The sequence below is a fragment of the Hyperoodon ampullatus genome (assembly GCF_949752795.1).
Source record: "Hyperoodon ampullatus genome assembly, chromosome: 14".
In the NCBI taxonomy this organism is placed as follows: domain Eukaryota; kingdom Metazoa; phylum Chordata; class Mammalia; order Artiodactyla; family Ziphiidae; genus Hyperoodon; species Hyperoodon ampullatus.
Genome location: NC_136927.1, coordinates 84,237,910 through 84,308,460, shown reverse-complemented (window position 1 = coordinate 84,308,460; position 70,551 = coordinate 84,237,910). Strand labels below are relative to the sequence as shown.

At 51.8% G+C, this 70,551-nt stretch overlaps 2 protein-coding genes across 5 annotated transcripts in view; both read right to left on the bottom strand.

The window, feature by feature from the left end:
• Nucleotides 1-33,304: 33,304 nt before the first annotated feature.
• NPEPL1 (aminopeptidase like 1) lies at nt 33,305-51,861 on the bottom strand (the record flags this gene model as incomplete). 2 transcript variants are annotated; one of them, XM_079719438.1, is made up of 12 exons in its annotated part: nt 33,305-34,040; nt 34,580-34,690; nt 35,133-35,309; nt 35,632-35,755; nt 36,467-36,567; nt 38,714-38,791; nt 43,484-43,626; nt 45,254-45,335; nt 45,787-45,876; nt 50,112-50,282; nt 50,832-51,038; nt 51,712-51,861. In XM_079719438.1, the coding sequence occupies 12 exons, from the start codon at nt 51,859-51,861 to the stop codon at nt 33,882-33,884; spliced, it is 1,593 nt and encodes a 530-aa protein (XP_079575564.1). In that variant the 3' UTR covers nt 33,305-33,881. The 2 variants fall into 2 exon arrangements, with proteins under 2 accessions (XP_079575564.1, XP_079575565.1); XM_079719439.1 differs by having other exon boundaries at nt 50,853-51,038.
• A 13,375-nt stretch (nt 51,862-65,236) lies between these two features.
• Nucleotides 65,237-70,551, bottom strand: part of STX16 (syntaxin 16) — a gene marked incomplete at both ends in the record, with an annotated part of 22,181 nt that continues 16,866 nt past the window's right edge. For all 3 annotated transcript variants that reach the window (XM_079718428.1, XM_079718427.1, XM_079718429.1), the window contains 4 exons: nt 65,237-65,341; nt 67,704-67,784; nt 69,005-69,148; nt 69,705-69,796. In XM_079718428.1, the coding sequence (XP_079574554.1) occupies nt 65,237-65,341; nt 67,704-67,784; nt 69,005-69,148; nt 69,705-69,796 (422 nt within the window). The remainder of the gene's footprint in view (nt 65,342-67,703; nt 67,785-69,004; nt 69,149-69,704; nt 69,797-70,551) is intronic.

The following is a 70,551-nucleotide window of genomic DNA, read 5'->3' as shown; positions in this document are numbered from 1 at the left end:
CCAGAATGCCCATTCTCCGGGCCTCTCCGTCTGGGGGCGATACCATTCGTCTTTCCAGAGCCAGCTGAGCCGCCACTCTGGGAAGCCACCTGGCCCCCTGTCCTCCTCTGGACTTCCTTGCCACTTCAGAAGTGGCTCTCACCCAGACCCCAGGCCCCAGACCCGTCCTCAGGACGCCCCTGCCCCCTGCAACATGAGCGCTGTGAGGACAGGGGCCTGCTGTGTCCATCTCTGTGCGCCTGCAGCCCAGCTCAAGGTCTAGAACACAACAGCCTTTCAGTGTCTGCTGCTGGCTTGTTCGACAAAGTAATGAACTCTTCATCAATGATGCAGGAATAAATCTCAGACCGTCCCAAGTGATTGCAAATTCCAGATGAGAGGAGTCTGGAATCAAAATTCATGAGGCTTTTAAAAAATTTTAGAATGTCCTTTGATGCAAATGCCATCGATTGGTCATCAAAGGTTTTTAAAAATGATGTCTTTGGGGTCTAGAGACGTCACAGAGATGGTAATGCACAGTTGCTGGGGGTCAGCCGGGAGGGGGGAAGAGTGAAGGAGGAAGATGAGGAGGACGCCACCCTGGCAGGTTGTCCCTCGCAGCCAGTGGGCTGGCGAGTCCAAGAGATGCCCCCGCCCCCGCCCAACAGCTGCCAACCTTCCTGTTCTATGCCACCCATTCAGAGAATCAAAGAGACCAGCAGCTGCAGCAGAAAAGCTCCTTTTAGGATGTTGCCAGCTAGGGATCTGTAACTTAAAAGGCAAGAATGATCTGTGACCCAAGTCAGGAACCAGCACGTTTTTCCTGTTCAATGCAGCGGCCCAAATTGCTGTCCAGGTTAGCAAGTTGAGCCCGAAGGTGTTACACTACACACGCTAGGAGGCAAAGCAAGTGGTTCTTTGAACTTGATTACTTGTTTGAAAATACTTAACTCAGTAGAGAAATTGTGAGCAATGGAGCTTTCTTTGCAAATCTTTGCAAATCAAAATCATATTTTTTTAAATGCATCTGGGGAGTGCCTGTTCAATAGAAAACTTTGTGGCTGAGTGCTCCAGGAAAGTGGAAAATTGCTCCCTGTGTAGAGTTTGGGGAAACACAGTTATTTTTACCTACTGGGTTTTCTCCAGGCCAGGCCACGCCCGCCCCATCCAGGGCCGTGGGCCTGTCTTTCCTGGACTTAATGGCAAGGTGTCTTCCTCCCTCCAGGCTGCCCTGCAATGAGCTGGAGCAGTCGGACGGGATTTACCGGAGCCTGTGGCGCCTGGTGAAGCCGACCCTCACCTTGCACCAGGCGGCCTTGCACCAGGCGCCACGGCCAGCTCTGACACGCTGTGCTATGATCATCCTCAATCATCCTCGACCACACGCTCTGTGCTTCCATCCTCTCCATGGTTCTCCCCATCTTGTCTTTCTTGTGGGTCATGTTCTCTGTCCCCAGGCCCTCCAGACGATTTTGGATGGCAGCGATCTATGACACAGAGGTAGGTGCCAAGGAGGCCCCCCTCACAGACCCAGCTCCTCCCAACAGGTGGGCACCCGCCCACCCGTCTCCACCCCCCCTACCCCACACACCTTCGATGCAACCTCAGGGCAACCTCAGGGCAACACTGAGTGCTCACGTCCAGGGATGATGGGGCCGGGTGACCCAGAGAACGGAACCCCTAATGTTTCCCCTCCACACTCACGCCCTCCCGAGGGCAAGGTAGCTTTCAAGAGTCAGATACAGCAATGAACGGTGCTCCCATGGCACCTTGCACATAGTAGGTGCATGATAAACATGAGTGGATTTATCCCACATCATCTCTGGCAAGGCATGTCTGTATTATTTTCATTTTATTTTGTTTTTTTGGCATCTTGGACATAATTTACCAGCAGCCCTTGCTCTCTGTGGCTCTTTCTGACTCAGGTGCAACATTTGTAAACTTGAAGACAGCCTGTCCGTGAAATTAGTTAGTGCAAAAGTTAAGTACCAGTCCTTAGGTTGTTTCTCCCATCACATCATTTTTATCAGCCTGGGGGGATGAATTATGGTTCCCCTGCCCCCCAGAGACCTGGACAGGGGGGAGGGGAGCCTCCTGGCTCTGGGTTCCCTCCTTCTGAGTCACTGAAGACACCCCCAGGGGAAGCAGCAGCCAGTCTGGGCTCTCTCTGGTCAGGCTTCCTAAGCTCTGCTATCCTAGCGTTTCTGAGCTAGGAAGAAAAATTTCGTTTAAAAAAACGAATAAACGCCATTATAAAGAATATTTTAATCCACTGGAAGGAATATGCCTTTAAAAATCTGTGTTACATTTTGTATATATTAGTAGATCCTCCTAATTACAAGTGAAACCGATCTCTTTTGATTTACTGCTTGTAACTGAGTCCAATAAAATTTAATTTCCCTAAAAGTCTTCCGACAATTTTGACTTTTAGTTAATACCATCTTGCACTGGAAGGGCTTAGTCTGGATAATCTGTGTGGTTCCACCGGGGCCTCTGGATAGGCTGTTTGGAAGGCAAGCCAGGCCTTGTCTCTGATTGTAGTAAGAGGAGACACTGGGTCTAGAATGACAGGTCTGAGGTCACTGACTGGGGTCCACCCCTCCTCCCTCCGTGTTTATCGGCATTTGCACTATAGCAGAAAGGACCATACTCTTCAATGTGCACGTGGCCTTTTCCTAATCCACCGTGGGTGGGGAGGTCTCCCCCATGATACCCCGTTACTGCCCCGGAATCACCTTCACCTCCTATGAATCCAAGGTGGTTCTCACAGGGCAACCCCTCCCTTCCTTCCCCGGGTCTTTGAAGCTCCAGCTGCCACCTGCAGGGCATAGCTTTCGATGGCCTTCCAACGCAGGGCACTTAATGGAGAGACAATCACAGACGCCGGAGCCTGAACTTGTCCTCACAATGAACCGGGTTTCATCGGCCTAGGATCGGCTGCGGCCGCCTCATGGGCACTCTTATCGACAGGGCTGATTCTGTCTCTCGGTTCAGATGGACTCTAACAAAAATATGTTTTTCTGCTCGGGGAATTACCGAGGGCCAAACTGGAAAGTGCCTTAAAGACGTTCTAAACCAGCCCCTTAATTTTACAGACGAGGAAACCAAGAGGGCATTGGGTCCAAGGCAGAATTTAAGACAAGGGCTGGAGTCCACACCACGTTTTGTCCATTGAATGGCGTGCGGGGGGTCCTCATCCACGGTTCTGCCCCTGGCTGCCCGCGTTCCTGGGACAGACGAGTAGCGGCCACCCCCTGCCCACCCCCAGGAGAGAGGACGCGCCTCTCCACTTCCTCCCCTTCCAAACAGAAGCATCACCACCCAGCCACTCCATCAAGGCGGGGGGCCCTCGAGGCACGAGGCTGTTTACCTGGCTGAAGAGCCTGACTTTTAGAAGTTTGTGAAACAGAAGCATTCAAGAAACTCTGCCTGGCATGATGGATGCTTGATAACATAGCAGCACTGAAAGGATGGGAGCTTCGGGTGACCTTTCCTTCTTGCCAAAGGAAACAAAGCCATTTTCGAGCATTTTCAGCATAAAAAAGTCTCTAAAAATCACTACTCCACTACTGGCTTGTGAGAGGGGGTAGGCTGGGATAGCCGTCTTAATCTGCCTGCCATGCATCAAATTGATTTAGCAGGCAACAAGTGTCAGGAGAAATTAGAAAGGGAGTAATAGCTCAAAGAAATTAAAAAAGGTTGACCAGCCTTCAGCAGTGTCACATGGGGCCAACTTAGGTATTCACGGTGGTTTCTGGTTTTTTATTTCCTTTAATCTCTAGCCTCTGCTGATGACCAGACAATTCCTTACATTTGTGAAGCCTGGCAGCCTATATAAAGAGCTTTCCTGGGCATTCACTTGTTTTAGGTGTGTGTGTGTGTGTGTGTGTGTGTGTGTGTGTGTGTGTGTGTGTGTGTGGTGTGTTTTCAGGCCAGTTGCAATGACCTTGCCTCTTTTTCTTTCCCTTATTCAGGCCACTGTTGTGGTCAAATACTTTTCGCAGTTTGGACTCTTTCCCTGGACCACAAAACACTATGCTGGCATCAACAGGGAAAAGCCGTTTGCTCTGCCCAGCATCATAGGGGCTGAGAAGCAGGCGGGGCGGTGCTGTGCGACTTCCTGCAGCTGCTGGCCCTGCTCTTCCACCGCTCCACCGTGAAGGTGCGTCCACCTCGAGAAGGGAGCTGTGACCTTTGGCTCCACCCTCCACATTTTTTTTTTTTTTTTTTTTTTTGCGGTACGCGGGCCTCTCACTGTTGTGGCCTCTCCCGTTGTGGAGCACAAGCTCCGGACACGCAGGCTCAGCGGCCATGGCTCAAGGACCCAGCCGCTCCGCGGCACGTGGGATCCTCCCGGACCGGGGCACGAACCTGTGTCCCCTGCATCGGCAGGCGGACTCTCAACCACTGCGCCACCAGGGAAGACCCCAGTGAAGTTTTAAATCATTTGGTTTGAGACTTGCCTGTTCCCGGTAACCTCCCGCAGGAGCCTGCGCTGCAGCGTACGCCTGCCTCCTGGCTGCGCCCGCAGACCCTTCTCCCCACGCCTTAGCCTCCCCGCGGCCTCAGAGCCCCTCCCCCCTTCCCCTGCTCTCCCCATCTGGAGCCTTCTCCCTGGCACCTTCCTGGCCTTCCCTGGAAACTTGTTCCCCTCTTCCTGCAGGGACTTACTCCCTCCTCTCCACGGAAGGCCGGACGGGACGGGAGCGCAGTCTGCTCCGCAGAAGGCCGTGCCCTCCTTTTCTGAAGCTGCCCCGGGGAAGCGACCCCTTTGCCGCGTCCTCTTCCCTCCGGCCCCTCATCTTTGCTGCCCCCCCGGGCCCCCGCCCCCCGCCGGCTCCTGCATGCGGGCCCCACCCCTGGCGCAGGGATGCTGCCCTGAGCACAGCCGAACCTCCACTCTTCGGTGGCTGGAATCCAGACGCCGGGCCCCAGGACCGGAGTCAGGAGAGGGGGATCAGGACTCGGGGGGGGATCCTGCCCATCCCATGCCCTGCTCACAGCCCAGGGACCCTCCCGTGGCCCAGGTCCTCTGTCTGCCTTTGGAGACGCCCCAGATCAACTGTCTTCAGGGAACTTCGGGAGCCTCTGCTGACTGCCAGGCTAACTGATCATTGGCTCCATGGGTGGCCAGAATAGAGAAGACGGCCGACCCCTTGGACCCTCTGGGCCCCCGGGCTGAGGCCCCGCTGCCTTGTGAGGTCTGCCTCAGAGAGGGGGTCAGTGCCTGCTCCCTCCTGGCCCTTCCCCCTCCCTCCTACAGACACTCCTCCCCGCCCCCTCCACAGCCCCGCCCCCGCCTCTCCCTGGTCCCTCCAGGGCTTGGGGCTGTGGGACCAGCTGCCGTGGGACCAGGCTCATTGCAAGGGGGAGAAGAGCCGGAGGGAGAGAAGAAAAGCCAGCAGAGAGGCTCCAGGCAGTGGGCACCTCCAGAGACAGGCCGAGCTGGACCCCTCCTCCCAGGAGCTGCCATTGCCACTGCCAGCCCCCTGTTGGGCCTTCTGGAGGCATTGGTGGGGCATGGGATGTAGAGGTAGGCTGCACCCCACTTGCCCTGGGCCCCAAGCCCCCCAAGGTCTGGCCCAAGGAGGAGTCCTCATTGGTCTCAACCCAGCTGTAGAGCCTGGGAAAGTGTAGGCCATTGGGGTCCCTAGATCCCTGGGCTGGGAGAGGGTCTGCAGTCCCCTCATCCTTGCCCAGCGCCCAGCCCTCCCCATAAGCTTCCTCACCCAGCCAGGCCTTCCTCTCTGCAGCCTGGGGTCCAGACCAGGGCCCTTGGTATCGGGGAGGCAACAGCGGGAGCCCCTGGCCCGGGCCCAGATGCTGGCAGCAATCACGTGGCACCAGTTCCCTCCCTCCCAGCCTGAGGGTGGGGGCAGGGTGGTCCCAGCCAAAACAGCTTCTGGAGGAAAAGGTCAAGGGGAAGGCCTGTGTCATTATGTCTTGCCAGGGGGTCCCCAAGACCTAGGGTGCAGGAAGAGATGGAGCCTCCTCAGGAAGCTGCCATTCAGACAAAAGCGGCCCAGCAGAAGCTTGCTGGAGACACCACTGAGGGAAGCCCAGAAGCTGGGCCTTAGAAGGTGATCCAGGAACTCTTTCTGGAGCCTTGGGACCGCGAGTCCGGAGGGCTCCCATCCTTCCCCCTTCCTCACAGACAAGAACCTCACTGCGGGTAGATCTGGCATGAAAAACATGGCCTCATGGTTACTGGGGAGCCATGTGCTTCTGGGTGAAGACCAGGGCCCACATCCTCCTGGGCCACAGGAAAACACCATGTAGGAGCCAGATCCCAGACTTGCGTCTTCTGTGACCTTTCCCTCTCGCGGGTCTGTCTGTAGGACTGTAGCAGAGCGTGTGTCCATCCTTGCTTTGGACCAGGCACTTCTCAGTTCATACTTTGGTCTCTCCTTCTGTCTGTCTGTCCAATAATCCATCCGCTTAACCATCTTTGCATTTACCCATCTTTCCGTCTTTCCATCTTTCCTTCTTCCACCAACCTATTGACTCTGGATCCAAACACTCTTCCTTCCTTCTTCCCATCCATCCATCCATCCATCCATCCATCCATCCATCCATCCACTCATCCATCCATCCATCCACCCATCCACCCACCCACAGCCACCTGCCTGCCCTCCTCTTGCTCATCTGTAGGATTCCCTGTATATCACAAACAATCAAACATGGCCACTGTACTGTCTCATCCTCAGAGCTGTTTCACACTGACTCCAACATTTTACCCTTGCAGCCACCCCATGGCACAGTCAGGCCAGGGCTCATCAGCCCCGTTTGGCTGGTGAGGAGCCTGAAGTTTGGCAACAGAGCTACTTGCCTCGTGTCACACAGAGAGAACTTGGCAGGGAGAGGGGCCACCACACCGAGCTCTTCTCCAGTCTGCATCTGACTGGCCTTTGCTTGAGACCCTCAAGAGCTTGTGGTTGGGTTAGTGATTAGGTTGGACCTCAAGCAACCAGCCCTCATGGGGGTGGAGATGAAGACATCAAGAGACCGCAGCACGGCGGTCACTCGGGGGTCGGTCCCTGCACACCAGGGCAGCCTCCCCGGCACCCTTTGAGAATACAGGTGTTAGGAGAATGAACCTGTGTGTGGTCCTCAGCCTCCGCATCTGTCAGCTGCGACCTCCTCCCAGAACCTTGTGGCCGGCACTGGTTGAGATGGGGTCAACCAGGAGGGCAGCCCTCAGCATCACCCTCTCTCCCGCAGGACCCTCCAGATCTACCACTCCATCCGCTGGTTCTTCTCCAACCTCCACCGGCCGCCAGCCAGCCGGGTGCACAACATGTACACCCTCGCCTTCCTGGTGGAGATGCTCAACTTGGCCGTTGTCCTCTTTGGCTACTGGGCCTTTGCGGTGAGCCCCTGACCCCGGGCCCACACAGCCTTCCAGACTGCCCAGCTCAGCACTTGGCTTTCCTGGGAGCCTCCACCCAGACGTCTGGGTTCCTGGGGCTGCAGTGTCCCTTCAGAGTTGGGGGTGGGTGTGGCCGTCACTTCCTTAATAACCAGGCAGACGACGGGCTTTCTTAATAGCAGAGGGTGGTCTGTCTCACTTCCCACCCCGTTTCTGTCCCTCTGTTTAGAATAGCAATTCCACCAACTCCATTACTGAAATGGCTCTTGCCTTCCACGCCCTGTCCAAGTTGCTATGTCGCTGTTTTATTGCTTCTCTGAAAAGCCCCTACTAATTAAGGTGAAAGCCAGATACACATGCGGCAGGGGCTGCAGTGCGGGCATAGGGTCTCCTCCGAGCTGGCGGCATGCTTCTCTGTCCAGAGCTTCTGCCCCCATCCCACTCCACCACCCACCTCGCGTGCTGAGAATTCATCAAGGCCCAGACCCTCACTCCAAGAACTGGGGCCGCTGGCCAGCCAGAGTGGGGCTGGAGGGAGGACAAGCCTGCCCCGTAGCTCCCTCAGCTGTGGCCTGTGCTCCGTGGTCCAAGGGGAGGGGGTGGTGACAGTGGGAGCAGACAGAGTCCCCTCCAACTTCAGATTTTGGGGGGTGAGTTCTGCTCTGTGTCTTGGGGCCCATGGAACTGTGACGGGTAGCCCCAGCTCTCAAGGAACTGAGCTTTCAACTGAGGAAACAGGACACGTATCTGGGAGCAGCAAACCACAGTCCAAGCTGGAGGGCATCCAGCCTCCATGAGGCCAGATGGGGTCCTGGGGCTCGTAATGAACCCGCCCTGCTTGGGGATGGGAGGGGACGGGGAGGGAAGGTCAGGAGGGTTTCTGGAGTCCAGCGGCATCAGAACAGGCCTTGAAGGGCAAGACAGGAACGAGAGAGAGCAGAGCGGTGGAGCCCAGGGTTTTCAGGGGCCGAGGGAGGGACCCAGGTGCAGGGAGCGACGTAGTAGAGCGAAGCCTCTGTAATCGAGGACTTGGAGGCTGGCACACAGGGTGAGGGCCAGAGGGGCCCCCGAGATGCAGGCTAAGAAGGGAGACGCCTCCTAAAGCGTCTGAAGCGTGAGGATGGCGGGGACAGGGGAGGGGGGCGCTCTCGGCCACGCATCCCTCCGCCAGCCGCTTCCTAAGCCGCCTTTCTGGCTCCAGTAGAAAGACTCAGCCGCTGACCTGGCGGAGTCGCTCTTGGAGGAGACGGTGCCCGAGGCCTTCCTGGCGATGGTGCTCATCCACTTTGGCACGATGCTGGTGGACCGGGCCCTCTACCCACGGAAGGCCTTGCTGGGGAAGTGTGCCTTCCAGGTCCTCCGAGTCCTCGGCACCCACTTCTGGCCCTTCCTCATCCTGCCTGGCGTCACCAAGAGGTACCCTGACTGCCTTGCCGGCCCTCCTTTCTCCTTCCCCCACAACCCCCCCACATCCCCGGCCAAAAGAAAAAAGGCAAAGATCCACCTGCACGGGGAGCATCTTGCAATTCCAATGGAGTGAGCAGCAGAGGGCTGAACCGCTGATGTATCCCCGAGCAGCTTTGTAAATAAGCTCGAGAAATATTTATCAGGCCTTGTAAACCTCCCCCAGGGACTCCCCTGGCTCAGCCCAGCTGTACTTTCGTTCCCTCCCCACAAAAAAGGCCAACGCCGGGCCTGCCGGGGAGACTAGGAGTTGGCCGGGTTCCAGCTGAGAAACGGCAGGGGACGCAAGGTGGCATTGACCTGCCACCCCAGGCCTGGGCTCCAGATTTAGAGCAGCAGAGACATAAAACCTCCCCTGGACCCCAGGGCCTGGCTCGAAACTTGTCTCCAGAAGAGACGTTTGCGGCAAACTTGCTGGGGGCTCATTTCTCCCCGTTCTGCCAAGGAGCGTGTCAACAGCTTCCCGAGGCCCTTCTGATTAGATGATCTCCTTTTGGCCAAACGAAGATTTAAGGATTATCTTAATAATTAATCAGCAGCCGAGCTGCAGACAGCCCGAGGGGGGCAAGGTTCTGACACCTGCAGCTGCAGCCCTGGCTCCTTTGTCAGGAGTAGGTGAAGGGAGAATAAAAACTTGCCTTTTTCAGGAAAGTAAAGGGAGCCCAGGTGTCCCCAGAGGCCACCTGCAAATCAGATCATTTGAGGAAAAATCGTTTAATTTTTTTCTTCCTTTCTTCCCCAACTAACAATTATTCTTGAAATAATACCCCCAGTTTTCCTCCTGGCTTTGATGAGCCCAGTGCACTGGGGTCCTGAGCCTCCTCCTATTCCTGGGTGGGGCTGTGGAGGCCCAGGTGTGACAGAGATGCTCTCCCCTTCTCTGGGCGTTTGCAGGAGGTTTATCTGAACCACCTGGCTCAGACCTGGTACCTGGTGAAATGCATCTACTTTGGCCTGTCCGCCTACCAGGTCAGGTGCGGCTACCCAAACCAGATCCTCGGAAATTTCCTGACCAAACACTTCAACCTCATCAACCTTACCTTGTTCAAAGGGTGAGCAGAGAACAGAGCTTCAGAAGAAAGGCAGAGAACAGAGCTTCAGAAGAAATGTTAAGTTCTCCCACCATCATCTCATGGATGCTCAACCCCCCTGAAGGAGCAGGTACCATTTTTTCCCATTTTACAGAGAGGCAGGCAGCTCAGCATGGCTTTGGGTTCAAGGTCACACGGCTGGGAAGACGAGGGGTCGGCACTTGGGCCCAACTCTCTCTGACCCCAGCACTTCGGACCACTAGACATTCCCTGAATTGACCACCTTCCTGCAACTTTGGGGGGCGCGTCATGCACCAACCTGTCCCCCATTGAGTCTGTAATCTGCCTGGCCCCGACCTGCCGCCCCTCTTCTGCAGAGATACCCCTGGCCGCCTGGGCGGCAGCAGAAGAAAGCCATGAAGTACAGGGTTGGATGCATCGCCATGTTCGCTTTGGTCTTCCTCATGTGGTTCCCCCTGGTTTTCATGGCCCTGTTGAAGGCAGTGGGTGGAGTGACCAACCAGCCCCTGGATGTGTCGGTCAAGATTGCCATCAACGGTTACGAGGTGGCTGGAGAGGAGGGGGGAGGTGCCAGCACCTGCTTCCTATACCGAAACGCTTGTTCTCCAAGCTGTGGTCCTGGGTGTGGGTTCAGAGCTTAGACCGGCCTCTGAGCCTTCGTTCTTGTTGTTGTTTCCCCCACACGTACCTTTTCGCATTTCCTCCTCCTGCCAGTTTCAAAAGAGAAGAGAGCTGAGTCTCCTCCTCAAGTCTGACCCCTTGGCATTTTGGCTCATTGCAGCTTGTGTGTTTAGTTCCAACGCTCATCACCCCAGAGAGGACAGAGGATCTTTGGGCATAACTCGGCCAGTTTTCTGAAGCCCACCTACCCCACTGTCCTCCTTCCTCCTAGACCCTGTTCTCCATGAGTGCCCAGCAGCTCATGGAATCTGGTCGCCTTCTCGGATGCAGACTATGACCGGCTGACCCAGCAATAGGCCCTCCATCCCGTGAGTGTCTCCCGAGCCCAGAGGGGCCACCGGGCACCGTGCATTTCCTTCTCCCATATCCCGACCAGATATCAACACTTCATAACGCTCCAATTGTTGAAATGCAATGGACCTGGCATGGGAAAGAGGCAAATCCATGCAACGAGCACACAGAGATGAACCCAAACGACAACCAAAGAGGCGCATCGTGTCCTGATGCAGGTTCGCTTCTCTCCCTCTGCCCCCAGCCCGCCATACAGTTCCTAGTGGGCTTCAGACCAGAGGACATCATTCTCGCCAAGATCAGAAGTCAAGCTGTGGGACACCAGCCCTGCTGACCAAACAGCAATGGTCCAGGAGCTCGCCAGCGCCGCTGCCATCTACATCACCACCTCCTGGACCATTCAGAGGTAATCTGGCATCACCCAAACCCACAGCCCCGTCTTAACTCCCCAGATCTTACAGGTCAACCATAGGAGTCCACAAATAATAATCATAATGACTGACCTTGAATGAGGACCACGTGGGTGTCAGGCACTGTGTCCATCCTTCCTCCCTTCTTCTCTCTCTCACTTCTCTCTTCCAAAAAAAATTCTACTTTGAATTTATTCAGCGTTTGCCAATCTTTCACTATGGTTAACTGTTTAAGATTAATTTGTTTTTGTTTTTAATTTTATAGACGTATAATTGAGAAACAATGAGAAAAGTGGATGCATATAGACACATATATATACATAGGCATATACGATAAGTGCAATGTTTGATTAACTGTCACACCCTGAACACACATGTGTAACCAGCACCCCGATCAAGAAACAGAACCTCACCACCCCGCAGAAGGCTGCCTCGTGGTTCCTTTGGTCGCTACCCCCCTCTCAAGGGAAGCCACCACCCTGACTTCTAACAATACAGATTAGGTCTGCTTGGTTAAAAAAAAAAAAATCAGTCAGTGTGTTTTGCTTTTATTTTGTGATACAGAATACTAGAATAAAACAAAAACCATTCGTTTAATTTTTAATTATATGCTTAGAAAGAAAATGTTTTTAAAATGGACTTTCTGAGGGACAAACAATATGTTACTTGTCCCCCCAATATTTTGACATTATGTTAATGGACTTTTTATTTATTATATTTTTGCTTTATAGTCTATTTTGTGTTTTGTTGTAGGTTTTTTGAGGAAGGACTTTGGAACTTTATGGGGTATAATGGTGCAACGATGCTAGTTGAAGGCTGAACAACAAGGTGCGTTCATGGTAACTTTTTTGAGGCAAAACTTACATACAGTAAATTCACAGATAAGAGTACAATTTTTGCTGAGTTTTGAGTAAGGCAAATATCCATGTCACCGCCATCCCAGTCAACAGATAACATCTCTGTTGTCCCAGAAAGCTCTCTCAAGGCCCTTCTAGTCCATGCCTTCTGCAACCACTGCTCCAATTTTGATCACCATAGATTAGATTTCCCTATTCATCAACTTCTTATACACATAATCATAGAATATGTGCTCATTTGTACAACACAATGCTTTTGAGATTCCTCTGTATTGCTGCACGTACCAGTTGTTTATTCTTCTTTCATATACTGAGTAATATCTCATTGTAGGCATGTGTACAACAGTCTAATTGTTCACTCTTCTATTAGTAGACATTGGGTTGTACCCATTTTTACAGACACATGTTCTCTTTTCTCTTGAGCAAACACCGAGGAGGGGAATTGTTTTGTGATGGGGTGGCTGTATGTTTAACCTTTTAAGGAACTTAGGAACAGTTTCCAAAGTGGGTGTGCCGTCTTGCACTCCCACCAGTAATGCATGCGAGTTCTGTATTATCAATCTCTCGAATTTTGACCATTCTGATTAATGTGAGTGGTATCTCATTGTGCTTTCAGTTTGTGTTTCCCTGATAACTAATGATGTTGAGTCATTTTTCATGTTCTTCTTGTCCATATGCATATCTTGTTTTGTGAAGTGTCCACTCAAGTCTTGTTCTGTTTTTTGTTTTATTCTTGAGCTGTAGGAATTCTTTAACTATTCTGGATACAAGTCCTTTGTCACATATATGTATTTCAAATATTTTCTCTCAATCTGTGATTTGCCTTTCTGTATTCTCAATGTTGATTTTTGATGAACAGAGCTTTTCAGTTTTGAAGAAGTCCAGTGTGTCAATATTTCCTTTCATAGTTGTGCTTTTGTGGGTCTTCTCTAAGAAATCTTTGCTGATCTCAAGTTCATGAAGATATTCTTATATATATTCTGCTAGAAGCTTTTTAGTTCTAGCTTTTATGTCTAGATCTATGATCTAGCTCAAATTAATTTTAATGTGCAACGTGAAGTAGAGGTCTAGGCTCATTTTTTTTTCTACACATCCTCCTAGCTTTTCCAGTCCATTTGCCAAAAAGATGTTTCCTTGCCTTGACACCTTTGTAAAAAATCAATTGTCTGAATACGGATAAACCTATCCCTGGATTCTTCATTATGATGCATTGATCTATTTCTTTGTGATTCCATCAGTACAACACCATCTTGATTACTGTAGCTTTTGATAAACTTTGAAATCAGGAAGTGTGAGTTCTCCCACTTGGTTGTTTATTTTGAAGATTGTTTGCTATTCTAGGTACTTTGCGTTTCCATTTAAATTTTAGAAACAACTTGTCAATTCTACAAAAAAATCTTGTTGATATTTGGATTGGAATTGTGTTGAGACTGTAAACATCCATAGTTCAATCTGGAGAGAATTTGCATCTTAACAATATTGAGCCTCCAAGCCATGAACATGGCTTATTTATTCATTTAGATCTTTAATTTCTCTTGGCATTATTTTCTGCTTTTTAAAATACAGGTCTTGCACACCTTTATTCTTAAGTATTTTATGTTTTTTGATACTATTATCAATGGAAATGTTTTAAAAATGCATTTCCAATTATTTGCTGCTAGAATAAAAAATATAATTGATTTTATATATTAACTTTGTATTCTCCTTATTAAAAGTACTTATTAGTCCTAGTAGTTATTTTCATATATTATTTAAAAATTTTTCACATAAATAATCATGGCATCTGTAAGTTTAGGGAGTCTTGTTCTTTCTTTCTGATCTATGCAACTTTTCCTTTTCTTGCCCTATTACACTAGCCAGGAATTCCAGTACAATGGTGTAGAGGAATGGTGAGAGCAGAGTTGCCTAGTTCCCAGTCTCAGGAGAAAAGCCTTCAATGTTTCAGCAATAAATATGATTAACTAGGATTTTCATATTTCTCTTATCAGATTGAAAAAGTTCTCTTCTCATTCAAGTTTGCTGGCAGTTTTGGTCACAAATGGGCACTGAGTTTTGTCAGATACTTTTTCTCTGTCTTTTGAAATGATCATATGGTTTTACCCATTTATTTTGTCAATATGGTCAATTATATTGGTTGATTTTTAAATGTTATACATCTTTGTGTTCCTTGGGAAAACTCTACTTAATTATGATGTATTATCATTTTATATATCACTGGATTCAATTTGTTGGTAATACATTATGGATTTTTGCATTTGTTTCGTGAGGAATATTGGTCTGTACTTTTCTTATAATGCCTCTGTCAGGTTTTGGGTATCAGGATTATGCTGACTTCCTAAGACGATATGACAAATATTTTCTTCTCAGTTTTTGGAGTTTGTGTAAGAGTTGTATTATTTCTTCTTCATGTGTTTGATAGTACCGCCCCAGGAAAGCACTCTGGGTCTGGAATTTTTTGTGGAAAGAATTCAATAACAAATTCAATTGTGTTAATAGAAATTAGACCATTCAGAGAATCTATTTCGAGTTGTATCAGTTTTGACAAGTTGTGTTTTTCAAGGACTTTGTCCACCTCATATACACAATTGAGTTTATTGGCAGAATCTCTCATAAATTCCCTTATTTTTTGAGGTCTGTAGGATCTATAACGATATCCTCTCTTTCATTTCTGATACTGATTATCTGTGAGTTTACCCCCTTTTTCCTTGATCATTTCTGCTAGGGATTTTAAAAGAGATTTATTGAGGTTAATTGACATATAATAAACTGCACATATTTAAAGTATACAATTGGATGAGTGCTGGCATACATATACATCTGTGAAATCAAAACCACAATCAAGCTAATGAACATTTCATCACTGTAATTCCTCTCTCCCTCCACCCCCATTCCAGGCAAACATTGATTTGCTCTCTGTAACTATAGATTAGTTTGCAATTTCTAGAAGTTTATATATTTTCATACATGAGTTTTAAGAGTTCCTTACACACTTTGGAGAACAATCCTTTATCAAATATGCCTTTTGCATATATTTTTTCTCAGTCTGTGGCTTGACTTTTTATTCTCTTGACAGTGTGTTTCACAGAGCAGAAATTTTTAATTTTAATGAAATACAGGCTGTCAGTCCTTTCTTTCCACAGATCCTGCCTTTGGCAAGCTTCGTACATGCTCCTCATCCCGCCCCCCACCCACCCCCCGACTCCTCAGGTGGACCAGGTTGGCTATCATGGACTGGGGTTGGGTATTTCCCTTCCCCCAGGTCAGTTAGGCTCTGGTTAACTAGTTTCTTCGGCGTGCACATCTTGTTACGAGCAGCATGCTCTTCTGTATTTCAGAAAGGTTACTTCTCCCCTACACCTGCCAGGAGTACAAGGGGATTTTTCTCTGACATTTGCTGTGAGGGCCTGGTCTACCTCCAGAAGGTAATATCCATAAAAGCGTGGGACCCCCGATGGCTGGGTCCCCTTGGGGTCTTTATCTCTAGGACTTGTCCACACTCAGCCTCCCACCGTTTGTCAGTTACAGTCCAGCTTTCCTAACCTTGACCCTGGTTCCCACGAGGTTTGTGCTTGTGGGTTTCAGCTCCAATAAGTTGTGATTCTCTGTATCTGCCTGTTGGCCTCTCCAGTTTGGGGGGACCGTAGTTTGCCCTGTGACTTCACTTCTCTGACAGATCTAAGACGACTTGTCGGTTTTTCAGTTTGTTCATCTTTGTACTCGTTTTTAGGATAAGAGTGGCCAGTTCCAGCTTCTTACATGCCAGACTGGAAACCAGAAGCCCAGCGTTGTGTTTTAAATTTTGGTTCCACACGTTCATTGCTGGCACATACAGATGTGGTCGATTTTTCTTGTTGATCTTACATCTTGCAAGATTGCTAAACTCATTTCTTACTGCTAGGCAGGGTTGTTTTATTTGAAGATGCCTTCGGATTTTATACATAGACAGTCATGTCATGTGCAAACAGAGACAGTTTTATTTCATTCTTTCTAATCTGTATGCCTTTTCTTTTTCTTGCTTTTTTTTTTTTTTTGGTCACACGGCTTGGCTTGCGGGATCTTAGTTCCCCAACCAGGGATTGAACCCAGGCCCTTGGCAGTGAAAATGAGAAATCCTAACCACTGGACAGCTAGGGAATTCCCTTTTTCTTGCCTTATTAAAGTAGCTGGAACTTCCAGTGCTGTGAATAAGAGTGGTGAGTTGGACATCCTTGCCTTGTTCTTAATCTTAAGAAGAAAGCATCCCGTCCTTTCCCATAAATTATAATGTTAGCTAGAGAGTTTTGAAGTGTTTATTAATGGGTTAATATCCCTTCTATTCCTAGTTTTCTGGAGTTTTTATTGTGAATGGATATTGAATTTTGTCAAAGGCCTCTCGTGCACCTGTTGAGATGATCATATGCTTTTCTTCTATGGTCTATAGGTAAGAATCACATTCATTTATTTTCCAACGTTAAACTAACCTGAGTTCCCAGGATAAACCTCACTTCATCATGAGGTATTCCACATATAGATATAATTGGATTCAATTGGAAAGCATTCTATTAAGGAAGTTTGCATCTATGTTTATGAGGGATACTGTGCTATAGCTTTCTGTTCCTGTAATGTGTCTGTCTGGTTTTGGTCTCAGAGTAATGAATTTGGAAGTGCGCTCTCCTATTTTCTGAAAGTTTGCGCAGAATTGGTATTATTTCTTCCTTAAGTGTTCGGTAGAATTCACCAGCAAAGCCATTTGGGCCTGAAGTTGTCTTTGCAAGAAAGTTTTCAAATTCAAATCCAATTTCTTTGATATTTATAGAGCTATTCATGTTATATATTTCATCTTGAGTGAGTTTTTGTAGTTTGTGTCTTTTAAGGAATTTGTCCATTTTACCTCAGTTGAATTTATTGACAAAATGTTCATAATATTCACTTAGGCTCTTTAATGATGGTCTCTAATTCTGCTGTTGGTAATTTATATCTTTTTTCATTTTGCCCCCTGCTAAATCTGACCAGAAGTTTATCAATTTTATTGATATTTTCAATAAGCTTTTGCTTTTACTGATTTTACTATATTGTTTTTCAGTTTTCTCTTGTACTTTGGGCTTATTTTACCTGTTTTGTTTTGTTTTGTTTTTTATGGTAGAACTGTAGGTCATTTGAGTTTTTTCCTGCTTTTCTAATATAAGCATTTAATGCTTGAAATTTCCCTCTAAGCATTAACTGCATCCCACAAATTTTAAGTTATGTTCTAATTTTTACTCAGTTCAAATATTTTCTCATTTCTATTGTGATTTCTTCTTCAACCCATGGATTATTTAAAAGTATGTGCTTTAGTTTCAGACATTGGTAATTTTCCAGATATTCCGGTACTGATTTCTAATTTAATTCCGTTGTGGTGAGAGAATATTATCTGTAGAATTTCAGTCTTTTTAAATTTATTGAGTTGTTTTATGGCCCATAATATGATCCATCTTGATGAATGTTTCACGTGTCCTTGATAAGAATTACGTTCTGCCATTGTTTTTGGTAGTATTATTGTCTTCTCTGTCTTTACTGATTTTCCATCTATCTATTGTATCAATTATTGAGAGAAAGCTATCAAAAACTGTAATTAACTCTGGATTTGTCTATTCCTCCTTTGAAATCTGTCAGTTTTTGCTTCATGTATTTTGAAGCTGTTACTTGGTGTATAAATATTTAGTATGATTGGCTCTTCTTGATGAATTGTCCCCTTTATCATTGTGAAATGGTCCTCTTTATCCTTGTAATAGTCCTTGCTCTTAAATCCACTTTGACTTATTTAACATAGCAGCTCCAGCTTTCTTCTGGTTAGTGTTAGTAATGTATCTTTTTCCATCCTTTTATAAGTTTTGAAGTGGGTTTCTTACACCATAGATGTGGTTATTATTTTTATATCCAATGTTACAATCTCTTTCTTTTAACTGGTGCATCTAGACTATTTGCATTTAACATGACCATCGACATGGTTGAGTCTGAATTATCTTGTTGCATGTTTTAATATGTACCGTTTGTTTTTCATTTCCTTTTTCCTCTTTGTGTGTGTGTGTGTGTGTGTATATGTGGTTGGAAAGAGTTTCAAGGCCACCGCACAGGGAGTGGGACTGCAAACAGAATCTAATGGTCCCCATGAGTTGAGCAGAGTTTGGGGTATAGGAAGGCCACAGTGGTGAGAATTTGCAAGTCAGAGTAGGGAGAGAGAGCTGAACACAGAGAAAACATTGGACATCTGTAGAGGGTTCCTCTGAGTCTGTAGCTGAGTGTTGATCATTATACATGTGCAAGGAAACTATCAAGGTGGAAAGAAAAAACACACTGGAAAGCAACAGGAAGAATAATACCTGGAGCTCATACTGGCCAGGAATAATTTGTAAGCCCATGAATGATAGTGGAAAGACCTCATAAGACATGGGGTATAGAGTATGGTGCTCAGGGACCACTGTCTTAGGTGTTGCTTGTTATTTCATTGGTTTCTGCTTTTATCTTTATTCTCTTACTCGGGCTTAATTTGCTCTTCTTTTTCCAGCTTTTTAAAAGGTAAATTATATCATCGATTCTTAAACTTTTCTGTCTTTTCCAAAACAAATTAAAATCTATAAATATCCCTGTAAGCACTGCTTCAATTGCATCTGACAGATTTTGATTTGTTGAATTTTCCTTGTCATTCAGTTTGAAGTATTTAAATTTTTTCTTTGTGATCTCATCTTTGAGCCATGTGTTATTTAAACATGTGTTGCTTAATTTACAAATATTTGGGAGCTTTACTATATGTCTCTTTTGATTTCTAATTTAATTCCATTGTGTTCATAGGGGAAAAAAAACAACCTCTGTAAGGTTTCAATCTTTTGAAATTTACTGAGACATTTTTTGACCCAGCATATGGTCTATCTTGATACATAATACATGTTTATGTGAAAGAATGTATATTCTGTAGTTGCTGGGCATGGTGTTCTATAAATGTCAATAAGGAAAGATGGTTGATAATATCGTTGGAATCTTTTACATGTTTATTAATTTGGGGGGTCCAGTTTTACTATCTTTTTCAGAGAGTAAGTGTTATAATCCATCTATGATTATGGAATTTTCTATCCCTTTGATTCTATCAAGTTTTTGCGTCATGCATTTTGAAACTTCGGTATTAAGACGCATATACATTTATGGTTGTCATGTTTTCCTGATGGACTGTGAAATGTTTTCATTATCATTATAAAATGTTTTATCATTATGAAATGTTCCTTTTTATCTCTGGCAATATTTTTCTTGTAGTCTGCTTGTGTGACATTAATCATACTAACTTTTTACTGTTTGCATAGCATGTTTGTTCCATCCTTTTACTTTTTTTTTTTTTTTTTTTTTTTTTTGCGGTACGCAGGCCTCTCACTGTTGTGGCCTCTCCTGTCGCGGAGCACAGGCTCTGGACGCATAGGCTCAGCGGCCATGGCTCACGGGCCTAGCCGCTCCACGGCATGTGGGATCTTCCCGGACCGGGGCACAAATCCGTGTCCCCTGCATCGGCAAGCGGACTCTCAACCACTGTGCCACCAGGGAAGCCCCATCCTTTTAGTTTTAATCCTTGTCTTTGTGTTTTAATTATTTCATGTAGATTACATGCAGTTAGATCTTGGATTTTAAAATCTAATTGGACAATATTACCTTTTAATTAGAGTGTTTGGTCCATTTACATTTTAACATAGTGATTGATAAGGTCAAGTTTAAGCCTACCATTTTTCATGGTTTTTTTTTTTGGTCGTGCCACACAGCGTGTGGGATCTTAGTTCCCTGACCAGGGATTGAACCTGTGTCCCCTTCATTGGAAGTGCAGAGTCTTAACCACTGGAGCACCAGGGAAGCCCCTTTTACTGTTTGTTTTTAATCTCTCTCTTTTTTGTTTTGTTTTGTTTTGCTTTTCTGTTTTTTGCCTTCTCTTGGGTTAATAGAAATGTTTCTGTATTTTTAATATTTCATTTTAATTCCTTGTTATCTTTTCAAATATGCATCTTTACACATCATTTTTAATGTCTGTTCCAGGGATTGTAATATGCATTACTTTTCCCCCCAATTTTTCATTGTGGTAAAATAGACATAAAATTTACCATCTAATCATTTTAGCTATTTTCAGTGGTATTAAATTCTTAATGCACTGCTGTCACCACCATCCATCTCCAGAACTCTTTCCATCTTGTAAAACTGAAACTCTGTCCCCCTTAAACATTAACTCCCCATTCTTCCTTTTCCCCAGTACCTAGCAATCATCATTCTACTTTCTGTATCCATGACTTGGAATACTCTAAAAGCCTCATATATAAGTGGAATCATACAGTATTTTTGTGACTAGATTATTTTATTTAGCATAATGTCCTCAAGATTCATCCATGTTGCAACATGTATCAGAATTTCCTTCTTTTTTATTTTTAAAATTTTTATTTATTTATTTAAAATTAATTAATTAATTAATTAATTAATTTATTTTTGGCTGTGTTGGGTTTTCGTTGCTACACGCGGGCTTTCTCTAGTTGCGGCGAGCAGGGGCTACTCTTTGTTCCAGTGCGCGGGCTTCTCATTGCAGTGGCTTCTCTTGTTGAGGAGCACGGGCTCTAGGTGTGGGGGCTTCCGTAGTTGTGGCTCTCAGGCTCAGTAGTTGTGGCTTGCGGGCTCTAGAGCGCAGGCTCAGTAGTTGTGGTGCACGGGCTTAGTTGCTCCGTGGCATGTGGGATCTTCCCGGACCAGGGCTCGAACCCATGTCCCCTGCATTGGTAGGTGGATTCTTAACCACTGCACCACCAGGGACGTCCTCCTTCCTTTTGAAAGCTGAATAACAGTCCATTGTATGTATAGACCATATTTTGCTTATCTGTTCATCCATTGATGGCCACATGGGTTGTCTCCACATTTTGTGAATAATGCTGCTATGAACATGGTTATACCAATATCTCTGAGACAGTGTTTTCAATTCTTTTGTGGGTAAACCTAGAAGTGGAATTGCTGGTTCATATGGTGATTCTATTTTTAATTTTTTTAGGAGCCACCGTACTGTTTTGCACAGAGGTGATAACATTTTACATTTCCTCCAACAATGCACAAAAGTTTCAACAGTGTCACCTTCTGGTTTTCTGAGACTAGCCACACTAATCAGTATTAGGTACCCATTGTAGTTAGTTCATTGTAGTTTTGATTGCACTTCCCAAATAATTCTTGATGTTGAGCATCTTTTCATGTACTTATCAGCCATTCATATATCTTCTTTGGAGAAATGTCTGTTCAAGTGCTTTGCCCATTTTTTAATCAAGTTGTTTGGGGTTTTTTGGTTGTTGTTGCCAAGTTTTAGGAATTCTCTCTGTATTCTGGATATTAATCCCTTATCAGTCATACAATTTGCAAATGTTTTCTCCCATTCTATGAGTTGCTTTTCTATTCTGTGGATAGTGTCTTCTGATGCACAAATTTTAAAATTTTCATGAAATTCATTTAATCTATTTTTACTTTTGTTGCATGTGTCTCTGGTGTCATATCCAAGAAATCACTGCCAAATCTAATATCATGAAGCTTTTACCCAATGTTTTCCTCTAAGAACTTTATAATTTTAGGTCTTACTTTAGGTCTTTGATACATATTGAGTTAGTTTGTATACACGGTGTTAGATAAGGGTCCAACTTCATTCTTTTGCATGTGAGTATCCAGTTTTCCCAGCACAATTTATTGAAAGACTGTCCTTTCCCCATTGAATAGTCTTGACACCCTTGTCAAAAATAATTTGACCATATATGCAAGAGTTTATTTCTAGGCTTTTCCATTCCATTGGTCTATATGTCTGTCTTTATGCCAGTACCACATTGTTTAGATTACTATAGCTTTGTAGTAAGTGTTGAAATCTGGAAGTATGAGTCTTCAGGCTTCCCCCCTTTTTCAAGGTTGTTTTGGCTATTTGGGGTCCCATGAGATTCTATGTGAATTTTAGAATAGGTTTTTCTATTTCTGCAAAAAATGTTATTGAGGTTTTTATACTGATTCCATGGAACCTGTAGATTGCTTAAGGTAGTATTGACATCTTAATAATATTCAGTCTTCCAAATGAATTTATGGCATAGAGAGATCACCTTATCATCCTTTTAATATCTATAGCATCTGTCATGATATTCCATCTTTCATTTCTGATATTTATAATTTGTGCCTTTTCTCTTTTTATTTTGCTCAGTCTGCTTAGAGAGTTATCAAGTGTATTGATTTTTCAAATAACGAATTTTGGGTTTCCTTTATTTTCTCTATTTTCAATTATACTAATTGCTGCTTTATTATTTCATTCCTTCTGCTTGCTTTGGGTTTAATTTGCTCTTTTTCTGTTTCTAAAGTGGAATTCTAGATTATTTACTTGATACTTCCTCTTTGATCCATGGGTTATTTAGAGGTGTGTTGTTTAATTTCCAGACGCCTGTTATCAATTTCTAGTTTAAGTCCATTATGGTCAGAGAATATACACTGTATAATTTTAATTCCTTTAAGTTTAATTTTTAATGACTCAGAATATAATTTGTTTTAGTGAATGTTCCACTTACACTTTTTTACCTTTATTTTTTTTAATTAATTAATTTATTTATATTTTGGCTGCGTTGGGTCTTCATAGCTGTGAGCTGGCTTTCTCTAGGTGCGGAGAGTGGGGGCTACTCTTCATTGCGGTGCGCGGGCTTCTCATTGCGGTGGCTTCTCTTGTTGTGGAGCGTGGGCTCTAGACACGTGGGCTTCAGTAGTTGTGGCATGTGGGCTCAGTAGCTGTGGCTTGCAGGCTCTAGAGTGCAGGCTCAGTAGTTGTGGTACGTGGGCTCAGTAGCTGTGGCTTGCAGGCTCTAGAGCGCAGGCTCAGTAGTTGTGGTGCACGGGCTCAGTTGCTCCGCGGCATGTGGGATCTTCCCAGGCCAGGGCTCAAATCCATGTGCCCTGCATTGGCAGGCGGATTCTTAACCCCTGGGCCATGAGGGAAGTCCGGACTTTTACACTTGAAAAGAATAAGTATTCTGTTACCATTGGCTGGAGAGGTCTGTGTCAACTAGGTCAAGTTGATAGTGTTGTTCAGATCTTCCAAATCCTTGCTGATTTTCTGTCTACTTATTCTGTTGATTACTGAGAAAGCAGTGATGAGGGCTCCAAACATAACTGTGGATTTGTCTATTTCTTCTTTCAGTTCACTCAGTTTTTGTCTTGTGTAGTTTGGTCCTCTGTCATTGGGGCACCCATATTTGGGATTGTTATATCTTCTTGGTAAATTCTTCTCTCCTTATGTAATGGCCCTGTTTATACCTGGTAGTTTTTTTTTGTGCTGAAGTCTTTGTCCGATATTAATATAGCCACTTCTGCTTTATTTTGATTCGTGTTAACTGTGTATTTTTTCCATCCTTGTGTTTGTTTGTTTGTTTGTTTTCTGGTACGCGGGTCTCTCACTGTTGTGGCCTCTCCCATTGCGGAGCACAGGCTCTGGACGCGCAGGCCCAGCGGCCATGGCTCACGGGCCCAGCCGCTACGCAGCATGTGGGATCTTCCTGGACCGGGGCACCAACCTGTGTCCCCTGCATCGGCAGGCGGACTCTCAACCACTGCGCCACCAGGGAAGCCCTATCCTTGTGCTTTTAATCTGTCATTATGAGCAGCCAGCACACTTTTTCTGTAGAGGGCCAGTGTGTAAATCTCTTAGGCTTTATGACCACGTAAGGTCTCCATTTCCTGTTCCTCCTCCTCTTCTTCACAACCCTTAGCCATTGTAAAAACCATTCTCTAGAACAGGTCATGTGCTGGATTTGTCCTGTGAGCCAGTTTGCTACTCCCTACAGTTAAATTTAAGATGCATTTCTTAGAGACATCATCTAATTGGGTCTTTTTCCCCCCCAGTCCAATGTGGTAATATCTGTTTTTAATTGCCATATTTAGACCATTCAGATTTAATGCAACTATTGCTATAGTTGAATTTAGGCCTACCATTTTATTATTTTTCTATCTTCCTCATTTTCCCCTGTTCCCTTTTCTGCCTTCTTTTGAATTATTTGAATTTTTTTTTAGTATTCTATTTATTTTGTCCATTGAATTTTTGACTCTATGTTACTTTTTAGTTGTTGCTTTAGGGATAATATATATCTCTCCAACTTTTCACCATCTATTTAGTGCTAACATTTTACTGTACGTATGTGTGTACTGTATGTACTATAGAAACCTTACAATCATATAGTTATCTTTACCAGCTCTATGCTATACCCTCACCTGCTGCTATAATTGTCAACTATCTTACAGCTACATACATTGAATCTCCCCAACAATGTTACCCTGTTTGCTTTTTAAAGTTATACATATTTTAAAGCACTCGAGACGTAAAGTGGTCCATTATATTTGCCCAGATCTTTATCTTTTCTGTTGTGCTTCCTTCATTCCTGATGTTCCAAGTTTTATTCTGGTATCATTTCCCTTTTGTCTGGAGAACATTCTTTCATATTTCTTTTCAAGCAGGTCTGCCGGTGATGAATACTTTCCATTTTTTTCTTTTCCTGACTAGGCCTCTATTTTGCCTTCATTCTTAAAAAATATTTTTGCTGGATTTAGAATTATGAGTTGCCGGTCCTTTTGTTGTGAATTTCTAAGCACGCCGTCTTGTTTCCCTCTTTTGACCACCATTGTTCCTGATGAACCGTTTCCAGGCATTGCTCACCTCCATGTAAGGCATCATTTTTCTCTGTCTGCTTTCAATCTTTTTCTTTATCTCTGGCTTTCAGTCACTTGATTCTGATGTGTCTGGGTGTGGTTTTGTTTGAGTTTATCCTGTTTGGAGTTCTTGAAGCCTCTTGAACCTGTAAAATTTATGTCTTTTGACATATTTAGGAAGGTTTAGCCATTATTCTTTCAAAAAAAAATTTTTTTTGTTTGGATTCTGGTGGAAACGGTGAATGTTTGGGCCATTCAAAACAAATAAGTTCCGGAGATCTACTGTAAAACACAGGGCCTACGATGAACAATACTGTATTGTGTACTTTAAAAAGTATACTTTAAATTGTATACTTTTAAAAATTGCTTAGAGGGTAGGTCTTATGTTAAGGGCTCTTAACCACAAAAGGAGAAGAAAAACGAAGGGGCGGGAGGAAACTTTCAGAGGTGATGGATAAGGTTATTGCATCGATAGCGATTTGATAGTGATGATGGTGTCCCGGGCTCCAAACACAATTATCTATAACTTGTAATGTAAATCATTTATTATAATTTATAATTATAAATCTATAATTTGCTGCATTAGCTATCTGTAAGTTTTCTATGTCAGTCATATCTCCATAAAGTAGTTAAAAAATGTTTTTTTCTGCCCTCATCTCTTCCTCTTCCTCTTTTAGGAATTTCAATGACTTGTTAGATCTTACAATATTGACTAACAAATCCTGAGGCCCTCATTTTAAAAAATCCTTTCATTTCTTCAGATTAGATCATCTCCATTGATCTGTCTTCAAGTGTACTGACTCTTTCCTCTGTCATCTTCATTCTGCTATTAGCCTATTCAGTGAAATGTTTATATCTTATACTTGGCTTCTCAGTTCTAAAATTTTTATTTCTTTTTAAGTAAACTTTTTCTGTAATAAAATCTTACACTTGCAGGAGGTTGCAAAGATAATAGTCTTTCCAAATACCCCTCACCCTGTTTTCCCTGATGTTAACCTCTTTCATTGCCATGAACTACGGTATGTTTGTCACAACTAAGATAACATCGTGGGTACATTATTATTAGCTAAACTCCAGACTGTATTCGGATTTCACCAGTTTTTACACGTATGTCTTTTCTTTTCTTTTCTTTTTTTTTTTTGGTTCCAAAATTCAATCCAGGATACCACATCACATTTAGTGATTCTTTGTTAGAGTTTGTCTCTCTTTGCCAAAACTTGTTTTTTCCATTCATTTCAAGACTGTACGGCTTTACCTCATGGAGGATAATTAGAACAGCTGCTTCTAAGTCCTCGTCTGATAATTCCAACATCTGGGTCATCTCAGGGTTGTCATCTTTTGATTGCCTTTTCCCTAGAGATTTGGTCAGAGTTTTCCTCGTTCTTGGTGTGCTGAGTAATGCTGGATTTTTATCCTGGACATCTTGTTTGTTTGTGTTATGTGAGAAGACTGGATCCTGTTAAAAACGCCCTGGAGAATGTGGGTTTCCTTCTCCTTTTTCCATTTCCTCCTCCCCCTTCCCTCCCCCATCCTCCTGGTTCTGTTTTAGCAGCTGGCTTCACGCTGCAAGCTCTGTCTACCTTCTGTGGGCACTGGCTCCTGATCATTCAGCTGCCAGGCTCCGGTGGTGCTGGTTTCAAATGCCCACGTGCGTCCCACTCAGAGGTCAGCATGGACTTGAGTGGTGGTGTCTCAGGTCTCAGCTCTGCTGACCTCCCCAAGCCCCTGGCCCTGGGACCGGGGCCTGTGCAGCTCTGCTTCCACAGGCACCCCATCCCCCCAGCCATGGGCTCAGCAGGACTCAGCTGGAGGCTCAGGGAACCCTCTGCCCCGCTCTGGATTTCCCTCCCTCTGGGCAGCTCTCTGCTTTCCAGGTCTCCACCCTGCAACTCCAGCTGCCTGGGTCCTTCCCAAACCCTCAGCTCTGTCCCCACTGTCGCTAAGGAGGCTCCCTGGGCTCTGATTGGGTTCCTCCGGGCTGTGATGCAGCCAAGAGGCCTCTGGGCCATCAGCTGGGGCAACTGGGCAGGCAGCTCATCGCATTTGCTTCTTTTGTCTCTGGGATAACCCTCTCATGCTGCCTGTTTTCTAGTGTCTGAAAAGCATTGCATTCTATGTGTTTGTCTGGTTTTCTCACTTGCTTAAGGCAGGAGGGTAACTCCAGTTCCTCCCCTCCAACCTGGCTGGAAACGGAAGGTCAGACCCAGCCCTTGGGAGGTGTTAAACACTGGCTTTTTGCTTCTTTCCCGACAGAACACCCCCTCCCCCGACCCCGCAACCGCATCACCATGACCGTCACCTGCTGGGCAGCCCAGAGCTCCTCTCTAACACACCCACCTGCAAGACTGTGGCTTTCTGGTGGGATTCCTGCCACCCCAAGGCTCCAGCAACTTTCTACTGTTGTCACTCTCCAGTTTCTTCAAATTGTTGTCTTTCCTATTTGTTAAGAGTTTAGACTTGCCCGCCATGACCACCGACACCGTTGACCCTCTCAAGGTGGATGTTAGACCGTGTCCTTTTTAACTGATGGAGGGGCTTAAGTGCAGCTGATTAGGGCACTGGGGCCAGGTCATGTGACCGGGAAATGGCAGGGGCGGTGCAGGCAGGGCCACAAAACCTGTCCCACTCGTGCCCTGCGGGGGGACAGGAACGTGGTGTCCACGACTGCAGAGGTGGCGATCAGCTTTTAGGGCCAGACACCTGGGAACTGTAGCCCCTAGGATGCTGGCTCTCACCGGCCCTCCTTAAACCTGGCCTCCACAGCAACTTGGTTGATCCCAGCCAACACTGGGTGTTGACGTGGGTTCCCTTCTGCGCACGGGAGGCGGGGGGCAGGCCTCTGGGGACCTGCAGCCAGAGGGCTCTCTTGAAGGTGTCAATTCAACCTGCCTCTCACCTGCACAAAACACCTCTACGGCTCCCCTTGCTCTTCGAATAAAAACTCCGCTCCCGCCCGTGGCCCACGAGGCTGTGCCTGCCCATCACACCCACCCCCCTGCCCTCTTCCCCACACCCCTCTCTCCCTTCCAGCCTCACTGGCCTCCTTCCCGCTCCTCCAGCTTGTCACCACCTTTCCCACCCCAGGGCCTTTGCACACATGGTTCCCTCTGCCTGAAATGATTTCTTCCATCTTCTGCATCATTTAATACTCACTCATCCTTGCAATCTCAGCTCAGATAGCGCTTCCCCAACTAGCCCTCTCCCCAGGGCCCCCTCTTAGAGCCGGGCCGTCCCCTCTGCTGTAACTGTCGTCTGTGGGCTGTTTATTTATAGCCCATTTCCTTGCCAGAGCCGGGGAGGAAATGGGGCTGCCTTGTCTTCCATCCACAGGAGGAAACGGCGCCTTCCTCGGGGGGGCCCAGCAGGCTGGCGGGACTGTGCTTTGCCAGGCCCTTGCAACCCTGGCTGATGACTTGCCTACACACACAAAAGAGCCCTTGACAGGCGAGAGAGGCATGGAGGGCCCTCGCCCTGCACGTGGCACCTTCTCCAGGTTCCCAGGACAGCTGGCAGGAGGGAGTGCAGGGCGTTTGCCCTCCGTGTTGCCTTCTTGGCTCGGGCGCAGAGGATGGCAGCTCCCATGTTTAATGGGGTCCCTCTGCCGTGACGACTCACTCCTCGTGCAAGGTGGCCGGGCACCTCCTGTTGTCATAACACCAGGAAACCCTGATTTCGGAGACCTGCTGTACCTCCACCTGGAGCACCCCTTCCCTCCCCACCTTCAGACGGGGAAACCGAGGCTTGGGGGCAGGTGAGGGGCCGGGACAGGCTGGCCGTGTCCACCGTCCTCCTGTGCTGAGCGCCTGCCTTCGGCATCTTCACAGCAGCCTCTGGGTGCTGGGAGCACAAGGACCACAAGCCTGATGCCCGCTGGCCTCTTAGGCCTTAAATGATGCTCAGGTGCGTGGGGGCAGGTGGGAGACGTGTGCGCCAGCCCAGGTGCAATTCCAGGGCCGAGTGAGGCCCGGGTGGAGGAAGGGCGCACAGAGGGCAGAGGGCAGGGGGTGGGTGCTGCCTGGTGAGGACCTCAGACTCCCCAGGGGCAGGATCCTTTGTCACCCTTTCCTCCGGCTTCGGGGACGGAGAGACCCCAGGTGAACACAAGGGTCATTCAGCCCATCTTAGCAGGGAGCCCTGGCAGCCAGGCGGGAGGGAAGCTGCCCCCACGCCCCTGGCTGGTTTGTTTCTCAGCATCGTGTCTCCTTTCCCTCCACCCTCAGGGATGTGTCTCTGGTCAGGATCGTGGAAGCATCCGGCGGAGACACGGGGCCAGCTGGTCCAAAGGCTCAGCCTCGCCAGGAGTGAGCCCGTGTAGGTGTCCCCTCTGCGCGCCTGGCACGGGCGGGGACGGCAGTGTGCGGGCTTTTCCTTGTTTAGGCAGCACTCTCCCAGGCACATGGTGTCCCTAGGACACAGGTAACCGGCTAACCGGCTCCAGCTCTCAAGCCACAAAACAGGCAGGCCTGGGGTTTGAACCCAGTTCCGCCGGCCCAGAGCCCGTGAGCAGCACGCTCAGCATCCGGCCTCTCAGATCACAGGAGGCCAGAGGGTCCAGGGCCATTTGACAGATGGGGAAACTGAGGCCCAGAGCCCGGGGCCGCACACAGAGCTCCCGGGGGCATTTGGCCAGTGACGGGCCCTGTGAACTGGCCTCTTCTGTCTGGCCAGCCTCGGCCTTGAGCATCTGTGGACTCACCTCCTTCTTCCGTGGACCGGTGCCTACCGCGCCCTGCACTATGGGGACGGCTGCCAAAGGTCAGAGGGCTCTGGACGGAGGCGGAAATCATGCAGCGAGAGCCCGGCCCCCGCTGGGCTTGAATCTCCCGCCTGCCTGACGCACGCGCGCACGCACGCACGCACGCTCACTGGCTTCCGTGCCCCGGGGTGGGAATAAGATAATTTGCCCTGCCCAAGGCAAACTGCTTACGAGATGCTATTCTATTAGTTGCTAATGGCATCTCCATGGTTGGTACAAGAAAGCGACTGTTTGAGGTGGGCTTCAGGGCCGCTTCCGGCCTGCGAGCCGCCTACAGCTCGGGCCCCCTGGGTGCCGGGGGCAGCCCACCTCCAGCTTCCCACAGGCCAGCTCTGGCTCCTCAGCCAGAAGCTGGCCCCCCAGGGCTGCAGGCTGGGAAGGACCCCACGAGAGGAGTGCGTGTCTCACGGGTGCACACAGGTGGCACTTAAAAAAGATTGCTGGCCGAGGAAGCCGCCTTCAGGCCATCCCCACGCTGCACCAAACACGCTCGTGGACGCCACAGAAACTCAGCCGACCCATTAGAAGAAAGGGACCGTCAGGCATTGCAAGGTAGGCCGCGGGCACTGACTCGGGGAGGGGGCGGGGGGTCTGAGCCCCGCGGAGTTTCTCACGCAGCCAATAGGAACTCACGGTTTCAGATCGAGGCCCCTCCTGTTTGAACTACGCTAAATGCAGGTGACTGTAAAGCGGGCCTCTGGATTTTTGTTTCTTTGTTTTCCTGACTGAAGAATGCTCCCTGGACTCATCCGCAAAGCTCTCAGGACCACAGAGAGGACCGCAGCGAAAATGGCCCACCGGCTGGAAGTTGGTAAGGACCCGTCCCGCCCTCACATCCCTGCCCCCCGCCTCAGATGGCGCTGCTGGGGCAGACAGGGGGTCGGTCAGGCAGAAGGGCACAAGGCAGCCCCCCGCCCCCGGGCCCTACCCGTGGGCCTGAGTAAGGCCCCATGAGCCCGCCTGGCTCAGGCGCAGGGCTGAGCAAGCGGCTCGCGGGTTGACACTGTGTCACACGTGCGCGGTGCCTGGTACTTTTCCAAGGGCTTTTAAACGCATTATCTTGCTGGAGGCTCATTGAGGCGAGGCCTCGAAGCCAACTGGAGAACAGCTAATTTACTGAATCCCGAATGGAGAGGAAGCAGAAGGCGGCGTGTGTTTTTGCTGAATCTCAAACTAAAACAACCTTTTGTTAAAGAACAAACAAATAAACAAAACTGCAGAACATCAATTTGCAAGGGAACAGTCTGAACAGAGGTTCTGGGCAGAGCATCACGCAGCAAATGCCAACTCAACCAACGTGGATTGGGGGAGGGGGCTGGTGGGGTCACGGATGTGCTCCTGGGGGCCCCGAGAGCTCTTAGGGGGTGCATCAGTGTGCACCAGGGGACAAGGCTGAGCCTTCCAGGGAGACCACAACTACCGGCCCATCGGGAGATACTGCCAGGGGCCAGCTGGGGAAGGGGCCTCCAGGCGGGGGGGCCCCTGAACAAGGTAGGAAAAAGGGGTGCATTTTGGGTGCAGGGCCAGGCTGCGCCTGAGTGGAGGCTGCATTGCGTATGGGGAGAGCCAGAGAGCGTTAGAGGTTTCGCTTCCCTGAAAGTCCATCCATCTCAGGCCCATCCGAGGCAAGTTCCCTGAGCCAGTCACCTTGGGTGACACTGGGTCTTCCCGAGCCTGCAGACGTCCCCAGGGCCTGATGCTGTCTCTCCTGCACAGCCCACTCCCACGGGTCCTGGGACGTGGACCGCCTGGCCTTCTTCCGCAACGCCACAGTCCGGCTGCAGCAGCTGAGGCCGGCGGAGGCCCTCATGGCCAGCCCGGCGGCCGAGTGGCAGGGTGTCCGGGAGTGGCGGCCAGGCTGTGACCAGAGCCGGGGCTGCGGCCAGGACATGGAGCTGGTCATCTTTAACGACAAAGTCAGCCCCCGGAGCCTGGGCTTCCTGGCGGGATACGGGTAAGGCTCCCCCGGCTCTAAGAAGCTGCCTTGTGCCCTGGGCTCTTCAGAACCTTCCGGTCCCTTCTCACCCCTGCTCCCCAGAACTGCCCCGGGGGGGGGGGGGTCACAAGCCCCTGTTCCCTTGGCCTCAGAAACATACCAAGACGGTGGTTTACTGTCACACAAGCCACTAGCAGAAAGGGACATTCCCACTGTCCTGTCCCTCATTCCTGTCTGCAGGGTAACGTGTGTCTGCTCCACGGGTGCCCGTCACCCTGCCCTCCAACCCCAGGCGGGGGCTGGAACCCCAGTCCCACCCACAGGAGGCCTCGGGGGCCGTGAGCGGCTAGCACTCGCGCCCCTATCCAGCCGGGCTGAGTCGGGGGCCGTGACCCCTCTCCCGGGACAGCGGCGTTGACGGCCGCCCCCCACCCAGCCTCGTCGGGCTCTACGTGTCGGTGGTGATGGTCGCAGCCAAGTTCATCCACGAGTACTTCCTTGGCATCGCCCGGTCCATCATGTACGACCAGCTGCCCGACGTGGACCGCGTGCTCGGGCTCTGCGCTGCCGTCTTCCCGGTCCATGAGCTGGGCAAGCTGCAGCTGGAGCAGAAGCTGCTGGCCAGGCTCAGCTTCCTGTACTGCTCGCCCGAGACCACGATCAAGTGGACGCACTGGCGCCCGCCGGCCCCCAGCCACCCTGTTGCCGGGGCTCCAGAGGGGCCATGGGAAGCGGCCGTCACATCCTCAGGCCCTTTGGCCTCGGAGAAGCAGGGTCTTTGCCTCAGCCCTCGGTCCCCCTGATGCCAAGCCCTTGCAGCTGCTCCCCAGCTGAGTCCCCGGGCCTGAGGCCGCCTTTGTGCCCGCACGAGGGAGACTCAGTCCCTCCCCTGCTCCCCGACCCTGCATCCTGCAGCCTCTGCGGGGGATGCGGCGGTGGGGGGACGGTGCCAGCTGCCCGGAGGAGGAGCTGGGCCACCTCGGTGATCTCTGGCTCCTCCAGGGCTTCTCGGGGGAAGCTGGAGCGAGCTGCCTACTTCAAGGCCATTAAGCACGCTAATGACCCATGAAGGCTCCTGGCCCCTCCGGCCCCTGCGCCTCCCTGAGCTCACAGCCTGGCCCACCGAGCGCCCTGTGACCACTACTACTGCGACTTAACACGTGGGTCACGGTTTTCCCAGACGGGTCTGGGGCCTCGGAGCCGCCACTTGCCTTTCCCGGGCCCACTCAGGGCTGTGCGCACGGCAGGCAGTTATCAAATACATGCTTGGGACCAAACCCAGGAAGAGTCACCTTGATTGTCAGGGCACAGCCTGGGGACGAGTGTCCTGCAGCCACGTTCTCGCCCTCCTGTCCCCAGCAGAGGAGGCGTAGGCAGCCGCCTCCATGCCGGGTGGGGCCCGAGTCCCCGATCTCCTCCGCTGGGCCCAGGTCGGAGGTCTCCCTGAAACCTGGCCAGACCGGGCCCTTCAGCGCCTAGGAACATGCCCGGGGCGGACCTTCACTTGAACCCGTACAACACTTGCCTCGTGATGTGCTCGGGGCGTCGGGACAGCCTTCCCTGCAGACTGCAGGTCGTGGGAAAGCCCTAAGAGCCCGAGGAGTCTGCACTCTGAACCCTCAGATCCAAGATGGCCCAGGCTGTGCAGGCCTGGACCCGAGGGCCCCAGGGTGCTCATCTGTAAAAACGAGGTTGACAAGCTGCATCTCAAAGCCAGATGCTGGTTTGGGAGAAGGTGGTGGCATCCCGGAGCCTCAGGCCCATGGGCAGGCATCAGGGTTGCTTTCTAAAACGGGCTGGAGAGAGAGTGAGACGGAGGCAAAGATGTGATGTGGTTCAGCCATATTTAATTCCACCCCCAGTGAATTCTAAGGGGCCAGAGTAGAGCCTCCTCTTGCTCCATAAAATTGGGTCCCCGAAATAAGTCACCTCCATCCTTTCAAAGGGCAGGGCTGCCTGGAGGCAGCGGCAGCCCTGGCTGGAGCACGGGCCTGGGCTCTCTGTAATGTGGGTGCCACGCGCAGGGCCTGGGCTGGAGACTGGGCCACGGCACCCACCGTGGACACCGAGCAGGTGCAGGCGGCCCAAGGGCCACGCAGCCCAGAGTGTCAGGGCCGCGCATGCATCCTGGGGCCCGGGGTCGTGCGGAGGCCCCAGCAGGGAGCACGGTCTGCAGAAGCTGGCAGCGAATCAAACAGAAACAAGCCCAGTGCTACCCGCACATCCCTCCCGGGGGCCCTGCCAAACCCTGAGCTGTCTCCTAAGACTTACAAGAAGGAGCCCCTTTCCGTCACCACGACAACTAAAAACAAAAAAAACCGAAGCTCATCTTAAGGTATAATCATCCAATTGCTTACAATTAATCAGTGCAAAGTGAGGTAAAAAGCCCAGCGTCGCCGGGCGGGGCAGCCGCGTCACACGAGCCTGCGCTTCTTGGAGTCCCTCTCCACGTCCCCCTCCTGGGCGTCCACCTCACAGCCTAGCGGGGACACCAGGTTCAGCAGAGGGTCCTCAGAGGCCCGGCCGAAGAGTGCCAGCAGGAGGGCCACACCGAAGCCCGTGGCCCGCTCACCCTGTGGGCGAAGGCAGTGGAAACACGTGCGGCCGAGCCAGAGCCTCTCGGCAAACGCGCCGCCGGGGTGGGGGTGGGGACTCCTGGCTCCTGGACCAGGGCGTCTGCCCCGCAACATGCCCCACGGCCCCCTTCCCCGTCCCGCTACACTCCGGGCCGGTGGGCGACGGGCTGATGGACACGGCCCTGGGCTCCCTGCCCCCAGCCCGTCTCCCTGGGGTGGGAAAGGGCGAGACCGAGGGCCCTGGGCCTCCTGCCGAGGACGGGTCGGCCGGGAAGGACTCCACGCAGCAGCCACGCTGTTCCCAGGGATGAGGAGGCCAGAGGTCAGGGGGACCACAGCTGGCCGTGTGACCCTCACACACAATGTTTCCGATGAGCTCAGCCTGCAGCTTTGGAGCCAGAGAGGGGCTCTGGACGCAAGAGAGGGTGGGAGCAGCCAGCCTGGCGGGGAGGGGCCGGGGAGGGGAGCGGGGCGGCCGGCCGGCCAAGCGAGTCCTAAGTGGGGGAGGCAGGGGCACCCCCGGGGCCTGGACTCACGGCGTGCACGGGTGCGGCGATGTCCAGGTGGACCCAGACCCCGGGCCAGTCGAAGCCGATGTGCGAGGCGATGAAAAGGCCGGCGCAGGAGCTGGGGCCGTTGTCCCGGTCCTGGGGGAGGAGGACAGCCACGACCCTTCGGCACCCAGCGGCAGGGACGCTGAGGAGGGGCTCACCCAGAGCGCCCTCGGGGCTGCGTCCAGCTGGGCCCTCGCTGGACGCCCCGCACCCGCTCCACCCCACCGTCCTCAGCGACCACGCGGGGAGCGGCAGGGAGTGACCCCGAGGGCTGCGCCTGTGGGCTACAGGGTCTGCCTTCACGCCGGGCAAGGGCGGCGCCAGCGATAGAGCTGCTGGGGGCGACGGAGGCAGAGCCCGGAGTGGGGAGGACGCGCCGGCAGCGAGACCAGCGAGCGGCGTGTCCCCACTTTGGACGACTTCTCCCCTCCCCCGACCGGAGCCCGGATCTGGGGCCTCGTGGGGGGACGCTGATCCGCCCTGCTGCTGCTTCTTGGGGTCGCTCTGACCCCGCTGCATCCTGCCCCACACCTACCGCCACTGAGTTCTTCATGTCGGCCACGGCCGAGGTGAACTCGCTGAAGTGCAGCTCCGGGCAGTAGACGAGCGGGTGCACCAGGTCCCCGCACTGCCGCCCGGCCTTCATGCAGGCCGCCTCCCACTCGGCGCTGTTGGTGAGCACTGCCGCGTGGTACTTGCCCGTGGCGATGCCCTGGGGACGCGGGGAGAGATGGAGAGAGCCGGCGGGGAGGGTACCCAGGTCGGGGTGGCGGGGAGCACCCAGGACAGAAGAGGGGCCGACAGAAAGCGAGGCAGCAAGACAGCGAGAGAAGCCCGAGTGCGGCCACCTGGGGGACGGTCCCTGTCCTGCCCCGACGTTCCCGCTGTGGTCCTCGGGGCCTGCGCACCTGCACCCCCGTGGAGCCCCCTGGGCCAGCTCCGACCCCTTACGAAGATGTAGAGACAGCAGACCCCACCCCTCTCAGAGTCAGGGTGGCCTCCGGCTCCTCGGGGGCCGCTGCTGAGGGCCCCACCTGAGCTCCGGTCAGCGTGGCGATGTCCAGGATGATGTCGGCGCCCAGGTCCTTGCAGGCGTAGGACACGCCGTCTGCCAGCACCAGCCTGCCCTCGGCATCTGTGTTGTTGATTTCCACAGTCCTAGGGTGCAGCCGAGACCCCACTTAGAGCCCCTCCTTCCTGTCCCCGACAGAAATGCAGCGCCAGGGTCACGAGCAAGGGGGGCCGGAGTGACGCCCCCCCCCCGCTCCTGTGCCTCAGTTTCCTCATCTGTCAGATGGGAGAACAGGGTTGTCTGGGTAAGTGAGGGGAGGCGGCGCCTCTCGGGGTCACCCTGGGGACAGGCGCCCGTGGGAGGGCTGGGCGGGCGAGCGGACTCCGCTCTTCTGAACCCGGGGCCACCTGCTCCTCCAGAGGCTGCCTGCTGTGACTCAAGTGTGTCCTCCTGCAGGTGAGGAGGAGCAGCCCAAGGGCTGATCTCAGGGAGGAGATGCAGGGAGGGGCCCCCAGCTGGGGGTCTGGGGGCGCAGGCTTCAGACACCCGAAGGACAGTAAGCCTAGAGGGCGGAAAGGGCCTGTCCCCCTAAGGCAGGGTGGGTCCCAAGCCCCTGCGGGGCACCCGACACCTCGCACAGTGACACGGCCCTGCTCGCGGCCACCCTGGGACCAAGCGGCTGCTGCCCAGGGGCTCCTGACACAGGGCGTCCTCCCCACAGCGTCTGGCCCTGGCCGGAGTGAGCTGGGCGCGGCCAGGGCTGCCAGCAGGGCCCTGGGAAGGGCCACGAGTTCCAACAACAGAGACAACGTGAGGGGGGCAGGCACCGTGAGGGGGGCGGGCGGGGTCGGCCTTACTTTCCTGAGTACAGCAGGTGGATGTCGTCCGGCCTCGTGGCGCTGGGTCCCACCGAGTTCTCAGCCAGGCAGAACACAGCATGGAGGGTGTCTCTGAAACCCTGCAGGGACAAGGGCGGAGGCTCCAGGTACAGTCTGGGGGTGCCAGCGGGGGGCGGGGGGAGGATGGGCCGGAACTCTCCTCTGACCCACCAGGACAGAGACAGACAGACAGGAGTCCAGGGAGCAGCGAGCACAGCCTCCGGCACTCCCCGTGGCCCTGGCGGCGGGCTCTAGGCCAGGGGTCCGCCACCAAAGTCCATGCAATGCAGCGCTGAGCCCGGAAGCGGGGCTGCGCTGCCGGGTTTGAGGCCCAGCCCGGCCGCTCCCCAGGGGCCTCGCTCAGCCATTGTCTCCCGCCCACACAGGGTGGTCAGCGGTCAAGGTCCCTCACCGCACAAACCCGCTGGCCTGCGGGCTTCCGAGGTTGGCCTCTTGTCTCTGGTGCTTCCTTGTGCCTACCCTCAGGTTGTGTGTGCCGTCCCTGCCTGGTGGAGTCCACGGGGAAACGGTGACCCCCGCCCCGTGTCCCACCACGGGAGGCCCTGCGTGGACTCACCTCCTCGCTCCCATTCTCGCCACACTCACCTCTCATTTTAGCATCTGTTGGTCATTCTCACCTGAAACAATTACTACGCTGCTGTTTGCCAAATGGTGGTTTTCTATTTCTATCATTTCTACAGTAAGCAACTGGGATTCCGCTGTGAATAAATGACTTATGCCTACCAGTATGAAGTGTGGATACTTATTTTGTTCTGGGGGTTATGATCCGTCACCATCGTTATGCGTTTTGAGGCTCATATTGAGGCACGCTCCTTTTCTTAAAAAACCAGTTACAAGCGGAGCCTCCAGGCTTCGGCCCCTGTGGGGTGGGGACCCTCAGCACCCCACGGCAGCACCCCCAGCGGTGGAGGGTCCAGAGGAGTCCCGAGACCACTCACGGCCGCCAGCTGATGAATCGGCGTTAATTGCCAAGCAGCTCCCTGCACACAGGACGGGTCTACCTGCTGGGGCGCCTCCCAGCCGACCTGTCCGGATGCCAGGACAGACCCTCCGCGGGCAGTCACCCGGGCCCCTCAGCAAAGACTCTGGGCAGCGCGGCCACGTGAGCTCTCCAGACACTCCCCCACGAGCTGACAACAAGCAGCGGCCGCCTGCGGCTGGGCCTTTCCCCTCGCATCCCTGTCGAGCTCATCCACCGAGGGGGCGGGCCCGGCTCAGCCCGCAGGGCCCCAGGCGGGCAGGTGAGCTGGGTGCAGCCCCCAGGCCGGGCCTGCCTGTGCCGAGCAGGGTGAGGGGACGAGGGCCAAGACCCCCTCCCCACCCCACCCCTGGCTCCGCAGAGGGGTGCCACACGCTGCTCCTGGGGGGCCGGTGCTGTGGCCGCAGCTCTCCCTTCTAGGGAGGCCCCCTGGCACCGTCGGGACGCAGGCCGAGCCCTCCTTCCTCCCGGACTTCCTGCTTCCCTCTTGGGGGTGCCTGGGCAGAAACTATTTGCCAAAATCTTTTCACTGGACGTCCAGCCCTGGGAGCCACGCTGCTCAGGTGGCCCGTCTGTGGGGAAGGAGGGCTTGTATCTGGTGACACGAAGGGCCGGGCTTCTCAGAAGTGCCCGAAGGAGCCACGCTGAGAGGTGAGTGGCCCTGGACGGCCGGTGTGCGCCCACCCCCCTTTGCTGGATAAACACCCTCTACAACTCCAAACGCCGGGGAGCAGCCACTGCTGCTGGCCCCCTCCACAGGGCTCCCCTGGCTCAGGAATCTGATTCCAATCGTCGGGCTCCACGAGGCCTGGCGTGCCCTGGGTGGGGAGTGCGGGGCCCTCCGGCTGCCCTGGACGTCTGTGCTCAAAGTGGCCACCCAGGCTACTCCAGGGCCGACCCCGGGCCCCTTCCGCCAAACAGCAGCCCGGCCCTCCGCAGACCCCGACCCTGAGCACCGGACCCCAAGTGAGAGCGGGCAGGCCGGGCAGGCAGCCTGCTCCCCGGCACCCTTCCCGTTTCGGTCCGGACGGGCGAGGCTCTCAGAACTCAGCGGGGACCCGCAGAGCCGGACGCACAGGGGAAGGTGACAGGCTCGGGTGGAGGAGCCCGAGGGGCCCAGTGCTGGGGTGCAGAGGAAAAGGGGCCAGGGGGCTGCAGAGGCTCAGGAAGGACGGGGGTGCGCTCTGGGGAGAAGGGCCGCGAGGGGAGGACGGGGCCGCACCCACCTGCTTGACGGCAGCTCTGAAGGCCCCCAGCACGGCCGCGGCGCCTCCGCAGTCCCTCTTCATCCCCGGCATGGTGGTCTGCGGGTGGCACAGGGGGGCGAGAGAGAGGTGAGCGGATGCTGACCCCCCAGCGCCAGGGCCCCCGCCGCAGCCCGTACACCAGGGCCCCGGAGGTGCAGGACCTGGCGCCCACAGAACCCAGGAAACGCCACTGGTCGCCTGGGGTCCCCTAGAAGCAACGGGAAGCAAGGGCCAAAGATGCCAGGGTGCCTCCGGCTCGAGCAGAGCTTTGGGAGTTACTGAAGGGAACTGTGCGAGGAGGGGAGGTGGGGGTAGACGTCCAGAGCTGCCGGATTCGCCGTGGCCTGGCTCCCGGCTAGGCCATGACCAAGTCCCCCTACCTTGACCGCCCCGTCCGGGTTAATGGGCGCTCTTCCCAAATGCCACCGATTACCGTGACATCACCCATCCCACCCCCACCCTGAGGATACCTGCCACCTGCCCCAGTTGGCGTCTCCGGGGTGACGGGTCTAATGGGAGGACCACTGGGGACAGAGGCGCCCTCCGGCCACAGGGGTAACACGATTTTCTGTAAGCGAGCTGAGAGCAGCTGCGCGTTTTTACATTCCATAGGTTCCCAACACTAACTGACAGGTTCGTATTTTAAATTAACAACAGGTCATCGGATGTAAGGATTTGGGATCGAAAGGTGCCGAGTGAATTTTCTGAACCCTTATTGGATTACGTGAGCCTCGAGTTTTAATGGAAAGTATTTTTAGATATAAACGGAGCTGCTTTTACAATTAAGTTGAGTGAAAATGACTCAGCGAGCACTACTGAAAAGAAGCCATCTATTTTGACCTAATCTGCGAGAAACCACAAGATTGTTTAAAAGGAAAAACAGGGCCTCAGACCTAGAATCAAACCCCTTGCAAAATGGCCGCACAGAAAACGGCTCGAGATGGTCACTGAAACCCCCATGATCCCCTGTCACGGGCAGAACAAATGTCCCACCCAAAACGCAGCTCAACGGACTGTGCCAGCATCTCAGACCCCACCTGTCGTTCCTGTTTCTATAAGAGAAACGATTTCCATGGTAACGCCTTGGTCACTGGTAGGCTGACACTTGCAGCAATGGGGCAGGGGCAGTGATGGCTGGAGCCGTGGCCCGGGGCCCCACGGGAACTGGTGGTCACTGGATTCATTTCCAGGCCTTCCGGGAAATAAGGCACTGCCCATTTCACTCGAATCTTCTTGCTGAAGCAGTAAACGATTAACTTTTCAAAATCTCCGCCGTTGGGTACAGCCGTTCCCAACACTGTCTGTGATGGGATGGAAGGTGCCGGGAAGGCCCTGCTCTCTCTCCCCGACGCCCGGCAGTCGGTCACGGTGGGTCGGCCGGAGCCCAAGTGGGAGCGGGCACTGAGTCTTTCCTGAGCTCAGCAAGCCTCTGTTCTTGCAAACACCATTGTACTTGGAGGAACCACTGACAGATGCTGGGGATCCAGACTCAGGTATCTGCAGACATTTTCTCAAAAACTATCAAAGTGAGCCTCTCACCTCCAGAAGGGCACCGGGCATTGCTTGGCGCCAGTGGTAACATTTGAGCTGTCAAGCAAAAATCAGAATTTTGGAAAACTTGTATCCGCCTCCATGATGGCTTCCTAACACTCACCTTTTTACATGAGATAGATGGTGATATTAACGAATATGGTTTTAAAAAATATTATATAATGAAATATGTCAAAATCTGGAGGTTCCACATAACTCTGTGAACAATATTTTCCAAATGACCCATATCATGTGTGATATTATAAAATCATACATTCAGAGCTCAAGACAGACCCGTAGATTTCAACGTAGCAGAACACCAAAGCTCACAGACATGGTTTCAGATTCCGCATCATAACTAACCTTTCAGAAGCTCCCACCTGTCAAGTTTTGGTGTAATAGCAAAGAAGAATGTCCTGAGTTACCTGAAGAGGGTACTAAAAGGCTTCTCCCTTTTCTAACTACAAAAGGACTGAGGCCAGATTTTCTTTTTACATTTCAACTAAAACAGATCACAACAGATTAAATGCAGAAGAAGATAGCACAGCTGATCACAGCTGTCTTCTATTAAGGCACACATTAAAGAGCTGCCAAAATGTAAAACATTGCCACTCCTCTCGGTAATTTTTTTTCGTTTTGGAAAATACAGTTCTTTTCATAAGACTGTATTATTTACAGTGGTATGCAATGGGGTCATATTGTTATTTTTTAATGAATTAATAAATATCTTTAAAATTTCCCAGTTTTAATTTCTAGTAGGGTAAATACCAGCAGACATCACCCTTATAAACAAAATCTCTTTGGAATCAATACTTGTGAAGACTGGAAGGGGTCCTGAGTCTAACACACTTGAGACCTGTTAATTCATGCTGATCCTGATTTGCCTTGAAAATCTTTGAAAACCGGGATCGTTCCTACAAAACGGGGAGAGGGTGCCACCAGCAAAATGACGAATTCCCAGGAAGCCCTGCTTCTCACTCCCGCCCTCTAACCAGCCAACATCCAAATGAGCCTGGAAGTCTGCCCCCCAGAACTCAGGGCAAGAGCCCCTATCGAGGGTGTGGGCGGGGGACCAGCACCAGGTGCAGCTAGAGGGGCTCATCATCTGCAGGGAATTTCAAACGGTAATAAACCGACCAAAAGTCAGTCTGCCCGTTGTCATCAGTGGAAAAATATTCCTCCTGCTGTTGGCCGAAGCGAGTCCTAATCACGTAAATGAAAGCTTCAAATCCACCTATGTCACCTCCTACAACATCAGCTCCAGCAACACCATCCTACACGGACACTCATCACTGCCCGTGGCGTAGACTCCACGCGGTGCCCTGGCTCTGAGTCGGGCGGGCTCCGGAGGCGGACGGTCAGCGTCCACGGCGCCTGTGACGGCGAGTTCCTGCCTTTGGATGGTGCGCTCGGAGGGAACCCCAGGGAGCAGCGAGCCTCTTTGCTGCCCTCCGTCTCGGGCAACCACTGGAGTCGTGGTGTTTAAAACGTTTTTACCCCACAGACGTCTGAAAGCTGCTGGAGTTGATCTCAAAGGACCGGAGACGGGGATGCTATACCAATCTGGGGAGTTTCTTGGGAAATGGGATTCTTAGTGGTCTCTGCCGAGGGACCCTACTGTTGGAGACTTTCCCTGAGTATCTGTGTATCAGTTGCTTCATGGGATAGAAACTCTTCAAAATTAAAATTAATTGTGTGGTCTTGGATCAACTATGAGTGAACATAGACTGACCAATCTGGTACCTCTGTCTAGTGAACGTAAAGATGTGAAGATGACCAATTTTGATAAAGTCATTGACAAATCCGCAGAAACTAAGGCCTGACAGCAGAGTCTGATGCTGGCATACAGCACCACGAGAGAACAACATGGAGGCATCAGTTTTTTTTCTATCAAAAATGATATTAATGCTATTTTCTTTTTTTTTGGCCGCACCTCACAACATGCGGAACTTCCCTGAATAGGGATCAAACCCACGTCCCCTGAAGTGGAAGGTGGAGTCTTAACCACTGGACCACCAGGGAAGCCCACATTAATGCTGTTTAAAAGTGTTAATGGATGCCTGTTTTCTTTATTTGTACTATAACATTCATTGTTAATTTTTTATTGGCATGATAATATATATGGAATTCAATAAAAGGGAATTCACTATCGGGGAATTCACTACTGGTGTTTGGTTTTTTTAAACATTTATTATTTGTTTCATTTCCCGATTAGTCCTGAAAATAATTTTGTTGTTTAGAAGAGGAGGGATGTTAAAAAAAAAAGATCATCCACTCTAGGTACCAAATACAGAAGTGCAAAAAGTAGCAGCACAAGCCCTACACTAAATAGCAGCTGACCCTGGGGTGTGATGTCAGAGGAGCGACAGGGAGCGGTGGGACCCGCGGCCAGCCGGAGGAAGGCGGCGCACCCACAGGGGCAGCTGCCGCTTGGCTCCAGCAGGGTGCCTCCAGGTGCGAACGCAGGACCGGCGCTGCCAGGTCCTCTTGAGATTACAAAAGGTAAGAGACCCAGTCCCGTGAGAATTCTTCCTGTTTTTAAATGCTGGTAACTAATTCGGATTTTAAAACACCATCTGGGCCAAGAGGACGCGCCTGAGAGCCACGGGGGCTGCCAGTCGTCAGTGTCTTCCCCGCGCGAGCTTAGCTTGCGCTCAGCCGTCTAAAGCTCCCTCTCTGGGATGGCTGACTCTCCTCTTCCAGGTCTCTTTCCCAGCTTCCCCCTAGAGCCCAGCCCAGGCCTGGAGCACCTGCATGTGGGATGAGCAGATGAAGACACCTCTCCTCCTGCTCCTGGTGCAGGGCAGGCCCCTAGGCGTGAGGAGGGGCCACCCTTAAGAGAGACTCTGGGACTTGCAGCCTCCCAGCAACGCTCCCAGGTGCCTGGCTTCTGGGCCCAAACTCCCCTCCCTTTAACCAGGGCGTCTGCTTTCCAAGGGTCTCGTGAGGACCACCACTAAGCACCCTCTTGGGGGACCTCAGACGGTCGTGGAGACAGTGCGCGTCTCCCCAGGCCCCTTCCTTCTTCTCCAGATTTTCTGTTTCCTGCCTCCTGCCTGAAGTGCAGGCGTGAAATCGTCTGCCTCTCGGGGGACTGGGCCCCACGGCCTCTCCCCTGGACGCCCCGACTCCGAGGCCCAGGAACCTTGCTCCTTCCTCCGACGCCTGAGAAGGGGCCCTCCCGCCTGGCCCCGCCCGAGCCCCAGCCCCGCACCTCACCTTCCCCTTCATGCTGAGACCCCCGGTGTCGTAGACGATGCCCTTGCCCACCCACGCGATGGTCTGGGTGGCTCCGTCAGGGGTGTGGCTGAGGACGGCTAGGGCTGGGGGGTGGAGGGCAGCCTTGCCCACACCGTAGATCCCTAGGGAAAGCACAGGACACGTCAGTGAGGCGCGGGCTGGACCCAGCGGAGGACTCCCGGAAGCCCCCCAGCAACACTGCTCTCCCCCCGAAGTAGCCACTGGCTTGTGGACGTTCCTCCCGGACAGCTCCCTGCCCCCTCCCAACCCCTCCCACCCCCTGGCTGGTGTGGGATCGGGGAAGGCAAATGAGTTCACTGCCCTGGGACTGCAAATGAACTCTACACGAAGTACTGTGAGGCAAGAAAACCCGCTGAGAAAAAAAATATTGTATCATTCCCAGAAAGACGTGAACAGGATTGCAGAATGAAGTGATTTTTGGATAATTCTTGAAGGCCGCTCCAGCCCCTGCTCGCCCTCCCTTCCTTGACCTCTCCGTGCACTCAGGATGTACCTCCCTTTCCGACCTCCCTCCCACCACTGCCTCACTGTTGGTTTCTATGCCCCATCTTCTCAAGAAAACTGTGGCTTGCCGTGGGCACAGCCCATGCCTCAAGGTCCCCCAGTAATCAAACTGAACAATCGTGGTAATAGCTGCCTGACAAACTCCTACTCATCCTGCAAGACCCGCTGCAAACGTCACCTCCTCCGTGAAGCTTTCTGACTGAACTGCCTCTCCCTCCACTAACACGTGCCCACAGATTCTGCCTCTGGGCATTCACGATCGTGTGGATCCCCTCCCTGAAGCGTGGGCAGGACTGCCTGTCTCAGTTCCTCTGGGTGTGGCAGAGATGACAAGACCACTTCCAAGATTAGGTGACAACAGAAGACCTTGCCTCTATCTTGCTTGCTCTTTCTCGTCTCTTGCTCGGAGACCTTGCTCTGAGAGAAGTAGTTGCCACGTTGTGAGCTGCTCAAGGACAGGCCCACAAGACAAGGAACAGCCAGTGGGGCCCGGAGGCCTGCTGGCAGGGCCGTGAGTGAGCCCTGCTGGGAGCACGTGGCCAGCCCCAGTGGGGCCTTCAGATGACCGCAGCCTCGAGAGAGCCACGCCCGATTCCCCACCCACAGGACTGCAAGACGACGGACACGTGTTGCTTTCAGTTGCTACCCTCTGGGGTAACTGGCTTTGCAGCCTCAGGTAACGAGGACAGTGACCTTCCCAGCCAGACAGAAAGCTCCTGTCCTAGTCGTCACCGCATCTCAGTGCCTGGGAGTCGGGGGAGGATGGGCCTGGCAATCAGGAAAGGCTCTCTGAGGAGGTGGCCGAGACGTGCAGGGTAAGACGGCCCCATCGTGAGACTACCTCGGGGGAAAGCATCCCAGACAGAAAGGGCCGCAAGTGCAGGCCTTGATGTGGACGTGAACTTGTGTATTCGAGGAACAGAAAGGCCCTGCTGGGTTAGCCGGGGAGCCAGGACGGCAGCATGTGGGAGGCTGCAGAGGGAGTGGGCGGGGGAGGCCTTGGATCCTGAGGCTTCCAGGGTCTGAATCAGAATCTGAATCGCTGCCTCCTCCCTCCCCCACAGATGGTCTGCTTCCCAGGGTCTGGCCTCGGGGCTGGACACGGGCTGGGTTCCTTCAGGGCGAAGCCTGGGACGACACACCATGCAGCCTGGTGCCCCCCTGCCACGCAGGTGCCCCGGTCGCTCCTGAGGCCAGGATCTGCACGGACCAGACCCCACCCACCTCCAAATCCTCTCGCCTTCAGCTCCTCATCCCGGATGACGGTTGGGACGATCCCCAGTTCTTTTCCAACTTTCTTAATCTCCTGGATGTGTTCATGGAAAAAACAACAACACACAAACACGTGAAGACGGCTTAAATCAGGGTGAGGCCAGGGCCTGGGCCAGGGGTGAGCAGATGCCTTACGGTGGGAGAGGGATGGGCTGCGATGCCGTGGCTTTGACTCTTGGCTCTGAGCATGATTAAACCCAGGAGAGGCGGCTCACCCTCCAAATTCTGCGATTTCCTGCAGCTTATGGCTGGAGTCCTGCTGAGGGGCCTTTGGGGAGGAAGCTCTGTGCTCCCTCTAACCTCAGCTGAGGCCTGGGGGCCCCTCGGCTCCGGCTGGACGGCAGGACTCTGTCCGCAGCAGCCCGCGGCTTCCCCAGACGAGGTGCAGAGACTGTGGACCATCCCCCTGCAGCCCTGGGTTTCCTGACTCTCCTTGGGGTCTACCGACACCATCCCAGTCCCGGCAGGACCCCAGGGCTACGAACCTCGAGGAAGGTGTCTGTGTTCATCTCATTGCAGGGCGTGTCCACGATGCGGGCTGCCAGCCGCACGCCTTCTGTGGCGCTTGTTAAACACTAGGAGAAACAAAAGGCCGTCACTGGGGCCCTGGGACCAGGTGGAAGGCATCCCTCCTCATCCAATGGCCAGGGGCCCAGAGGTGTCAGAGGCACACGGCACCCGGGAGAGGTTGCAGGGCTGCTGCCAGGGGAGCAAGGGCAGGTGGAAGGGAAGCAAAAGTTTGCCCGTGACCCCCCAGCCGTCTACATAAAGTCCAACACAGCTCCAGAATCACAGAGGAACCCTTCAAGTCTGGCATCCTGCCCGGCCTACACGGGGCCCACCTTGCTTTCTAAACCTCATCTCCTGCTACGTACGCCCCTCATCCAGGTGGCAGGTGGCCCTCCTGCCTGGCTCTGAACACACATTATGTATGGCCTCTGCCAACCCCCTACCCCCTTCTCAGGAGGAGGTGTTGCCCTCTGTTATGGACTGAATGTCCTGAAGCCCTGACCCTCAGTGGGATGGTATTAGAAGGGCTTTAGGAGGTGATCAGGTTTCAATGAGGTCAGGAGGGTGGGGCCCCATGACGGGATGACTGCCCCTAAGAAGAGGACACAGCGGGCTTCCCTGGTGGCGCAGTGGTTAAGAGTCCGCCTGCCAATGCAGTGGACATGGGTTCAAGCTCTGGTCTGGGAAGATCCCACATGCCGCGGAGCAACTAAGCCCATGAGCCACACAAACTGAGCCTGCACTCTAGAGCCTGTGAGCCACAACTGCTGAAGCCCGTGGGCCTAGAGCCCGTGCTCCGCAATAAGAGAAGCCACCGCAATGAGAAGCCCTCGCACCGCAATGAAGAGTAGCCCCCGCTCACTGCAACTCGAGAAAGCCCGCGTGCAGCAACGAAGACCCAACGTGGCCAAAAATAAATAAATAAAATAAATAAATTTATATATAAAAAAAAGAAGAGGCCGCAGCAAGAAGGTGGTGGTCTGAAAGCCGGGAAGAGAGCCCTCACAGGGCCCACCGTGGTCCTGGACGTCCTAAACATGTGCTGTTCAAGCCCCCCGTCTGTGGGCTGTTGTCATGGTGGCCTGAGCAGACCAAACCACTCCCCTTCTGTTGCCAAGCTCCCAGCTACGCTTTGAGGTACTTCTCAAAGGCCATATCCTCCAGGAGCGTCTCTGGATCCTCCCAATGGAGAAAAGGTCCCTGGGCCCGCTGGGGAGGCGTTTTTCTCACGTGGGCCCCATGTGAGTGTCACAGACCCCCACCCTTTTTCCCGGTCATCTGATGTGACACTGCTCTGGCCACAGGGCCAGGAGGGAAGGACACAGACAGACCGGCCTTGCGCACCGAGCCAGCGCCCAAAGGGCAGCAGGAGCCTGCCACCGGCCGCCACGGGAGGCACTGCAGACGGGGCACGTGCACACGCAGAGGTCATGCTCATCCCCAAACCGGCTGTCCCCTCCCCTCGTAGCTTCCGCCAAGAACTTCTGTCCCCCCGTGTCAGCCCTGACGCTCGGCTTTGCCTCCTGCTCCACCTGGCCCTCCAGCACCCACCTCCAGGGCCTGGCTGCCTTTCCCAGTGCAGGGAAGAGGCAACATCAAGAGAGAGGCGCAGCGTGGGTCTGGGGGAGGTGAGGACGGCACCCTGTTCCTAACCGCCTCTTCCAGCGCCGTGGGGACGGGGGAGAGCAGGCTCCAGGCCCAGAGCGGCGGCCCAGCCACCTCTCAGGCTGTCCCGAGGCAGTTAAACCCTGGAGCCTCAGAGGCAGAGACTTGACAGCTCAGATGTGCCGTGCAGCCCCCGCTGCCTGCCAGCGGGCTCTCCCCCAGGAGGGTGAGGGTCTCTGTCTGTGGGGGGCTGCACAGACCTGCAGCCGCTGTCTGGGAAGCGCGTCAGTGCCAGCCCCACGGAGGCTCAGGTGAGAGGGTGCACCTTTGGGGGAGGAGCCTGCACCTCACTGTGCCTCAGTTTCCTCATCACAAAAGCAGGATCATCCAGGGCTTCCCTGGCGGTGCAGTGGTTGAGAGTCCGCCTGCCGATGCAGGGGACGCGGGTTCGTGCCCCGGTCCGGGAAAGATCCCACATGCCGCGGAGCGGCTGGGCCCGTGAGCCATGGCCGCTGAGCCTGAGCGTCCGGAGCCTGTGCTCCGCAGCGGGAGGGGCCACAACAGTGAGAGGCCCGCGTACCGCAAAAAAAAAAAAAAAAAAAGAAAAAGCAGGATCATCCATTCAGTCATTCATTCATTCCATCCACGTTTACGTGAGCACCTACTGTGCGCCAGGCTCCACACTAGACTCTGAATTCAAAGATGCCCAAGGGACGCAAGTCCAGCAGAGAATCACAGCACATTGTTCCTTTAGATGCCACAGAGGAGGAGGGTAGGAGAGGCCACAGACATGGGGTCTAGGCGGTCCCCGTGGTGAGGAAAAGGCCAGCCGGGGTGTCAGAGACTCATGTGCTCACGATCCAAGACAGAAGAGAAAGAGGGCTGACGGATGGTGGCCGCGGTTTAAGCCTGGATCTACCCCATGCTGGCGTGGCCCCGGTAAGTCACTTAATATCTCTGAGGCTCAGTTTGCTCAACTCTAAAGTGGGGAGAGTTAACAGAACCCATTTCACTGGGCAGTTGGGAGAATTAAGTGTGTGCACACATGTGTGCTCGGAGCAGCGCCTGACACCTGACAAGCACTCGCAAAGTGCTGGCCCCTGCCTGGTTGTGAGGCAGTGGGAAGCGGAACCGGACGGGGGAGTCTGGAGGCAGCCAGGCGAGTTAGGAGGCTGCCACCACGGTCCCAGGGAACAGTGGGGTGCAGGTGGGCAAAGTAGAATGGGTGGGATGTAGGGGCCAGGGAGACCCTTCATCACATACAAAGCCGGTGCGGGGATTATTATGCACAGGACCAGGACCCTGCCCTCCGGGGGCTGGGGGACTCCGACTCCAGCGCAGGGCACAGAGGCTAAACTCAGATGCGTAATGTCCGGTGCGGATGGCTCTCGGCTGGCAGAGGGCCTGGCAGTGTGGGAGAGGCCGGGCTAGCCAGGATGGCCAGGTCTCCCCGAGGAAGGGATGCGGGCAGAAGCCGGACTGAGACCAGGCAGAGCCAGAGCCGGAGGGGCCCTGGAGAGGGACCCTGAGCAGGACTGGGCTTGGCGAGGCCAAGGGACAGCAGGAAGCCAGTCCCTGTGGCTGAGGGCAGGAGGAGAGGGGCTTGGAGCGGGTAGAGGACGCTCAGGCCTCCAGCCCCAGCCCAGAACTCGGAAGGAACTCCCTGGAGCTGGAGGGAAGGAGTGATCATTGGTGTCCAACTGCAGGCTGGAGCCCAGGGGCACTGAAACCACCCAGAGAGGAGGGTGTGAGGCCAGAATGCCCCCATGGTGGCGGGGGGGCACAAAGGGAATGCGGAGAGGGCGGGGCAGGCGGGAGGGGTATGGGGAGGAGAGAAGGCTCAGGCTCCTGGCTGGGCGGGTGCCCTGCAAGGAGGGATGACCAGTGCTCAAGTCAGGCAGATGTGGCCCTTGGAAAACAATGTCAGGAAGGGGGTGGGTGGGCGAACTCCATGCTGGTGGGCTGAGCGGGGAAAAGGAGTTAAGACAGGCAAAGCCATCGGACCACGGGAGGCGAAGGGAAGAAAAAGAGGAGCTGTCTCAGGAGGGCAGAGATGAGGCACACTGTCTCCTCCTCGGGGAAAGAATCCCGGTGCGGGGGGAGCCGTTACAGACCTGGGGGCACAGAGCGGATGAGGGGCTGCTCAAGGGGCCTGAGACAGAGCGACGGGTGAAGGAGGGGAGGGGAAAGGAGCACCTGAGTCTGGCGGTTGGAGCGGGGGCTGCAGGTGGGGAGGATGAGACCACAGCATGACTGGGCTGGGGGGGTCACCACGGGAGGGAAACCTGGCCTTCGGCCCACACGAGGACTTCTAGGTTGGGAATCACTTCCAGCCTTGCCGTGCCTCAAAAGGATCAAACGAAGGAGGATCAAATGAAATAACATATGTAAAAGCACACCATAAAGGGTAATGTGATATATACACGGGCAGGATTATTAGTATCAAAACGTGAAAGCACCTGGCGCGGGGTAGGTGCTTGATAAACACTGGCTGAATAGAAGCGAACCCTGAGAACAAGACCACCCTGGGGGGAGGGAGCCCGCTGCCCGGCTTTGGACAGGCCCCTGGGGCCTTCTCTGGAATTCCAGCAGCCCTGTCCTCTCCTCCCAGGGAGTGGGAAAGAGAGCTCTGCCCAAGCTGGGGGGCGGTGGGGAGTGCGGCACGGGGACCCGGTCTGAACTTCCAGACACCCACTTGCAAGGTGGACACTTCCACTGGCCCGTTGTCTTGTCCCACGAGGAAAAACTCCACTGTGACGGTCTTCTTCTCCGGCCGCCGTGAGGCCCCCGAGCGTTGGGTGAAGAGTGGGAAAGCGCGGGCCAGGGCACAGGCCGAGGCGAAGGCGTCCGACCGCTCACAGACCATCTGCAGCACAGAGAGTGGAGCTGTGGTGAGGGGGAGTGAAGCGGGGTTGGGGGTGGGGGATGGGACCCAGGGCCCAACCCATGGGAGCCGCCATCAGGAAGCGCTAGGGCCCCAGAGCTGGGTCAGAGGCCACTGTGGAAACAATCTGGACGGAGATGCCCCAGCGAAGCCATCATCCCAGGGGCCTTCCCCAGAATCACTGTCCCACGATGTGAGAAAGAAAATGTCAGCCACCAGATGGGGTCAACTGCCTCTCGAGACAGGAAGGCGGGACGTGCAGCGATGCACAGCGGACACAGGCTCAGGAAGCCTGGGTCTGATGAGTCTCAGATCTGCCACCCAAACTGATCTGGGGTAGAGCGTTCCGTCTCGGGGCCCTCGGTATCCCCGGCGGCGGTAAGGCCGGGGTTGCACGGTGCGGTCGCGGCAGCATCGTCCGCATCGGGGATACCGTGGGCCGTTGTGCTCTGCGGTCTGGAGGGCTGAGCCATAGGCCCCGGCCAGCAGGCCAGCACACAGCGACCCGAAGCTCAGGGGCCCGTGCGGGGCCAGCCCCTCAGAAGCACTCACCAGAATGCACCGATGGGTTCCCGGCGGCAGGCAGGTCCGCACGAGCCGGGTGACGAAATGCGCGGCCGAGGGGCTATTGTGCCTGCTCACCCTGGAGGGCAGGGCGGCCACGGTGGCATAGTTCAGGTAGAGGGGACAGCTGTCCGTGGGGCTGGGGTTGAGTGTGCTTAGGGCAGCCTGCCAGAGCTGCATCAGAAGAGGAGACACAAGACAGACACCAGCCTTTACAGGGCCGCCGGCCAGAGCCCTGCGCGCAGACGCCTGACTCACTTGCTAAAAGGGCACTTTTGCAGCCTCCCCGCGGCACCCAGGATCCCTAATTAAGAAGTGTCACATCTCACTAGATAAGCGCTGTGTGCGTCCGCTGGCACACGTCCACCCTCGTGGGATTAAACAGTGGGGACTTAAACGGCCAGGCTGGAGGCTGCTCTGCTACAAACGCTGGAAACTAGCACTGGGGTGGGACGCAGCCAGGTGCCCCTGGAGGGGGGCGGGCGGCACCGCCACAAGGGTTCTGGAAGGCGGTGTCAGGGCCCGGCCCCTCGAGGGCAGTTCCTTCGCGCCTGGTCGAAGGACAGGCCAGCTCTGCCCACGAGCCTGCGGCCCGGGTGGGTGCGGGGCGCGCGCGGCCTCCGGGCGGGGCTGCTGGACGGGAGCCCGCTCCTCTGCTTCCTGGGAGGCGGGCGGCCCCGGGCCTTGCCGGCCGGCCTGGCCTGCTGGGGCGCGCCCGGGCCGGCGGGCGGGCTGGGGGGCGCCGGGCGGTCGAGGCGGGGCCTCCAAGGCCTCCCCGCCGGCCCGGCCCCGCCCGGCCTCCGCTCGCCGGCAGGGCGGCGCATGGCGGCCGGCGCGGCCCGCTCACCTCCTCGGTGACCCGGGGCAGCAGCTTCCCGCGGACGTGGCTCCAGGGCACGCGGTGCAGGTGGTGCAGCTGCCCGAGCAGCAGCAGCGGCCGGCTCTGCGGGTCCGCGTCCCCGGCGCTCGCCTGGAACTGCAGCCCCACGTTCGCCATCTTCGCCGGCCCAAGCCCCCCGCCCCGGCCACCGCGCCCGCCGCGCTTGGGCTCCCGCTCCGGCCGGGCCTCGGCGCCGCCCCGGCCCTGCCCGGCCGCCGGCCCCGCCTCCCCCGCCGCTCCGGGCCGCTCGCGAGACGTGCAGGGCCCGCCCGGGGCGCGAGGGGGCGCCGGGCCGGCGGGGCGGGAGGCAGGCCCGGGTCGGGCGGCCCGAGGCGGCCCGGACCTGCAGGCCCCGGCCCGGGGCGGGCCCCGAACCCCGAACTCCGCCAGGCCCCGCACCGCAGGCAGTAGGCCCAGGCCCGGCCCCACCAGGCCCCATTCCCGGCAGGCCCCAAGCCCCGGCAGGCCCTGACCCTGGGGCAGGTCCCGAGGTGGGTCCTTCCGTGCTAGTGAGGAAACACATCTCTCCAGACGGCCCTTCCGGGAAGGGCCCCCCCAGCCCCGGCAGGCTGCCAGCGGACCCTAGTGGGCCTGAGCTCCAGCAGGTCCTGAGCAGACGCAGGCCCGACCTCAAGGCCACCCCAGCCCGTCCACCAGACCACAGTCTAGGTGGGCCCTGAGCCAGCCCAGCCCCGAGGAGAGGCTTCCCAGGGGTCTCTGAGCAGCAGTGGTGGTCCAGCTGGAGCCCTCCCGGACCCCTCGCCACACCCTGTCGCGTTTGGACTCGCTGGGTGATTCTTGGATTCGGGCCAGCTCCCAGTCACGCGAGGCCCCTCTGGCATGCTGGGCAGTGTGCATAATCCCCTCCTCTCTTAGTGGGTTCCTGAACCTTTGTCGGACCCCCAGTAGTTGCCAGGCCTGTCCTGGATGTGACGAGGGCACCGGGGACTGGGTGTCCATTCAGGTTGCTGCTTCTGGGACGGCCAGTTACGAAGCCAGGCATCACCTCGCCAGACCACCCCTTTGCGAGAAGCTGTCCCTGCAGCCTCCCACCCCGCTTAGGGCGAGAGGACGGGCAGCCTGTGGTTTACAAGACCCCTGAGCCCATCCCCCTCTGAGGAGGGAAGGCTAGTGGAGGGGCCCCTAGAGGCTGGGGGCGCCTGGTGGACGGTGAGTGTGCCCGGCTCCCAGTGCGGCTCAGGTACGAGGGTCCGGGGGTGGGGACCCAGCTGAGGAAGCTCTACCGGGAGTCATTTAAAAATAAACACCTGACACTCCATCCCATCCACATCCTGATTGCTCAAGGGCCTTTGGTGGGCACGCCTCTCTGCTACCTCAGCTAGTTCCACGCACCAGTCCTCTTAGAGTTTTCTCTTCATAACCAACCTTAAAAAGCAGCAGAGCCAACTCTCTAGTGTGGTAGCCAAGCGCCACGGCCGCTGACCTCCCAGCGTGTCCCTGACTCCCTGACTTGTGACTTGCGCCACCCACGCACGAGCCACACTCCCATCTTCCCTGTTTGCTCCCTCCACGTCTGTCCCTGGCACAGGGCAGACGGCCCCAAGCATTCCACGGACTAGAGCCTCTTTCTTCAGGGCCTGGCACAGAGCAGCCCTCAGTTTCTGACTGAGTGAAAGGAATTCCTTCGAAACCCTCAGCTTTCCCGACACAAAAGTCGGCGCTAATTGGACCTTATTTTCCTCAAAAGATTTTACAGCAGCTGAATGTTTTCACACATTTATAAAGGGTACGAAGAGCATGTATGAAGATCTATCACTCTTTCTTCTGTTTGCAAACAACGCTGCAGACAGGCGTGTGGGGCACTTGGGGGCGGTGGGGAGGGCTTCCTGGAAGGTGAGGGACGTTAAGCCCTGCCCTGATGATGAAATAGGACTTGCGCAGGCTAACGGGATGGGACGGGGATGGGGGAGGCACGGACCCCCGTGTCCACGGGGCTCTGAAACCAGAGTGTAAGAGCAGCGGGTTGCCAGAGACTAGGGAAGGAGCGGGGTCAGGGGGACCAGGGAGTCTTTGATTCAATCCATAGACTTTTGCAAACCGCGGGAGGATCCAAGCCGCATTTCAGAAAGCCAGATCTGGCAGAGGTTGTGTACAGGGAGTTGGGGGGCGGGAGAGGGGCAGAGAAACTGCCGGTAGACCATCTTTCCCTTTAGAATTCTTCCGTATTTAAGAATAGACTGAAGAACCCCGATGGCCCCAAGAAAGGGTGAGCAGGATGATTCAATGCAACCAACATGTATTGAACACTTATGTACACAAAGCAAGAGAAAACGTTAGATGCTTGTTAGAAGCAGATATTCCTGATTCTGGTTTTAAGCCACCCCTGAATCGAAGAAATCCAAACTAAACAGAACACTAAGGAATTATTCCACTTCAAACGCCTGCCAATTTCCTCAAGATGCCGCTTGTGACAGATATAACTATATTCCAGGAAAGTACTTTCCCCTTTTCACTGCAGACTTTGCAGACTTCAACATAAATAAGACAGGCCCCACTCTGTTTAGATAAATTTTTATGAAGGTATTAATCCTGAGCTTAGTATATATTTCACTGTCAATGAAGAATTCACCTCAGTTTAATTTTCTTAAAAAATGAAAATTTAAAACAACTTACTAGGCTCTTTAATGCAACCCGAGAAGTAACTCATGTTTTTGATGACTTGAAACTCATTCCAAACTCAACTGGGTCTTCAGACTTTTAATTTAGGAGTTGAGGAAAAGACTAAAAACTTCTGGAAGAAATCAGAATAAAGTTCCCAGGACATATTAGGAAGTTTTTTGGTACAGGTCACATACTAGAACATAATTCTTAAGTCATATCATGTAAGATGGCTCTCGGTGTATGAAATGTGCATTTATGTGTTAATTTCATGCCAGAGTTTACCTACATAAAATCAAAATATAGGAGTACCAGTTCTGAAGAGCTTCAGGCCAGGTCAGGCTCTGGGGATGTGCAGCAGTGTGTGTGTGTGTGTGTGTGTGTGCGCGCATGCGTGTGTGTGCGCACGCGTGCACAGGGGTGAAGGAACAAACACAGCAGTAAAACCAAGAAATCCAGTCACTGGGAGAAGGCTGAGTTTGGATGAGATATTGGAGCTGGGTCTTGAGGGCAGGTGTGCCAGGCAGTCTGCTCCCTGACAAGGGAATCGTTCACACGAAGACCCAAAGTACTACTCACTAACGGGCACGGGCCATTCTGGAACCACCGTGGCTCCCATGGCTGCACATAAAGTGTGCGTGAGATGTATGCTGAGCCCTGGCCTTTGGACTTGACCTTGCGGGCCACTGAAAGCCAGTGGACGTGCCTCAGTCAGGACCAACGTGAAATCAAGGGAGGGCTTGTTCCTGGTTGAGAATGACCTGCTGCTTCTTGTGCCCAGAGGATGCAGAGGAAGGCTCGGCTCCAGCCACCTCCCTCCATGGAGCAGCTGGCCTGGAAGTGAGCCCCCATCCAAGAAAGGTGGTGGGTGACCCGTGCATGACCTCCCTGGAGGCTGCCTGTGTCCAGCGTGTGCCCTCCATCACCACGCCTGGACCTCCGGGAGCCTCCCAGTTACATTTTGTAAATACTGCGTCAGACGTGCCAACTAGAAGATTTGTTATGTTCCCTCAAGGATTGAAAATTAACTAATTGCCATAAAAATCACATTTCCCTAAACACTTTTTTGAAAAATGCATGAACTTATGGAAAAGTTGAAAAACCAGTACAATGAATGCTTGTGTGCCCTTCACCTAGGTTCATGTATATGTGTACGGATGTGTATGCGTGTATATATAGGTATTTCTCTCTGCATCATGTAAAGTTAGCTGCACACGCTTAGCCCTAAATGCCTCTGTGCATCTCTCTTAGGAACAGGGACACCGGCCCCCATGATGACAACAGCCATGGAAATTTAACATAGAAGCCATTCTATCATCTAATATGCAGTTCCCATTGAAACTTCTTTAATTGTCCCCAAAATGTCCTTCATGGCCTTTTCTTCTTAAATCCAGAATCCAAGTAAGGATCAGGTGTTCTGCTTGGCTGTCAAGGCTCTTTGGTCTCCTTTAATCCAGAACAATCCCTGCCTTTGTCTTTTCTGACATTGACGCGTCTCACAGAAGGTCCCCACAGTCTGGATTCCTCTGATGGTTAACCTCCTTATGATTAGATTCGGGTTAGATGTTTTTGGCAACAATGCACATTGTGTTTGCCACTGTGCCCCATCAGGAACCACATAACCTAGGTTGTCTCGCCTCACTGGCCAAGGTTGGTAACTTGGTTCAAGCGGGGTCGGCCAGATCTCTTCATGGTAAAGGTACACTTCCCCCTTCATACAGAATAGAATGGAAATCAGCTTCCTCTTTATAATGCATGGAGTGACACTCTGAGACTATGAGAATGTTCTGTTTCCTGACAACCTTTCCCCCATGGCTTTCAAATCCAATAATGATCTCTGCCTGCATCAAGCACTGGTTGCAGCATGGTTATTTTCCAGGTATCTCATCCCTTCTACACTTGCTGCCTGGTATTCTTGAGTAAAGAAGACCATCACCTGTGGAGGTCTAGGGCAAAAATGAAAATGCAGAGCCTCTTTTTCAAGATGGAGACAGAAGAGCATTGAACCCAAGACAGGGCCTGGGCGACTGCAGTGGCTGCAAGCCCAGGATGCCGGCCTTTCCCCCACTGAGGACGTACGTAAGTGGGTATCTTTCAGCATCTCTGCTCCAAGCGTCTCCACTTAGGCCGATGAGAGCCCAGCAGGCAGGCTCCTGTGTCTTTTTCCCATGTCCCTATCGGTTTTTGTGTACCTCTATCCTTTCTGGAACAATAAGATGACCCCCGGGGCTCACAGTGTCCCTTCCTTGCCCCACATCTACAGCCAGCCACTTCTCCAAGGAACCCTCTTTCCTTTTGGTTGGGGGAATGGCTGGTAAGAAAGTAAGAGCTTCCTATTGAGAAACCCAGAACTGCATTCCAGGCGTGCTCACAGCTCCTTCCTTGAGTGTCACTGCTCCCAATCCTTTTAGAGGACAGCAGTAGAATTCGTTTTATAGGGACACTCATTGGTCTTTCCTACAACGCTCACCAAATAGCGTCCACTCCTGACGACAAACCTCCGCATCAAGATTCCTTCCTCCCCTCCTTCCTTCCTTCCTTCCATCCTCCCTCCCTCCCTCCTTTCTTCCTTCATGTTCTTAGAATGTATCCCACTGATATCTTCAAATTTTACTTGGTGTTTGTGTGGTCTGTCTAATCTGATGTCCATCTAGATTCCTACGTTTCTGTTTGTATTCAACGTAAGGATTTGCTGGGTCAACTGAAGTAAAAATGCACAATGTGAGAGCCGTGAGTTCAGTTCTATTTGGGGACTCACTGAGGACTCTAGCCCAGGAGCTCTGAGGAACTGCTCCAAAGAGGTGGGGCGGGGGGAGGTGTCAGTATATATGTGATATTGGAGATGGAGTAGGTGCAATCAAGCACACGTCTTGGCAGAAGGTTACCATGGGTCACGAGGAACAGATCTCAGTTCAAGATTTCAGCACTTTTCTAAGTCTGGGAAGATACAAGAATCTAGGTTCATGAAATTTTCTCCTGAAAATATCCAACTATCTGAGGGCCTGTTCTCCTTGTTTTCCCAGAGCACAGAGGGCCTCATTTCTGATCTCCACCCTGAATTCCTTTCAGGGTGTACGGTAGGTAGAAGTGGATGATGGGCAACATTCTGTAGGGGTTTTTGTTTTTTTTTTTTTTTTTTTTTACATTTTCAGTTTTTGAACACATGAAACATTCGTATGGTTCCGGAGATGAAGCTGTAAAAAGGAATGCTCAAAGAAATCTCCTGTCCCTTCCACGCCTTTCCACATTCTCCCACAGTAGCCATTTTTATTACTTTTTAGTTTATCTTTCTTGTTTCCTTTTGGAAAAAAAAAAGATTATATATATATTCATGGATCTTATACAAAAGACAGCATATTGCACGTCATCTTTTGCGCTTTGCTTTAAAAGCACATTTTGTAGTCTCATCTCAAGTCCTGTGTTTGGTTTTACCTTCCAGGATCAGTGGGATGACAGAATGTGTTAATAAAAACGTTACTAGTGGAATCATTTATTAACAACAAAAAGCATGCCTTCTTAACATCAGTTTTCAGGGCGTCTCAATAAAATGAGGGCTGAATGAGTTGCTCTCAGAGCTCCCTGGCCGTGCTAGCAGCCTAAATTATTCTCCCAGGAAGGGGAGAGTGTCAGATAGTAATGACCCTCATGTCCCGGGAACTAAATTTCTATTTACTTCTCAACACCAGCACGATTATTTTTGTGGTTGTAAAAGTTTTCAAGGGCATATTGAAGATCCGGAGCCCGGGGATGGGGTGGCTGAAGGAAGTAAGAAAGAAATCATTAACAGACCAAACGTGGTTCTACATTCCTTGAAGCAAACTCAGCATATAAAATGGAGATGTATAGGAAAGCGAAATGAGGGGTCCGTGTTTGTTTTGATCAAGAAATCGTTTCTTTAGGAAAAGCTTCCCTTACAGGATCCTCTGAAGTCGTAGGCTTCTCGAGTGCCTTGAAAATGACTCAGTCTTCAAAAACCTGAGTCACATATTTTTTCCAGAAACACTCTTGTGTAAAGCAACACGTCTATCTTAGTATCTAAATGTGGATCTCTTAAAAAGTGAAAACGAACCCTGAATCTGTTGCTGATGTTTTTGGTAGAGCTGAGCAGTGTGGAGGTAAGGCTGGGGGAGGGAAAAATTAACCAGAAATTGTTGGGTTTTTTTTTTTTTTTTTAAGGCCCATGAGAAGGAAATTCAGTATTTTTTTCTCACTGATTCTGGAAGGCTCCATATTTTGGGCCGGTTCCTAGTCATGGATGGGAAGCACAAAGATGAAGCAACCTTGCGTGTATCACCATGCAGGTTAAAATGCTAGGTCTGAAATCAGATCACTTATCCCTTCTCGGTGATTTACGAAACTTGAGTGACATTATAACCCAAACAGAGTAAAACGCATTCCAATCAGGTCTGTGGTTCTCCTAACATCTTCATAAATTCAGTAACACTTAAACATCACCTATGAGAACCAGAAAAAGACATTCTGAAGGCTTTTTCTTAAAACGTTGGGAACATGTAGTAAATACGCACTATAAAGTACTGTTTTTAAAACATGATTGATTTGTTACATTATATATAAATTCAGCAGCACATGAAACCAAGTAGTGTATACACCAAGAGTTCCCCTCTTTTTTCTTCCTTTCCTTTAAAATGAGAGGCTACTCTCCATCCTCCAGTACTCCTGGGGCCATAGAACAGGGAGAGGAGAGGTGGGCGGGGTACCGTGTCAGGTGCGGGGGGCTGCGGCAGTCCGAGGGGAAGGAGTGACAGGGCTGCATGGCAGCCAGCTCTGGGACTGAGCAAGTCAGGGTGCATGACCTGCTGTGTGTCTGCACCTTTGCCAGGGACTTTCACCTGCCGCTGTTGTGCAAAAACACACGACGGGTGCCTCCACAAGACACGACGTAAGTGTTGAAGTCCTGTGTAAATTTAATTATGAGCACGAACTGAAGGTACTGTCATCGTTTAACTCAGCCGACCTTTTAAATGGATAACCAACCTTGAGGCTTAATTGGATTTAAAAAAATCAATTTCTAGCCACTGCCTAGCGTGGAAATGAAGCGCTACATTCACAGGCAATTGTAAAATCAGTTCTGCTCCAGACTATTTTTTATTATTTACCACGTCAACATGACACCATCCATCTTGGTCAGCGTTTTATGCAGACGTACACCTTTTAGACGGACAACCGCAGATGGACACGTATGCACACCGAGGCGTGTCACAAAAGGAGCATTATTGTCTGCTGGGCGGCAGCCTTAGTCATCGGCAGCCAGCTCTTCACACCAATTACACGAAAAACTGAGCTCAGGGTAATGACATACCGCTGTTTGCAAATCTCTCTTAGCCTCAGTCTGCTCTAATCTTTGTAATAAGAAAAAAAATCCTTGAGGAAGCTTTTACCAAATCACATCTTGACCATTAAGTCTTTCTGGAAGAAGGTCATTTAATTTTATGGACAGAAATGAACAATGAAAAAGGCATAAGCAGAAAGAGTCCTGGTCTGGAAACTGGGACGTCGCAGATTCTAGTTCCCGCCGTGGGTTCCACTAGTCTGTGACCTTGGCAAGCCCTCTGTCGGCTCTCAGTTTCCCCATCTGGAAAAGGGGGAGGTTTGGCGGGGAGAAGGGGGGCTGCTCTATTTCCCCAACAGCTGATGAAAATGGAGTCTATTATGGTGCCGAAGCAGAAGACCAAGTTAAAAAAAAACCCAAAACAACCATTTGATTCCCTCAGCACTTCCTGAGAAAAAGAGACCAAATGATGCAAACCAGAGCCCTTCTGCTTCCATTACAGCAACTACAAAATGAGAGAAAGAGTAATTCCTAACGGCGGAATTTGGACAATTAGCTAAAAAGCAATTTTGGCACAACAGTTGACAAACACAAATCACTAAACCCAGTGGTCTAGCTTAACTAAGCCCGATTTAAATGTGCATTGCGTTGAGTGGAGTCTCACTTAAATGATCCATTTTAGCCAGATTACAGAGCTGAAACGGGGGCCCACACAATTATCCTGAACATTCAGGACAGGCCAGAGAGCTCATTTGGACAATTGGACAAATGGTTATTTTCTTTTGCCTCAACTGACCAGATAATTGTACACAAATCCCTGCCATTTGATGCTGTGGAATGTCCCTTTGTGATGGAAGAAGACCCAGCCACGGACCGGTAAACCGCCGTGGGGGTGGTGTGGAGTCGGGGACGGGATGCGCACGGCACATGGCTGACGCCCACCGTCCAACTCCAAGTCCTGAATCGGAGCCACCTTCAGACGGGCAGAGGCTCTACGCGCCCGCACCAGCACCCTCATTAGTCCTAACACCCATCATGTCGAAGGGAGTGGTTGTCTCCCAATTTAAAAACAAAACTAAACAAAAACATCAGGCAGCAAGGTTAGAGGTGGCATCTGGGTGGTCGAGGGAACTTGGAGAGAGGAAACCAGGAGTTTTTAAAGGGCTCACACACACAGGGATCTACACCTCGGGCCCACATGTCCACGGGTGCACAGCGCTGAGTTTCAAAGTGTAGCTAACATCAAACAAACCGAGCGTGCCCCTCTAAGTCTTAGGAGGAGAGGACACTCAGGATAACCAGCCAGTGAATTAGCACCATCCCATCCTCCCTACACCCAACTAATGAGTGTCCGATCTGTGGAGACAGCGAGCCAGTTTCTCCGCATGGGTCCCACATTCGACTAGAACAGGGGGTCCTGATGACCAGAGTTATGCCAGAAGGCAGAGAAACACGCTATCCAATAAATGTAGAAGCAGATGATGGCAGGCTAGGTGAGTCGTTCTGCTGTGGCTGCACAGGTATGACAGACAAACCAGGAGGGATTCTAGGCTGCTCCAACTCCTGGTTACGATCACAGCTTGGAGAAGATGCTCAGGACATTGACGGGGCAACTACTTGCAGCCTGTCCTCCTACCGTCAACGTGTGTCCCCGAGAGGAACCGCCCAACGGTCCACACGCGACACAGTCACGCCTGAGGGCCAGCACCCAAGGAGCTCTCTGCCCAGCAAGCAGTGTTTCCAATCACTGCACCTGCACATACCTGGAGCACCACCTCAAGAGAAGGCCACCAAAACCTCACTGGGAACACGACCCACGAGGCTACCGCTCAAGGAACACACGCATCCGGCAGAGCCCACGCGTGTGGTCGCTTCTCCCGCGGCCCCATCGGGATGGAGCGTTTCTTTGGTGTGTATCCTCGGAGAGTGGACTTGATTGTGGACAGAGCCAATGGCTGATAAGCAAGCTGGGGGGCTGTGCTTGTAGTCCAAAGACAAGGTGAGCGCACAGGAAGAGGAGGCTGCTTCTTCCGTGTGGATCAGCGGGCTCTGAAGACACCGTGTTGCCTGGGGCACCAGCGACCTCCAAGGACTGAACGCCTGGCGCCCAAGGAGACCGCCTGCAGAGTCAGCTCCCGCTTCCACGTGTGCGGACCCTGGGGTGTAGCTAAGAAGACACACGCCCAGCACGCCCCGATGGCATCTCTCGCCAGGCATACATGGGTGAGAGTCAGCGATGAGTTAACAGAGAACCATCCCGGCCTTGGATGCCCAGGACGTTCGAGGGGAAATACAGTCCTGGCTTTGAGTTCGACCGGCAAACACCACCCCTGAAATTTTCGGATTAATAGGATGGGAAATGTTCAAAGTCACTTAGAAGTTCAAGTCTCCCGGGGCCCGTGTGTACAAATTACTTCTCAACAAGGCACACATAACTACGGTTTTATCTGAAGATCTCCAGTGTTTCTTGATATGTATATAAAGCATACATTTTCATAAGGAAAGTAATTATCTGCCTTTTTGTATAGTGGAGAGCAAATCGATTGGTCCCCTTGAAAGCATCCATTAGACAGACAGATGGACTCTCAGACACTGAGGCAAAGGCCTCGGCACAAAACAAACAGTCATCAGCCCAAACGATCACAGAACAGGCCAGGCTCTCCCGAAAACACAGATGCACATGAAGAAAACATGCACCCATCGTTAAAATTAATACTAGGATAGCAGGATGTTCTTTAATCTGCACGACTGCTTTATTGTACAAAAACTTTCCAGTGACAGTAAATTAGTTTTAAAAAAAGGACAAAAAAAGTCATTTTAGATAGAAGCGCTTCACTAATTGCTTTATTTAAGCACACGAGAAAAGAAGTCTTATCTGACCAATTAGGTTGGAAGGGTTTTATTACGTTTAAGGAGCCATTAGCCAGGATAAAACACTGAAAGCGCTTGTGTCAAAACAAATAAATAATGCTCTCTCAGTTAGCAGAGAACGCAGTAAATTCGTTAAATTAGAGACATACGTGGCTTCACACCCATGGTGGGTGAGCCAGCGCCTCCCCCCAACCCCAAATTAATAAAACAAGAGACAGTAGCTTTCAGTTACGATCTCCCGGGAAAGACCAGGAGCTCTGGGGACCTGACAGTCAATGTCTACGTCTCCCCTCTCCAGCCCTGGTCAACAGAGCCACCCAGGGCACGTTACAGGGGGCAGGGGTCCGGGCTGCGCCCAGAGAAGCCCTCCCTGTGGGTCCTCTTCTCGGGGCGCACTCCAGGCGAGGGGAGAAACTGGGCAGGACACCGCGGCCACCAGAGCTGCCGGCGGGAAAAGGAGGGCAAGAAGGACCCACAGGTGCCAGGACGCTGAGTACTACCCTGCTCCTGGCAACGCTGCTGCGCTTTCTGCAAGTGAAGGCTCAAAAGAGCAGGACAGTGTTTTGCAGTGCATGGGCTCAGGGCCACCTCCCCACCTTGGGACACGGTGGTGGCAGCGGACGGCTGGGCTTTTAGCTGGCACTGGATCCGGTCAGCGGGGGGCAGCTGCCCGGATCCCATGCAGGATCCTTCAGACCATTCCTAGTCAGATTCATAGTTTTACCCAAATGAGTTGCGTAGAAAACCCAACTCTAGTCACCCTATTCACTGAAAATAAATACAAATGAACAGTGATCCTTTCTTAATGGGTCACCTTCCTTCAAAGGTCAGTAAGACTCAGCACTTGAAACGCTTCAGCAGTAACCCATATCACCATCGCAGACTGTCTGGGAGGGAAGCCCCTCATCTCGACAGCCCCACTCCTGGGAGCAGCTTGACTCCATGAGGTCAAAACCGTTGAGACGAAAGACGCCTACAGCTGCTCTCGAGGACCGCAGAAGCCCCCCATTTCAGGGGCGATCGAGGAGGAGCTGGCCTCTTATCCCCTGACCTTCTTTCCCAATAAATAACTGTCAGGGAATGCCGTGCTAGTTCCTGAGATGCCAGGGGCACCTTCCGATCCTCCTATGGCCACATCAGTAATAAGAAAACCAGTGACTGCCCGGCGTCGTAAACCACTTGGGAAGGGAAGGCTGGGGCAGGGTTCTGGGTTTTAAGCCCATGATCTGTTTGGACAACTTGAATCTCGGGGCTTGAGTTTAAATTTCTGGAAATAACTTCAAAGTCAATCCTAGAGAGACATTTTATGTGACTGGCCCAAATAAACGGCAGCACATTTAATGAGATCATGCTCCTTTAAAACATTCTAAGAAAGGTAAAAATAATGGAAAGCCATTGAAAATGATGCAAAGACCATTAAAACAATACTGGTGTCTCAAGACCAATTAAAACATGAACAACTTTCAAAGTTATCAAAGTTATCATCACTTTCCACATTATTCCACAGGTCCAGGAATATATTCAAGCACCATATTGATAACAGGTAAGTAAACAACAAAGTCCTACTTTGGCGATCTGATTCACTCTCACACAAACGAGGGGCTTTTCTAGGCAAGATTTTCACAAATTGCAAGAAACATGCCTACTTTCTGGGCATGGTGAGTGGCAAGGGAAGGGCCAATAAATCAAACCACTAGTGGAATATTTTACTTTGAAATGGAGTGATGTTTGGTTAATAATTTGAGACCCACTAATCCTATATGGGGTGACCCATTTAGAATGGCCTCTGTGTAAATTCACAGTTCATTAAATGGTGTCTGGTTTGAACAGGTCATTAAGTAGTGAGTACATAAGCAATGCATTGAGCAGGGCTGGCTGGGGACGACCACAGGGACACACCGGCTGCTTCTGGTGACTTTCACAACACCACTGAGCTTCCTCTCAATGTGAGGCTACTTCAAATCACCAACTTTTAAATTTAGGTGGTTTTGCTTAGTAACCCCTTTTGGTTACAGGAGAACGTGCAGTGCACAAACTTTAGATGAGGAATACTCCATTTACAGTTAATTTAAACTTATAAAGCTGTTTTAACTGGCCCATCTAAATGTGTTAATTAACATCAATGATGGTTTCTTATTTTTCACACTTTGTTACTCTGATCATTAACAGTGATGGAAAAGCTAAATTAAGTTAATGGGGAATATGGATTATAAATTCTTAAAGGACTTCTCAGTTTGTTTTCAACTGGAAAATACATAGAGAAAAATGAAGAGGCATTTTTGCCTTTACTCATAAATTTTTGGTACCAAATTTCTTAAAAACCAGATGGTTTAAAAAAAATTTTTCCAAAAATTATTTTAACATGCTGCTCAGACATGACTGCTAAAAAAAATAGCATATACAGATATAATATATTGAACAGCTTGAGGAGGCCTGTAAACCTTCAACTCGTTTTCTCTGTCTAAAAAAAAATATATTATAACTGAAGAGAGAACTCATCTCTAATCTGCAGCAGTATCCAAGGTCCTTCAAGTGTTGACAGTGAAGGAAAACCAGAAGCCCCTTCCCCTCGCGTGAGCACGACTGTGCGGCGGAGTCCGTGGAAATGCTCGCGGCCCCGACGGGCCTGGGGCCGCACCTCCGCAGGAACCCACGGGCGCCGGGCCCGCGCACCCGGGTCCACGCGGGCCTCACACACCGACCCCACGCTGCTCAGTGCGACTTCACGCCGACGAGGACAACAATGAGGACAACGATGATGACAAATAATATTAAAATCACAAGCATCTTCCGATTCTTCTTTTGATACTGTTCTGCCTACAGAAAGAGGAGGGAAAAAAGGCCGTCATTTTCCCCAAAATCCCAAATCGCGTCTCGCTCATTTCCAGTCCTAGGCCTCTGGCTGCACCCACACACCCGACACCTCTGCCACCGGCTCCATCATCACGATCCCTGCCATCAGCTCCCGCGGGTTCAATCCACACGAGTCCCATGACCCCGGAGCTCCCTATTTACCCAGCTTCGCTAACGCCCGCGCTGGGGACCCGCCATCACGCGGAGGCTGCCGGAGAGGCCGAAGGCTCTGCTTTCAGATCCCTGTGGGCCGCTTCTCCTTACTTCTCCTTCCACTGACCGCAAGGACCCACTCTTTCAACAGAAGCCTCTCGCTTCCGGACACAGTTCTCTGGATGAACGCACAGCTCCTTCACTAAGAAATCGAACACCTGGCTAAAGTTACCACAGTCAGCACGGATGGAACCGAGGGTCCCAAAGAAGCTTGTTTTCTACCTCCTCTGAATTTGGGAATAAGAAGAAATTCAACCTTTGAAGTAGAAACAGGAAAGTTGGCCCTGTGGTGTCAAGCGCAGAAAGAACCCACCGAGCCCAGTTCTGTGCGTCTGATGACACACACGCCCGTGGTGCTGAATGTGACCCACAGAAAGGAGAGGGGAGAAGAGGGTCGTGAGGGTGTCCCTGTCCACGTCGGGGAGAGCACGTCCTGCCCTTCCGTGGACAGCGCTGCTTCACAGTGAAGGTGAAAGCAAGGAGACAGCCTGAGGGCTGTACCTGCTCCGAACGTGCAACCTCCTCGGCCCTGCTTCCCCGTCCCCACCGACCTTCTGACCGGGACGTCTGTTTCCTAAGCGAGCCTGCCCGCCCACCAGGAGCCACTCAGCCACAGGAGGAAACCTCAGCGCAGACAGGTTCACCCGTCTGGAGAGCCCGGCCCGTGTGAAGCAGCTCCCAAGGCTCCATCAGCCTCAGATGAGCTGACCGCCAAGGCAACGGCCAGCCGTGCCTGGAGAAAGAGGACGGCGCGTGCTTAGTTTTCTAATAAGTAACCTGCAACACCACGGAAGCTGACACCAAGTGATATACTTTGAAAGCTCTCAAAATGGTTTATAAAGTAGAACCTTAAAATTTTTAGTTCCCACTAGATTTGTACCCTCCCGCGGAGAAAGCTTTTTCCCTTTATCTGTGTTATATCAAAAAACAAGTTTCACTAGTTTTTATTTAAGAAGCTTCAAAACCGATGCATAATTCAACAGGATATGAAAGGCCGGGCATTACAGAGTGACAAACTAAAGTTAATTTTCACTCTTTTAATACACAAAGCTTGGCAACCGAATGAACCCGATGCTTAAAAAGCCCTCTGCATGCACAAGGCAAGCCTCTTCTTTCTCAGTATATGCTGGAGCGCCATCCCCACCCGCCATGTGGTGACAAAAGCACGTGGAAGAGGCAGCGAAGGGCTCCTGGTCAGACCTATGCAAGGTCTTTCTGTAAACCTGACACTACTGTCAGATACGGCCAGCTCTGCCACAGGAAGTGGCTGGTTTCAGAAAGGTGATAGAGAAGTACATTAGTGAATCGGAAAAGTGACCATTATATACGGCTAGGGTCTCAAAGACATGAGGAAACGGACACAATTTATTTTATTTGTGAAGTATTACATTCCTTTTAAAGAAAACATGCACCCAATTATGTATGAGAGTCACTCAGCAGCGTATGTGTATGTTTCTCATAACTCATTACAAGATTTTTAAGATGTTTTCCATCTATTTTTAACAAATATCGTGAAAACCATTCCTGAAACAGCCACTTTATTATTAGCAAAGGATAAGAGAGCTAATACTCTCACTTCAACAAACTACGCTTTCCTCCAGGTAGGACACAGATATACTGTGGTAATTAAAAGGGAAAATTAGATTTTTATCTCCTCCAGAATGAATCCCCACCAGCAATTTATCAGAAAAGTATCACAACAAAGAGAGGCCTGAGTCAGCAGCAACAAGCAGACAGAATGCTCAACACGTATTTTAACAAATACCCACTCAAATCGATTTCCTAAAACAAGAAGACCTAAACAAGGAATAAAATATTTTCTAAAAGGGAGAAAACCCCAATTCCTTCAGAATTGCCTGTCACAGAAGGGGATTCTCGGCAATTTCAGACCCGCGTGTGAGGTGCACCTGGAATCATTAACCGCAGTAAAACGGCAACAGGGCACATGGTCGGCTCTGAATAAAACGACATGGTGCATTTTTACAGTCCTATCTCGAGCCGACGGCAGACGAGAATGCCGAAGACTGTTATGATGGAAGAGAAGCCTCTCATGAATTCTTGATATCTGATAACAGTTCTTCAAATTCTCAACCACTGAAAGATATGGCATTACCTTGTGAAGCTGTTTCAAGCCATCTTCAGTTTTGATACAGGACTGTTCAACATTATAGTCGATTCTATCAAGGACGGTACCCTGAGTAATAAATGACAGTTACAGACGATCAACAACCACAACTGGGAAAACTGAACTTCAAAAATAAGAGATGCAAATTGCAGACATCATTATCCACAGAATTATCTGTTTTACTTAACTGTGATGTAAAGGTACACACTGCCAGGTCTGGAGTCCATCACCGTGCCATATTAGGCTCTCAGTGGCAGACTGCTGCACTAGTTGCAGTAAAAGTCTAGCTCAGGAGAAAGAGATACTGACAAATTGAGGTTTCTTTTTTGGATTTAGCCACTGCAGGATATGCCATATTCAGACTTACTGGGGCTTTAAAAAATATACGGTTCAGTGGAAATAGGCTCTGAGTGGTGAAGGGCTTGCGTCTGTGCCCGTTTGTTGCTTAAATACTTGGATTCAAGTAAGCAGAGAGGGCCAGTTAAGCCAGGCCTGGTTACGATGAGGTCTGGAGATTGACTATCATGTCTATAAACGTCAGTCACCACGTGGCTCCATGGGTTAGAGCAAACACGGTAAGCTCCAATCCAGATGTAAAATTACACATTCGCCTCAGGGAGAATTTTGTTTTTAATTGTTTAATCTCTTGGTTCAAACAGGAAGAAGGGACACTGGGCTACACAGAAGGACAGGGCTGTGAACGGAGACGTGCTGTGTTAGGAGAGACTACAGCAAGAGCGGCTCCGCGGGAGCCTCGGGAGTAATTAATGTAACTGGATCTTCCACAGCCTCGCCACTCCATTCTGAGGCTGGTTTCAGGGGGATCAGGACCCAGATCCCTGCTGGCAAGATAATAAAATACCCTAATCAGATTGCAACAGCGAACAAACAATTTAATTCTACTCGAGAGCTAGTGGTTCCAGTTGCCATTACACAATAACCTGCCAAAATTAGAAGGGAAACCTTATCTATTGGCAGAATCACTGCTGAGCGTGGGCAGACCCACCAGGCCCTCACCCTGGGGTGCTCCCATGAGCACCCTTGGGGTACAGGCAGAGAATAGGAGAACTGTCACTGACATTTGTTTTTTTATCTAAAAAAAAAGTGTATTAGTATTTTCATGGGGAATGATAGCAGTATATGTATATAATCTGTACACACACGTACATACATTAGGGGAGTAGGTTCAAATCGTTTTCCCGACGAAAAGTGCAGAACCAAGAACGTCCGGAGAAGGACTAGACACTATGGCAGGAAAGCCCGCTGAGGAGGCAGGTAAGCTCACGTACCTGTTCTGCAATCATGGCCCCTAGGTCCCTAAATATCTCGTTTAGGTCGGAAATAGACTGCACGATGCGGCCAACCTCCCGCTCCCGCGCGTCCACCATCAGCGTGTTCTGCCCCGCCAGCGCCAACTGGTCACCCGTGAAACCCTAGCAAGACACAAAGGACGACATGTGTGCGTTAGCCTTCATTGCCCTCAAGAAAGCTACAGTGCACCATTTTACATATAACTGAAAGGAAATAAATTCTGAAACTATTTCTATAAAGCACATAAACCACAGATAAGCACTTATTCTTCCCTAACAGGAAAGATCCAAATTCCCCAAACAAGCGGGCTCTAAAGCACTATCGGCCAAAGCAGGGGACACAGAGAACCCCGCGTTTGCAGCCACCCAAGGGCTAAGGAGCAAAACCACCGGGGAGAAGCCTGCGCACCTCTGGGTTCTTCCCAGGAGTGGGGTGGGCAGACTGCTTTCCGGAAGGTTCTGGAAGGCAGATGACAAGGTCTCCCTGCAGCCTTTGGAAAGGAAGAAACAGTATGGCCCCCATGACCGTTCTTCCGCCGGCTGCAAAAGCCACTTGATGGATGTGCACGTCACGCAGGGCTGATCCATTTGCATCGCATGGAAGTTAAAGGTCCACGAGGAGAAGGAAACAGACCGGAGCGCAAACGCACGGCAGTCAATTCTGCAGCCCCTCACGTACCCGATCATAAAGAGTATTATCGTCTCCATCGTCCATCAGTGGTACTGATGTATCAAAAAAATGCTGGGATCTTTCCTCTCGATTCTTCAGGCCTATCATGGATAGGAATTCACTTTACTTGAATACGTAAACCATCCTGGTTACTGTCCCACCATTAAAGAGGGGAAATCTAAGAGGAAAACTCAACAGTCAAAATGGAGACATTCTTAGCAGCTTTAGAAGAACCCTATCTCACCTCCAACAGAGGTGGGGGGACCGTGAAGGACTACAAACATGCAACAGTAGGTGAGCACTTGGGGTTATCTAAGACAAAAATCACCCCGTAAATGTGTATAATTCACTGGATGCCAAGCGAATGACAAGATGACACAACCATGTGAGAATCTCTAAGAGAAGCAGAAATATTTAATCTAACTGCTGTTAGAAAACATTAAAAAAAAAAAATCAGTGTCTCTCCCTCAAACCATCTCTAGTAGAATTCCAAACGGCCCTAGTCAAACTTTAGAAATAGTAAAATTAAAACACAAATATGCCAGTTGTCAGGAGGAGGGAGAACTAGTTTTGGGGGACCATGAGGGGATACTATTGATTACAATGGCAATGAAGGAAAACCCAGTTTAGAGGGTGATGAGAACGAGGGTGTAGCTGAAGCCTGACTTGGCACTATTGAGGAGGGAAGGGAGCCAGTAAATCACTGTGCCTGGGGAGGAAGCGCTTGTTTAAACTACTCCCAGGAAAGGTGCTGAGACACCCTCTCAAATACTTGTTGTTGTGCAAATATGAAGCTTTAACATGATTACAACTGTTCTCTACCTACTTAGCAGCAGCTCCTCCACCCCTAACCTCT